This window comes from Notechis scutatus, chromosome 9, assembly GCF_049901735.1.
Source record: "Notechis scutatus isolate UNSWTSFEM ecotype Mainland chromosome 9, rNotScu1.2, whole genome shotgun sequence".
In the NCBI taxonomy this organism is placed as follows: Eukaryota; Metazoa; Chordata; class Lepidosauria; order Squamata; family Elapidae; genus Notechis; species Notechis scutatus.
Genome location: NC_142017.1, coordinates 18,780,616 through 18,841,563, shown reverse-complemented (window position 1 = coordinate 18,841,563; position 60,948 = coordinate 18,780,616). Strand labels below are relative to the sequence as shown.

Sequence of the window (60,948 nt, the reverse complement as noted above, 5' to 3'; positions counted from 1 at the left end):
GTTCCAGAAACCAATGGGGGGAAAAATACTATGAGGTATTATGGATGACTTAAGCAAAAACTGACATTTCTAATTTTTCAACTTTATACTAAGAAATCTATCCAAAAAGAAACAAAATAATGACCACACTTCGGGAATATTGCTTAGAAAAGTAATAATTTGCCCAATATTTCTTTTTTTAAAAGTCAGCCAGTCCTCTGTTCCCAGATCTTATGACTGCCTGCATTGCTTCAGAATATGGTTACAAAGAAATAAACAGCCACTTGGTTTCACTACACAGAAGTTTATTATGAACATGACAGAGAAAAAGACAGCAAAAGCAATGTTGATGCTTTAAGGCAACTCTTAAAAGATGTTCTATGAAGATGATGCAACTTCTGTTTAAATAGAAATTATGAAAATATCAAATTGCATCAATAACTTAATGTTTAAGTTCAATAGGCTTGCACAAAATAGCGAAGGAAAACACTTGTTGATCTTAATGCCAGCATTAAGATATAGCGGCCTCTTCTGACAATCATACCTTGGTTTAATAAACCTTTGCATCACAAGGCATTAAATCAGAAAATTCCGAATTAACCATAGCTTCATGTGTAATCCGAATTAAAAAATGAACTTCAGGTCAAGGAGAAATTAGACTGCAAAATTGTGATGTTTTTCATAATTTACTTTATTATCTAAACAATTGGAAATTGAAAACTATGATCAATTTTAGGTGTCTTGATTTAATTGATTCTATCATGAACTGCCTGAAAGTATGGCAAATCCCCGTTATATATCCCACCTTATTAAACCAATGTGATCAATGGAACTGACCATAAGTAGCATGGTTCTAAGGAACAGGATAACAATATTTACATACAAAGGTTAATATGCAATAATATAGTTTGCATACCTAAGGTTTTTTTTCCCTCCCTCAAACCATATTGGAAACAACCAGGTAACATCATGCTATTTGCAAATAAAAGGGAACAGAACATTATGGATGATAACAGCAGCTAGAAACTCGTTGAAGCATTATTTCTTAAGGAAAATATAAAAAACACTGAAAAAAAAAGTATCAAAATTAATAAAAGGAAGTGTGACAATGATCTGCTTAGAGATCTATCTGGGAACAGTACCAACAATCAACCGTTTAGAGTAAAGATAAAATCCAGGGTTGCCACATACGGGGAATTTCACCAGCTATTAACATAAATCTGCAGTTGTTTCTAATTCAGCTCCCATTATTTAAAAAATAATAATAATAATGCATCTTATTCATTCTTCTGGGATCAGTAGAATATTTTGGAGAAGAGGATTATATACAAAACAGTAGAAATATAAATGCAAACAAAAAAAATAACTGATAAGAAATAGTTAGATGAGATGATTGCAGTTATATCATTATTAAAGTTAGTAAGTAGAACTTTAAAATCCTGAGGTTCAAATGACGTGTAGCCTTAACAACCAGCTTGGAGAAATCTGTCAGGGGGTGGTTGTAGCTGCAAAGGCCATTTCTTTGGAGTTGATTCCTTTCCTTGCTGCAAAGGCCACCAGCCTTTCTGACTTGGATCCTGCTGCCTCCCATCCTGTGGGTTTATTTGGGCTCTACCTCCCTGGCCACCACCTCACCCTCCGAACCCTGTAAGAGATCTTAGAACGAGCACCAAGTTGTTGGTTTGTTTTTTTTTTGACATAACTCTCCTTGACTTCCCCCAGGAAGAGTAGCATTTGTATGCTGAGTTACTGATTGGACCCATAGCTGGTCACAGCATTCATCTGCCCAACCAACATACACAATTTGGAGTGGTGCCATGTCAATTTTTAAAAAGCAGGAAGACCTGAAGTAGGAAGACCTCAGATTCCTAGTTTGTGGCCAATGGACATCTTGGCTAGCTTACCTTCTTGCCCGCTCATTCATGCTCTAAAGTCCTTGGAGGGTGTTTGATGGGCTTTCTGAGGAGCGGGACAGGGTTCCAAAATTAATGAGAAACATCAACTGCTGCATTACCCAATTATGAACAAAATAGGCCCTTTATTTGTTGACTAAAACTATTGAAAGACCAAGGAGGCACGTTAATGTTGCAAAATGTAAGCAGGCAAAATCCTGCCCTTGCATTTTGCCTTGGCTTTTATGTGGATGGCAGACTGAAAAAAACTGAAAACCAGACAACCGTGGTTCAACCTAAAAGGAGTATCCACTCTTCTGCCAATGACCATTATCTACTCCCTCTAAAAGTCTAAATGAATATTGCAGGTAGGTAGTTCAAGTGGATTGCTTAGATAAACAGAGCAAAACTACTAGATACAACATAAAGCAGAGAATACTTCTTGAGCAATAAATGGAAGAAGGGCAAAGTGAATATGATTAATGTTACCCAAAAGCTTAATCCCATTGGAAAATATTGAATCAATGGAAAATAAACACACGCACACACACACACACACACACACACACACAAAGGAATCTTGAAACCAGCATGAGATTTTGTACACACTGAACCATTGCTTAAACATCTTGATTTCAGAAGAACAATCTCAGAATTCAATTTACAGCAGAAGGTGCTGACAGGTTAAGATTCCTTTAAACATTTTGCCACTGGAAATGTAAACTAAAATAATAGGATGCTAAGGTACTTTTAAAAATAAAACCATGTAATTCAGTAAATCAACAAACACTTGTGTTACTTGGTTCAGGCTGCATAATGTAAAAGGGTAAAGTCTTTTGCAAGTTGATAAAAAAGTGCAAAAAGAGACAACGACAAAGAGTGTGTGTCAAAAGCAAGAACACTATGACAAATTTCCAACATCTCATATAAAATTAGTTTAGAAAGTTTTGGTTTTTAAAGAACTCACAAAAATTTATTCGGACCCATCCTGAAATGAACAAGTGTCAGCTGAGGAACGTTTTTATGGCTGCGTAAAGTTCTCTCTTTGCTAAAATAGTGCCAAGAAATCATAAGCTTGCATAGAAAAACAAGAATCTCAAATTCCCACTGGCGACATGCATAAAGAACAGGAACACAAGTAATGCAACACAAACATAGTGCAAACCATGGCAGGACATGATACTTTGGCTGCCGCAGATCAGGGAAAAGGTTAGATATCCATATATATATATATATCTATATGTATGTATGTATATATATATATATATATGCAGTCATCACAGTTTCTGGTCTTTTTATTCCATAATTTGCCAAGTTTAAAAAGCGCAGCACTGCCTCTCAACGCAGTTTGAGATCATCACCACTTCCCAGGTTTGATCCAGGACTAGGGTCTTGTTGTCTTCTTGCCTAGATGAGACCAAGGGGACAAAAAGAAGGGATGGAACAGAAATCAGAGATAATAGAATGTCGAAAATCAATTCAAAATGTTTAAGATGACATTTGAAACCGCCACCAGGACAACTAACAAACCAAAAGCAGAATGATGGATGGTCTTGGGCTCACAATGCTGAGTCAGTGCCCAAAACGGAAGGTTTTAAAATACCCAGTTCTAGATTTACATGTTTATCTAGGCATCTCTTCTCTTCTTTTGCAGAGACGGTTCCTATATTTTACAGAGTTAGGTAGCCCGGGCAAGAAAACTTTTGTGCCAGAGATCTGCTTTTTCACTTTCACCCCGATTTAGTCTCCACTAACTCCGGACTTTCCTAACGTTGGAATTTTCCACTTCAAAGCCTCCATCTTCTTCTGTTACCATGATGAGACGCTATAATCCTCTTGTTTTATTGCCACCTTTGAAAAGAGAATATTTAATGACAGCCTTACAACCATTCATTGAGTGACCATTCGAAGTTACAATGGCACAGAAAAAAAATCACTTATGACCATTTTTCAGACTTACGACCGGTGCAGCCATTCCTGCGGTCATGTGATCAAAATTTGGATGCTTGGCAACCGGATCATATTTATGACAGTTGCTGCATCCTGGGACCATGTGATCCTCTTCTGAGATTCTTCTGACAAGCAAATTTAATGGGGAAGCCAGATTCACTTAATAACCCTGTTACTGCAGTGATTCATTTAACGACTATCTATCTATCATCTATCTATCTATCTATCTATCTATCTATCTATCTATCTATCTCAAGTGAACCTAGGCAATCTAGGTATTACTATATCAGTTTTTATGGCAAAGACAATTACCAGCCTGTATCTTAAAGCTTACTTTAAAAAAGTTACTGTATCATTATCACCATCGTTGTTATTAAACATCAACCTATATACAGCTCCTTGCTTACTCAAGAACACCCTGAAAAGTGCCAATAGTTCACCATTTTCAATTAACCAAGTTGATGGCTAAGGAGTCATCCCATAATAATCTTTCCAGACAATGATTCTCTTATGGTCTGGCTGGTCGAAATTCAGCTTAGAACTGAAAAGACCAGGAAATCCTTAAGGGGGTCTCTGGGTTCTAATCTTTTCTTGTACAAATTGCATTCTAAAGGGGGTTCTAAAATTTACTGCCACAACCCAGGAAAGGCAGAAATATGTTCTCAGTTTGCATGTGAATGAATATCTTTGATAGTATGTTAAAAATGGCCAAGCCTGTACTACAACATTAATAAATGGAAGATTGGTTGTTCCTTTCACATCTGGTGCGTATAATGCAAGCCAACAAGCAAATAATAGATATGATGTTAAATGTTAACATAAATCTTTTTTCCCCTTTTCAAAGGAAGACAAGGTCACCTAAATTAGATATACCCTCTGCACATCTATGCATACTCAATATTGACTGTCGAAAGTGCCTTCTCCCTTATACTTCAGAATTAGGTTCTGATTTGTGAGTTTAAAAGAGAGAAAAAAACACAACAATCGGAAGAGTTATTTTAATGTCCACAGAAATATTTATGGCCATTTTTCTGAAGAAGACATTGGACTGCAATGTGAAAACACCAGCGAAATAAACCAGTAGCAAGGCAGCTACAAGATTTAACTGCTAAGAAAACCGCTTTCTTTTTGCTTAGAATCTGTGTTGTATGTAGCAGAGAGCAAATAATATTTGCAAGTCAAGCAATCCTGTTATACAGTATATCATTTTGTTCAGTCAATGCAGGTTAAAAAGGGCTGAGCAACAGTGAATCCCTGACTGACAGGGATCAATAGTGATTATATATTTATAGCATCACTATTAACGTGAACTGTCTTTTTCAAATAAAAGCATTTTTTTCCTAATAGAAAAAAAATCCTGAAGACGCTAAGACCTGCAATAGACTTTCAAAAGGCATATAAAGATTTGTCCAGCTGAGAAAAATGAATTAATGTGCCAAGGATTCAGTTTTCAGTTGAGAAATTGCCCATAGCTTAGAGTTTCATGTTACTTTTTCAAGGAAAAGCTTTTGGTTTTTACTGTAATTGTATTTTCTTATAATCTTACAAGCTTCTTTGGTAAGACTTGGTGTCCTGAAAAACAGGCTAAACGTCTCTTAAATAAACAAATGCTATCAGAGCCTCAATTAAATGTTGAGTTCAGTATTTCAAAACATGCAAAGCAATTTTTTCCATGACCATATAGCTTGATATTAAATGTCACTTCCCCTTCCCTGTTTTCTATAGAAACCCATCAACCAAAGAGTAAGACATAATATTTTTCTTATATTTATAGTCAAGGCAACATTTTTCTTGCCTCTAGACTACACAATTTAAAAGCTTACCACACAGAGGATTCTTGCTTCAATACAGAACTGCTTGAACTAAGCAGAATTCTAATTTCTACAGTGCTGTAAAAGGTTGATACATGTATTTTTTGCAAGCTTAATCCAAGTATATTTGTCTTCCCACAAGGCAAAACAGCATCTTTTGTAAAATCCCCATTATGTGGTAGGACTTGTGGTGAGACAAAGCTACTACAAGAATAGCAACAACAACAGCACAATAGCAATCTCTTGTTGGGGGTATTAAAATGTATCCAGCAAACAAAATCCTTGTGATGTTCTTATTTCAACTGATTTATATGTCTTGCTGTGTTGCACAAATGGGATAAGCGAAGCAGGCAGCTTTATCTATCTTAGCTTCTGCAGCACATTGCCCATGGGGAGATAAGAACAAATAGTACAAGGACCGGCATTAAGACGATATACGCTCAGATGCCTACGTTGGGAGTGCTTGCTTTGCTTCTCCGGTCAATAAGGAAGAGTAATAAGCTAGGGAAAGTGTACTTTAAATTCTAATAAAAGCATTAGGTTCCCAGTTGCATGAAAATTAAGGTGATAATAACCACTGTAAAAAGGCATTCATTAAATGTTACATTGCATGCATTTCTTTACTCTGAAACATCATTAAGACTTTAAAATAGTCAGACAGGAAAACACACTTTACTTTCCATACGTAAAAAGACATTTTGTAGGTAATATTTTCCAGATGTTTCCACATGGTATGCAGCATCAATCCACATGAATCTTTTGTCTCCTGGCTGTGACTACAACTCTAGCTCCTGTCTTCCAACTGCCGCTGTTCCTTTTCATTTCAAAGTCTGCTACTGCTTGTGTAGGAAGCTTTTAGAACTTTCTCTTACTTGCTTTAAAGATCACTGCAATTCTGATTTATTAAGAGTTATTTCCAGAAGATGGCTTCTCTTAAAATCCAGTGGTATATTTAATGGCAACGTCTTGTGCTAAAAATAGCATCTCTTCCCCCCCCCCCCAAAAAATGTTATTGAGGTTTCGATAAGGTATAGATCATTTAATTGTCCAATAAAACTGTTTTTAATTGCTGAGCCAAAATTAGAAAAGGTTTTCTTTTTCAAATTATGTTTAAATTGGTTAAATATTCTCTTTCTCTGTTTTATATCTTATTCTCGAACTTGACTTTGCTAAAACGACGCATTTGATGTGCATATAAATGTTGCTTATGGGAATATTAATGAAGTCTTTCATTTAAGCAAGTGTCACTCTGGGGTAGCTACGATGTGTCTAAGAACGACATTCATTCCTAGCCTTCAAAACTGAAGACAGTTCTGAAGGCTAAAATAAGGACCCTGCGGATGTTTTAGGAAAGAAGAGTTCTTAAGTTTTTGCACATGCAGAAGAAGACTTAAAGCAAATAAAAATCTTTTACAGGGAAGAAATTGTATAAATAAAGAATACAATCTGTGATCATTTTCATATGCTGCTAAGAGTTGGATGAAGACTTCCGAAGCGCTGGCGCCTCTTTTGAGGAGTGGCGGACCAAAGAGAGCAGGGATTTCCCTTTTTATTGAGCTCAAATGTGGTATCTATTAAAGTAATTTAAACTACACATGGGTTTTTTTTTTAATATAAAAGAAACTTTTGTGCAGACTTTGCAGCAATCCTATATGTACATTTGTAACAATGAGACTTTTAATCTTTAAGTATTCTAATTGTACGTGCTCCAGTAACCTCGCAATCTGAAAAACAGACAGCTCAAACTTCCGTTTTAGACAACAGCCCTTGTCTTCTGCATGATCCTTGAGGACAGAGCTAAAATTCAAGGCAGCCTTTTGAATCTTTTCAAATATTCTGTGATTGTGGAATTTGAAATGCATAAACTGAGGAAAATGAAAATGGTAAAACTGCTTAACTGGTCCTACTTTTAAATGATGGCTTTTTATCCTGGAACTAACAAACGGCATTTAGTGTAGGGCTTCTGCTTGTGGTGTACAGATGGTTTTTGGCAAGATGCCCCCTCTTTAAATTAGCATACCAAACCCCACCCCCCAAATCAAAAAGACAAGCAAAGCCTTCACAGAAAAATAACTCAGATATGTGGGCAATCCCCAAGACTGTGTCATGGGCGGAGGGAATAATCTGGAGGGACAGGAGGAAGAGCTGCAACCAAAGATAACAGATAAAAGAAAGTCTGAGTTCAGGACAAAAACGTAATTTGAGAAAGCATCTCAAGCGTGACTGTCTCTAGTAGATAAAGAGAGGGAGAGGGGGAAATACATTCGGATTTGCAAGATGACGTTATTGTTCTGGTAGTCCTTGGGTTATGACAGCAGTCACAACCAGAATTTCCATCGCTAAGTAATGCGGTCATAAAGAATGGCAGCAAGGGCTGCATGGGTTATTAATCAAGGATTGCACACGACTGTGATTTGGGAAGAAGCAGGAATTCAGCAAGTGAGAGAGTTATGGGGTGCAGATGGGAGGTAAAACAGGAGGGCACTACGGAAAACGCGGTGGGGCTGGGAGTGACTTGGGACTTCCTGCCAGCTTCCCCATAGACTTTGCTTGTGGGAGGCTGGCATGACCCTGGGATGCTGCAACTTTCGCAACTGCATGCCAGTTGCACCTGAATCATGGTCATGTGACCACAGGGAAAAGGTCTTGGTCATATGACAGCTGCAACTCCAAGGTCTGGACATAAGACCCCCTCTTCAGTGTGATCGTAACTTTGAATGATCGCTGGCCAACCAGTCATAACCCGATGACTATCTGTATCTTTATGATGAAAGTAGTACAGCCTAGACTTTGAGTTACAACCAGTCACTTAGCGACCGTTCAAAGTTACGATGGACCTCCCTGGGTGTACTTAGCACATGACTACACGCTGTTGCTCAGCAATTAGGCCCACTTATGACCATTTGCAGCATCCCCGTCATACAACTGTCTGTCGATGTTTTTGTGGAAAACTGGCATTTAATTTCAGTTTTTGGCAAAACTCTTAGCAAACTACTGGTTTGCTTGATGATAGCAGCGTTTGCTTAACAACCATGGTGATTCACTTAGCGACAGCCACAAAAGAGGCTGTAAAATTAGTTCCCTTACGCGGGTGACCCAATTTCGCTGACAGGACAAGGTGGTGAGGCATTATATGCATGTATATAAAAAATTAGTGAACTGAACTACTACTTGGAGGGATTTTTTAACGGTTTAGCAAAGACGATGGGGATGGTGAATTATACACAGATCTTCCATACATTCTGCAAACATTTTCACCACTGCACTGAATCACTAAGCCCCTCATCAAAGCCAAGTGGGATTATTCCACTGTGTGTCTCCATCCTGTTCCCATCTTTCATTGCAGCAGGAAAGGAATGGTGTCTTATGGTTTCTGAAACCAAATTCTATATATAAACTTCAAGATTTAAGCTTTTTTGTTCTCAGTGGGAGAGAACAATCAGTTCTCTTTTACTTTTTTGGAGGGCATTTTTTTTTGGAGAATGATCAGATCTACTTTTGGGAGAATGGTTACATCTTTTTTTTCTTAAATATATTTGCAACAACAAAATATCCTGACGTTTATATTAACTATGAAAAAACTGCTGGGGTTCAGGAATCAAAACACCTGAGTCGGTTTTTAGGAAAATGTTTCTCAACCTTAGAAACTCTACAACATGTGGACGTCAACTCCTAGAATTCCTCAGCCAACGTGCTGGCTGGGGAATTCTGGGAGCTGTAGTCCACATATCTTAAAATTGCCAGAAAATGCTGCTTGAAAGTTACTTCTGTGCACGAATTGTTTTTGGCCCAAAGAGCTAGTTTCAGATAGTTTCATGCTCAAACAGAAACATGTACCCTTCAGATATCCTGATGTGTACGTGCAATGAAATGGGACTATTTGTGAGGAGGGGAAGAGGAGGAATAGTTGAGGACAGGGGAAGGCAGGCCTGCAGTGAGGGGAGTTGAAGGGTGGGTGGGTGGGAAGTAATAGTCCTGAGAAAATGGGGTGGGCACACGGATGGAAGGAATCATGCTGGGAGCAAGAAGTGAGAACATAAAATGCAGGAGTCTCTCTCTCTACTTCCCCATCTGGAAACCCAGAGGAAGCAAAGCATTTGGGGCCTTAGTTCTGTCCTAAGTCTAGAGCAGGGGTCTCCAACCAGGGCAACTTTAAGCCTGGAGGACTTCAACTCCCAGAATTTCTGGAAGTTAAAGTCCTCCAGGCTTAAAGCTGCCACGGTTGGACACCTCTGATCTAGAGCACAACAGTTTTATTCTGGGGTTGAAACAAAGTTTCCCCCATTTTATACACACCCCTATCTTATATGTTTCTCTTACACACATCCCATCTGCCCTTTTAAGTTGCTTGTGCCAGCAGAAAAATCAAGGAATTGTAAATACAGGTAGACCTTGACTTACAGTTTGTTTAGTGACCGTTCAAAGTTACAGTGGCACTGAAAAAAAGTGAGATAGGACTGTTTTTCACCCTTATGACCATTGTAGCATCTCCAAGGGCTTGGCAACGGGTTCATATTTATGACTGTTGCACTGTCCTAGGGTCATGGGATCAACTTTTGAGAACTTCTTGCAAGCAAAGTCAATAGGGAAGTTGGATTCACTTAATAACCGTGTTACTAACTTAACAAATGCCATGATTCACTTAACAATGGTGGTAAAAAAGACAGTAAAGTAGGGCAAAATTCACTTAAGAAATCTTTCAGTTAGTAACAGAAATTTTAGGTTCAACTGTGGTCATTATTCGAGGACTACCTGTACATTAAAATATTTGTTATTTGTTCAAATGTCACCAAAGATAGTTTTGTCATTAAATATTGCAGATATATAATTCAATGGAGAATTCTACAGTATGCTGTCCCTTGTGCGTCACAGAATACTATAGCAGACATCAGGAATTAACCATGCCACAAATAATTCAAAATAGAATTCAAACAATTAACTAACCTTGGGACTATGAGATCAGCAATATTCCATGTTAAAAACTTGTTTTAATAGATGGATTCACATTTTAAAATAAATTTATGCGCTAATCTTCACTTAAACAACAGATCTCAAAATCACAACACTGAAATATCAAACATTGTAAAAAAAAAAAAAAAATTGAGATGTTTGGTAGAGTACTAACCAGTAACTGACAGCAGCTGTGAGACTCTCACCTCCATTTCCTCCCGATGAGACCTATCTCTGTCTTCAAATTCTCGAGTTCTTCTCCGAGCTTCTTCAAAAGCCTGCTGTGCTAATGCATCTTCCTGCTACCAACCAGAAACGAGAGTCAGGAAAAAAAAAAGTAGTCTTACTCTCACTGGAATCAAACACTTGTTTGACTGAAGCTGTCACCTGGCCGGATTCTATATTTTGTGGGAGAACCGAATGATGCATCGTGAAACAGAGCATACAACTGATAAGTGAGATACTGTTAATGCAGCCCTATGGCTGTTTATATATCTCTTGTTTCAGACTCAGTGTTGCCTTGATAAACAAATGAAGCATTTTAAAATGGCACACCTGCCCCCTCGTTAAGCATTTTATTTCTTCTCAAGTTCAAAATGGGTGTTTGTAAAACGGTATGGGTGTAGCTCAATTCAATCTGGGTTGGTCACTGGGACCAGAGGCTTGTTCTTCCAAGCTTCCAGACTTGTGCTGGAGCCCATCCTTAGAACTTCTCAACGTAGAACCACAGGCCGGTGCATCCATCCTGCAGGTTGAGACGTTCCCTGAGGATGGGCTCCAGCATTAGTCTGAAAGCTTGGGGAGAACAAACCTCTGGTCCCAGTGACTGACTCACATTGGTTCCCGCAACATTATCCTGGGACATGTACATTGGCTTTCATTCACGACAGCTTAATTCCTCTACTGTTATAATGGCCATGTCTGGATTCTTAAAGGGTGCCTGTCCAGTCATGCAGGCAATGAAACATAGGAAATAATTTACAGCCTGTATGTGTGTGAGGAAATCACTCCTGATTTGCATCTTAGCAAAATTAAGAAATATGCCTGCTCTGAGTGTTGATATGACATTTTAAAAAGGTGTTATCTTGGCATCATCTCTTTATAACCCTTGTGTATCGCACCAGATAATACCTGGCTGTTATCAGAAGAAAAATGTACTACAGCTGGGTAAAATTCTTGATATTATTCAATTGCCAGAGGCTTTATTTATCAGTGTCTAGAATTTCAGCCTGACATTTTTAAATCAAACATGAGAATCTTCCTCTAAAAGTTTTATAATCTGGAAAGCTTTTTGTTGCATAAGTCTAGTATATTTTTAAAAAAATATTATGAGGTTTCTGCTAACATTTCTCAATTAACTATTCTGTGCTGAGGAACTACATGTCCAACCATACACGGCAACATGTAATTCTGTTGCACTATTTCTAAAAATATATATTTCTCTTTTCTTTTTAGCATGTTTTACCCTGCTAATAATCAAAAGCTGCATGTATAATTGTTAACATAAACACATAACATTTGCTCATATTCCATTAAGCAATCAGATTTTCCAACTGTTTACAGCTGATCATTGCTTTGGCTCCAGAGAATCCAGCTATATTTTAATGTGCTCTGAGTACGTTAAAAATTAAATCTAAAAATCAAATGACGATACCAAAAAAACATTAAATTGCCTTTTATGCCTAAGGCATTTTCTGAGCCCTTAAGCTATTTTGAGAAATGATGTAAAAGAACATCAGTGGGCCTTTGCCTAATTTAATACCAACTTCTATTAATCAATAAACATCAGTGAAGGCCTCAGCTAGCTGCACTGAAAAGCAACACCCATTGGATACTGGATTCTGCTTTTGTGTTGCAGACTGGGCCCTTTGGGTCAGTTTTTATCTGGGTACAAAACAATCCCTTTTCAATGTGCCAAGATGGAACATAACACCAACCGCCATCTGGGAATCTTGTTCCTGGCCATTGTCTTAGCAGCTGCCATTTCATGATGTAAAAAGGATAGAGAGAGGGCAATGTCAGTACAGAGGCCGTAAAGCTCTCTGTAGCCATCCAAACCCTAGTATTCAGTTTTACAAATAAGGATTTTTTTTGTTTTTTCTCCAAAGCATCACCTACCATAAGAAAAATATTTAACACCCAGTAAAGCATACACTGTCATAATCAAGCAATATTTACCAGCCTAAACCCAGATAAACTCAGTATCATCCAAAGAGATATGAGTAAATTTTTACTTTCCTTCTCTTGTAAATAGATGAATGACATTTGAGTCAGATCCTTTGGACATTTAAATTATGAGCAATGAATACTAAAGGAAAAAGAGAAAAGAATCAGGCAGATCCAAAGGTGCTGAACCTTTATTATGACTCTGCTGATGTTTTCAGTGTATTATATCAGGGATCTCCCAACTTTGCCACTTTTAAAGACTTGTGGACTTCAGCTCTCGCAATTCCCCAGCCAGCATGACTGGCTGAGGAATTCTGGAGCTAAAGTCCACAAGTCTTAAAGTGAGCAAGTTGGGAGACCTCCTTATATGATTCCTTCAACCTCAATTTATAAATGTATTATAAAAATGCATGAAGTTTTGAAATCACGGAATGTGAAATCACAGAATGAGAAGCCTGTGGCCATCTTCTTTACCTGTGCTCGCTCCTCATCAAATTCTAGGCAGCCCATGCCGTCCAGTCTTTGGAGATCTATCCAGCCTTTCCAAATAACACAAACCCCATTAAGGATCATGGGTGCTTTTAAGTAGACCTGGAAAGTGAGAAAACAAATACACATAGTGAGGATGATGTCTAGGAACATGAATCCAGGCAGACATTTTACACATGTCACACTATTATCTCTTTCTGTATCTTTATTTTTAACGTGACCTACAATGGCCTTACAACATCATGTTTTTAAAAATAAAAGGCAAGATTCCAACTTTTAATACCAAAAAGTCATTGTGGTAAATCCTACAAAAATGGACCAAATAAAATATAAAACCAGAGACACTTTTCCTACACCAGGGCTCTCCAATCTTGACAATTTTAAGACCTGTGGACTTCAACTCTCAGAATTCCTCAGCCAGCCATACTCGCTGGAGAATACTGAGAGTTGCAGTCCACAAGTCTTAAAGATGCCAAATTTGGAGAGCCCTCTCTACACAACCCACAAACATGAGGCTAGGATCACACACCATATAAGAAATTAAGAATGTGCAAAGCAGTATGATTTTTAAAACAAAACACAGTCCAGACTTGAAGGCAGCATTGTTCTAAGTGCTCAGATCATAGGACAACAAGAAACAAATCACCAGTATTCTGAATTTTGTTTTAAAGTTGGAACAAGGTGTTTTTGAACTGTTTTGAGCTGCCTCTCATTTTGTGCAGACCACCACAGCAATCAGACTGATAACACAAACAAAACTTCAGCTACTATATTAATTAAGATTCTGTCAGGATTATAGCAGGACACTGGCAAAACAACAACCAACTTTTAAAATAAAGATTCAAGCTACAAGTTTACTATCAAATATCTACAATATGGTAACAAAAAAACTGCAGATATTCAAATATGAAGAGTTTCATTTTGTGATTTGTATTTTTCTCAAATCTTATGTTCTATGTAAAAAAACAAAAAATCCATATTATTTTGCCCAATACAGTACATTTAATAAAACTCACCAAGAACAAAAAAAAACAATGAAATAAGCATGGACTGCTCAGAGTTTTTAACAGTAACAGCTTTTACTTTTAAGTTATTACAAAGTGTTTAGATTATAACAATTGTGTTGAAAAAATGTATCCTTTTAAAAGTGCTGGCACAATAAACACTGACCCTGGAAACATCTGTGTAAAAAATGTGTTAGAGCTCTTCACAGACTAGAGGAGTGTTGAGACCATGCTGGAACGAAATTAAGTTATTCCAGGTTTCATTTGAGAAGAAAATTCTCAGTCATTGAATACAGGCGGTCCTTGTTTAATGATCACCAACCACTTCAATAGTGCTGTATGACTGGAAGTTACAACTGGTTGTCACGTGATCTGTGATGATTCTTGCCAGCTTCCCACGAGCAAAGTCAATGGGGAAGCCAGAAGGAAATCACAATCATGTCGGCTCCTCGCTTAAAGACAGTAATTGGGGATTACTGGAACTGCTGTCACTAAGCAGTATGGCCATGTGATGTTGCGCTTTAAAATTGCATTGCTTAGAGGCATAAATTCTGGTGCTATTTATACCAAGCAAGGTTACCCATAAAGGTAACCCAAGGTTACTCAGAATCATGAAAGGTTTTCGGGTCTTCAGTTTAGAGAATTCTAAAATATGAATTATTTTTTTATAATTTATCGGATGTGGACACACGTTCTCAGGGCTTGGAGATGCCAGATTCCTTTTTACAAGTTGTATTTCATTTGGCTGATTCAGAATGAAAATAACCAGTATTATCTCTCTCCCCACCCACCCAACTCATTTTATGGGGGTGGGTCAGCATTTAGGGAGAAACTGAGCAAAGAAGCTAGGCATCTGCTCAATTTTACCTAACCTCATTTAAAACACTTATTTTTTTTCAAAAACAGTCTAGGTGGGCTTCTTTCTTTCTTTCTTTCTTTCTTTCTTTCTTTCTTTCTTTCTTTCTTTCTTTCTTTCTTTCTTCCTTCCTTCTTTCTTTCTTTCTTCAGCAAAAAAATTCAAAAGTATCTTGTCTAGAGCGTAAGTGTGTGTCACATCAGATCTATCCCTGTGATAGCAAGGGCACTACCGGTAACTAGAATTTTATCACGGAAAAACATGATGAAAATCTAGAGGTCAAAAAGAGGTTATCTTAGACACCAGGATGCAAGCCTCGAAACTCTGGTGCTCTATCAAAGACGCCTATCAAAATCAGGTCATGACGTGACATCCACAAATCTAAGTATAGCTTGTTTCCGAAGTCCTCCTTTAACTCATTAATGACTTTGAAACAGCGCAAGAATTATTGCACCAGTTTGAAATAAGAGCGGTATGGTGTTGCACTGATTACAGTTTATTTATTGTGGGTGGAAATAAAATCCCTGTTTCCTATTAAATTGTTTCCCAACAGTTGTGAACAACAATTTGCAGAAGGAGCTGTGCATGTTTTGTTTTTTTCTTTCTTTCAAGTTGAACCTACCAGTAGGAGCTTCTGTCTTCAATAGTGAGATTTCAATACAGATAATCTTCAATTTATGACCACAGCTGAGCACAAATTTCTGTTGCTAAGTGAAACATTTGTTAAGTGAATTTTGCCCCATTTTACAACCTTTTTTTGCGACCGCTGTTAAGTGAACCACTGCAGCTCTTTAGTTAGTAACACGGTTGGTAAATAAATCTGGATTCTCCAGCTTCTCTTTGCTTGTCGAAAGGTTGCAAAGGACCCCGGGACACAGCAACGGTCGTAAAAACGTATCAAGCTGCCAAGTGTCCAAATTTTGATCATGTGACCATGGGGATGTTGCAATGATTGTGTGGGAAAAAAAGGCACAAGTCACTTTTTTCAGTGCCGTTGTAACCTTGTTCACTAAATGAACTGTTATAGTCTAGGACTACATGCACAGTTTTCCATTTCAAAAATGCCTCTCTCCAGACGGAGGTTTAATAACAAGAAAATTGAAGATGATGCTATGACTAACAAACTTTTATTAAATAAGACTTTTTTAAGGGGCTGGGGTGAAGGAAGGAAAAAAAACAAAACAGGCCAGTAGCAAAATGATAATGCCTCCAGGGCCAGAGTGTCTTTTTCAAGCAGGAGTGTCAAAAACATCAATGTTTTGGCTCTGAAATGACTGCTTTAAGTGTTTGGAGCTTAGAACAAAACACTTGGTGTTCTGGAGTTTTGTCCCCGATATGAAATAAAGTAAGGCCTTTGTCTTTTTCTTTTCAAAATTTTTCAAGATGAAAAATCTTAAAGAGTGCATTAGCCTATAAAGTACCCTGTAGACACAGCTTTCACCCACTTCTTACTGTCAGAAACTGTTTGAGGAGAATTGGAGGTGAAGGAGAACAGTTAATAGTTTTAAGAGTTAGAACCATTTGAGATTTGGGTGCGGGGGGGGGGAGAGACCACAGCTAACTTGGCAGGTAAGTTTATCCCGCTGGTTTAAATTGTTTACAATAGGAAAGTTATTCATGAGTAAGCAGTGCAGTGATGTCTCATGAATTGGGTTTTTTTTTTAAAGGGAGACTGCCAAACTCACTTATATTCTGAGTGTTTTGTTTCGACACCAGAGCAAAACACTGATTCTGTTAAAAGGGCTGCTCTAAGCTCAAACATGTATTTCCTATTTCATACACACACTGTCAGAGAAGTGTATTTCTGCCATTATGTTTTTATAGGCTGTAGAATCTGTCACATTTTTTCCTTACTCAATTCAATGGATATTTGTACAATAAAGATCTAAAAACCATGTTTTATCACTTTATTACTGCTTGACTCTTCTGCTATAAGACTTTTAAAAGCATCTCTCTTGCTGTTTTTTCTAATGCTGGAGATGTACATTTACAGGTGGTTCTGCTTTTGCTCAAAACAAATTTCCCCCTATTTCATGCACATTCCACTCATGTCTATAAGCCAAGACACTTGGTACAAATAACCATTACCTGTAGTACTTTTTACACATTTTTGTGAGATTTAAACTATTAAATGAGCGTTAGCTTGCTTTTCAACATATTCCAGGCTGGCAAGCTGAATTATAAAAAGCCCACAAGTATACCTGGTACTTCAGCAGTTGGGCATTATACATTATTTATTTACCAAATTCATATGTGACCAATTTCACTGAGCTCATGAAGTGTTAAAGCAATAAAAATATCTCTAGCACGTGCAGCACTCTAAACAATAAAGCATCCCACACAAATATTCAAACAATCATACCATCATGAAACACCTACAGAATAATGTAACAAGCACAGTAACACCTTACTATCATCACACACGAATCTCTATTACACAATTTGATGACAGTTACATTACATCCTGCAGTTCAGTTTACAAGGTAGCAACAACAGACAATATTCAACTCCGAAATGCCTCTAAAATAATTATGTTTCCAATATATTCCAGAAGCTACTATAGTAAGGGACTATTTGATACCCAAATGAAAGCTGTTCCATAATGCTGGTGATATTTGGCTTCCTCCCTGCAGTAATCCTGAATTTATTTTAGAATAGGCCTCCGAATCTTGGAAGTTTGCTGTGTTTTCTAAAAAATTCCCTTCCACCTGAAATGTTTCCCAATGTGCAAGCAAGCCCCATAGCTCCATGTTCTGACATTTTTCTTTAAACCACATAAATGAATATTCTTCCCTGTCAGCGAAAGAAGCCTAAGTCTACAGCTTGGAAGAAACTGCTACTATCACTGAAGCCGTTTGACCACATTTCCTTTTTAAAGATAAAACTGGTTTCCTCTTCATTTCTAGCCCTATTTGAGTTTTATAGCTGTCATATCCTCTTTGCAGTCAGTCCTGACTTTTAAAACAAACTAGTAACCAAGTAAAATTGCCTAAATGGAGGCCAGTCTTTTGAATGATTTGAACACTTTAGCCAGGAGTCTTGATCTAGGAACATGCTGCTGCTTTTCACTCATGCCACCTACAAGTGGCACCACGAAACAAATAGATGCCTCTATTTACAGAGTTGCTACTTTATGCCCAAATAATGACATTTGTTTTCTTCTCTCCTAAATTGTTTGAAACCTGGGATCCTAGTGGAAGAGATGCTAAACATCCAAGGGCAAATTGCTCGTCTGATCGCTCAGAATTCCAAAGAACTCTGATTAAGGCTATATATAAACAATGCCTGCTATTTCACAACAAAGCAAAGTAGCAGCTGGAGTTTTATCTCATGAAAATTAATCTTGGGAACATTATTAACTCTACCCTGTATACAAAAATAACAATTATATTTCAAGCTGTATCTGTGTTAAAAGCCTATTATATACAATTAAAAAAACATTTTCTAGTAAAATACAAAGAAACTTCAAATATGAAACTGCTTAAAATGAGTTCAGTACGTATATAAACTCTGAAATCCAATTTTCAGATGCAGACTACAGTTATACTTTTATCAAAATTTATAGGGAAAGTTCCACTTGCCTTACTTGATAGATCTGTATAATATCAAATGCATGTGTACTGAAGAGCTAGGACAGAAATCTGGGAGAAGGGCTTACAGAAGCTTCTCTCTGTGTTTCTCCCCAGGTAAAAGGGATCTAGAATGGGCTACAGCATTTTTTCTTCTTGGAAGCCTGGCATTCAAATATGCAGTAGCTGATCATTTTCTAGTATTCAAATTGTTAAGAGGGCAAGCTATTTTAGCTTTGAGATGACATTTAAAAACCCTCTATCAACTTGTTTTCCATCATTAATGCAAATTTACATATAATAGTACAGACACTAATTTTAGACGTACAAGGTTTAATACACAGATATAGACAACTATTCAGTGGTATAGAAATGGGACTCTTTACAAAAGTATCTTGAAAGAAATACCATTACTCAATACCTGACATTAAGCAGTCAACAGTGATGGTTAGAAGCTTATACATTAACAAGCAGCTGCTTTGAACAGAAGTGAAATCTGCAAGGCAAGTCAGCCATTTGAAATTGTAGTAGCTTGGATTACACATCAATTTCACTATCTGCTGGAGCCTATTTTTGGTGCTTAAGGTAACATATAAAACCTAAAATGAAAACGTTATGAATTACGGAAGCTCTAACTCCAATAAAATCCAGAAATGTGAATTATATCTTTATTGATGCTCCTGATTTATGATTAAACAAACATATTTTAACATCTCAAAAGCAACCCAATGTTTCTCAGATGGCATCTATCTTTGAGCTGTCTACCAACAATGGACTCTCAATTCCATTAAACACATATCCCGTGACACTCTATCAACTGCATTTTATGTTATGATGTTTACACACAAATGCATATAAAAAGAACATTTACATTCTGATATCCAATTTAGTACTTGGACCCAGTATTACTAAGCTACTATTAATAATGTAAGCTTCTATAGAAAGCCAGTTCAGAGGGTGTATATTCTACAGTTGTCACAAATCTTTTTTTTTCCCTTCTAAAAAGCCAACTGAATCATTCCTAACACAACTGAATGCATGTAATTCACCAATCACCAGCCATCAGTTAGTGAGTCAGCATAGTCAGTGTCACCACATGGAAACCGTAAAATAGTAAGAACATACCATCGCACTGGAATTCATTTTCAGTCATATTCCCAGCAACTAGGTCTAACATATGTTCTTACAGAATAAACTCAGGTGAGTCACTGCTCAAATATATTCATATACAACTTCTCCTATTCACAGAACACAGTTAACAGCCTGTCTGCTTGTTAGCTAGGGTAATGAACCCTGAATGTTGAACTCAACTGATTCTGAATCATCTCACGAGGCAAATGAAATGGCATTCTAATGTTGTAGTAGTTTTACTAAGCACTATTCACAGAACAAAATAGTGTTGCATCGGTAACAAAGAATGGCTTGTTTTTATCAGCTTTATTGAAAACTTTGCTGCAGTCTGACAAACAGACTTAGAGGAAATCTTACAAAGCCCTGACAAGTACTCTTTGTGATAATAAACAGCAACATTAGGAAAATAAATAATGTTCATCATTATAATTACAACAGCAGCAGTGTTAAGAATAATATATTCAATGTCTACCTAAAAGTCACACCCTGAAATCTTTGCCAAACAAGAGCACATTGGATCACTTTGACTTGTGACAGGCCAAACAGTGTTCTCTACTATTTACATCAGAAACGTTCCAAAGCAAAACTCAACATCAATTATTCACAAGGGCAACTTGCCATCACTGTTTTAAAAGGGACAGACATAACCTTCCAAACCCTACCAGGTCTCTAATTACAAACACTCCTTTCTAAAGCTGTCTAGATTTTAAAATATAAAGGCTGCAATTGAGATGATAAAATACCTAAAAAGAATAGAGTGTCAATTATTGAGGTCCTGTCCGTTGACTTACAAGCAGTAAAAAGAAGCTGAAATATACTTTTTAGAATACGTTGGTCTTCAAGCAGTTTAACATACCATGTTTCTCCAACAATACGGCCTCCACCAATAGGAAGCCCCACCATGTTTTATTGGCATAAAATCAAATTAAGCCCCTCCCCCCAAATTAAGCCCCATATTAAACATGCGAAATGGGGGGGGTGTGAAGCAGGGGGGGGCTTGTCGTTAGGAAGTACTTTTGTTGCATGCCCGGATATGGTGCTAGCTGTATTGGTGGGGCACTTCATATCGGGAGACCTTCCACCGTTGCTTTCCCTTCTCCCTTGCTGCCGCGGCGTTAGAGCAACGCCGCGGCGTTTGGCACAGCCACGTGCGGCCAGTCAGGGCTTCTCCCTGCAACCGGAGCCCTGAGGAGACACTTGGCTTCAGGCGCTCCGTCTTCCCTTTGCTTTCGAAGGTAAAGCGAATTATTTTACAAAGCCTCCCCTGCCCGAGAGGGCAGCCCAACCCACGTGGGAGGCTAATTTCCGGGGCCTCTTCCGTTCCTCCCGACCTCCCTACACTGCGCGCCTCTGACGCGCCGGTCCCTTCAGCCCAGCGAGCTCTTCCACCTCAAAGAAAGGCCAGGCTGGCTGCTGCCGAGCAGCAGCAGCGGGTCTGAGCCGCTCGCAGCGAAACAGCCACCACCCTTAGCCCGACACGGGAGAACAAGCGAGGTTAGCGCCCGCCAGCCCGGGCGAGATTTGGGAATGAGGGGCAGGAGGAGGCACGCACACACCTGCGGCTCACTTTCCCAGCTCTGCCCAGCCCTCACGGCTCTGGCGCGGCCCTGGCAGGATGAGCGGAGGGTTTGGCGGGGAGGCGCTCGCTGCCCGCCAGGGCCGCGCCAGAGCCGTGAGGGCTGGGCAGAGCTGGGAAAGTGAGCCGTGGGTGTGTGCGTGCCTCCTCCTGCCCCTCGTTCCCAAATCTCGCCCGGGCGAGCCACGGCTTCCTCACCTCTCAGCAAGCAGGAGGAACCGGCTGCAGCCCTCTCCTCCGCAGCGCAGACGTTGACCTTGCGGGAGAGAGAGGGAGAGATCCTCTCGGGCGAGCGCCTTCCCCGCAGCCCTCCGCACGAAAGGAGGACCCGCCGGTAGGGAAACCGAGCGGCGGAGGTGCTCGGTGCAGGTGCCTCCAAAGGCGGGAAGGACGGGCTGGCGGGCGCTAACCTCGCTCGTTCTCCCGCGTCGGGCTAAGGGTGGTGGCTGTTTCGCTGCGAGAGGCTCAGACCCGCTGCTGCTGCTTGGCAGCAGCCCGCCTGGCCTTTCTTTGAGGTGGAAGAGCTCGCTGGGCTGAAGGGACCGGCGCATCAGAGGCGCGCAGTGTAGGGAGGTCGGGGAGGAACGGAAGAGGCCCGGGAAATTAGCCTCCCCACGTGGGGTTGGGCTGCCCTCTCGGGCAGGGAGGCTTTGTAAAATAATTCGCTTTACCTTCGAAAGCAAAGGGAAGACGGAGCGCCTGAAGCCAAGTGTCTCCTCAGGGCTCCGGTTGCAGGGAGGAGCCCTGACTGGCCGCACCAAACGCCACGGCGTTGCTCTAACGCCGCGGCAGTGAGGGAGAAGGGAAAGCAACGGTGGCCGAACCCGAAGGTCTCCCGAATATCCAAGCTGTCGCTGCCCGCCCACCCACCCGAGGATGCAAGGGGGGAATTAAGTCACCTCAAAAAGACATCCTAGCCGTTTTTTTCGGGGGTCAAAAAAAAATAAGGCCCAGCCTTATTATGTGAGAAACACGGTACAAGTAGTCCTCGACTTACAACAGTTCATTTAGTGGCCGTTTGAACTTACAATGGCACTGAAAAAAGTGACTTATGTCCATTTTTTGCACTTACGACCTTTGCAGCAACCCCATGGTCACAAAATTTACATTTGGATGCTTGACTACTGGTTCATATTTATGAGAGTTGCAGTGCCCCGGGGTTATTTGATCATCTTTTGAGACCTTCTGATAAACAAAATCAGATTGTTACTAATTTAACCACTGCAGTGATTCCCTTAACAAATGTGGCAAGAAAAGTTGTAAAATGGGGCAAAACTCACATATTACTATGTATAACTTTTTTAAATATGTAAAACTGATGGAAGAAGGCTGAAAATTGAAGGTGTAGCATTATGCTGATCTTCACAGCAAATTATTACAATATGGAAACCAGCAAAGAAACATCAGTTTCTATGAACGGTTTAACACAGAAATGTAATTAAACCCTATTAAAATTACTTCCTTTATCTGTAAATTAATGGGACTCTATAGCCCAATGAGATGCCGGGTGGGAGGGGGGAATAGATGAATGAATAAAAGTCTACAAATGAATTGCAGTGTTTCCCCTTAAGCACTTATTCATGGTAAGACCACCATGATTGCCAGCTGGCATTCTGCCATACATCTGGACAACAAACCTCACAGGAATAACCAACATGCGTCTCAGCTTTGGAACAATGTCACTCAAGTGACAGCAATTTACAAGAAGTAAAAGACCAACTTTTATTCTACAGCCTGAAGAGGCAGCAGATGGGAATCCTGACTTGTCATTTTGAGAAGGATTGTTTACGAAGCCAGCAAGATTTTTTTTAAAAACCCACTTAAGTTGAAGTTGTTGCGACATGAGCCAGAGACCTTTTTCCTACCAGAAGAATGGGGACCCATAATGGCAACAAATGATGAAGCCACTGACATTTTTCTCACACCTCTTTTCCTACATACCAAAGAGATGAAACAGACTGCTCTTGCTGAACTAATACCTCTTCTCTTCCGCTGGGATGAAATTAGGAAAGACCAAGTACAGCTATTAGACTACAATTGCCTACTCATTTTGGATTATGTTACTCAATTTCCCTCTAAGCGCACAAGAGGCTTCCAACAATAGTATTAAATCTCAACAGAGCTGTGAAAAATTCCAGTTCAATGGAGAAAGGGAAGTGCTTCAGAATGTGTCGAGAATAAAAGCAGCACCTTCACTGCAGCAGCCACATCTGTTTCCAGATTTGCACAGTTGCTGCTGGGAGGTTTCCGCAGCAGCCACCCCCTCATGGAAACAGGGCAGCTGCTTTAATGAGTCACATATAGATGCTACATCTGTGCTCCTACGCAGTCTGAAGTCCTTATTCCAATCCGAAGCATACAGAAGCCTAATCATAAAAGAGCTCATCACGGAGTTTGGATGCAAACTGATGTAGACGTAAACTTGCCAAACTCTTGTTTATTTATCTGGATTTCCCAAACCCCCTACGGACTGAACAGAAGCTAGATACAACTCAGACCTTTCAAAACACTGGAAGATGATGACCATTCTTTGGGAAGAACGTCAAGCCCAGAAGAACTCTGCAAAGCAGCGGCTCTCTCTCTCTCCACGCCTCAATCCTGACTGGAATTGCTGGAAGGAAAACTTGACACAGCACCCGAAGTCCCAACTTTTAGAAATAGTCCTGAATCTCATGAGCGCTGGCAGTGAGAAGTTGCTGAGTTATTAAGGAGGATCAGGACTCATCCCAGAATCTGACTCACTGCCCAGTCTAACCGTGCTCCCATTCTCCACTTTCCAAAAAGACAGGGGATCAATTGTCCTTTGCCAGCACTTCAAGTGTGCTAGTCTGGTCGCATGAACTGCCCCCATGAGTGAGCCACAGAAGCCTCCTTCCACACAAATAGTTTCTACTTTCCAGAGAGGTTTTATCACAGCCTCTGAGCAATCCTGCTTTCCAAATAAAGGTAGTTCTCGACTTACACCCATTTGTTTAGTGAGGGTTCGAAATTACAGTGACACTGAAAAAAGGGACTTATGACCATTTTTCACACTTACAAACCACTGCAGCATCTCCATGGTCATGGGATCAAAATTCAGACGCTGGGCGACTGACTCATATTTATGACAGTTGCAGTGTCCTTTTGCAACCTTCTGACAAGCAAAGTCCATGGGGAAGCCAGGTTCATTTCACAACTGTGTAACTAACTTAACTGCAGTGACTCACTTAGTGACTGTGGCAAGAAAGGTTATAAAATGGGGTCAAACTCACTTAAAACAGTCTTGCTTAGCAACAGAAATTTGGGTCTCAATTGTGGTCATATGTATCACCAAACATCTTATATGCAGGCTGAGGAATTCTGGGAGTTGGAAGCCCACAAGTCGTAAAGTTGTCAAGTGTCTATGGAGATTCTCAGTCATCCAGGTCGAGGTTGTCCCAACGGTGCTTTTTTTCAAGAGGCAACTGGACTTTCCATTTTTTCTTTGAAGATGTTTCATCAAGAAGCTTCTTCAGCTCTGACTGGGTGGTGGGGAAGAGCTGAAGTAGCTTCCTGGTTGAAAAGCAAAACATCCTCAAAGAAAAACCAGAAAGTCCAGTTGCCTCTTGAAAAAAGCACCTTTGGGGTAAAGTTATCAAGGCTGGAGACCCCGATATAAACAGCAGAGCCCCAGGAGGTGAACATTTCTAACGTTATTCTTACATGAATCTTACATATTCTTACGTTATCCAATAGAATTGTTCTCATTCTCAGAGCTGTTATTTTCCCCAAATGTAACAAGCAGCTACATAAAAGATGGTAATTTTGCAGGATAAACTGTAAAAAGTAAAAGGAAGTATTGATGTTTTAATAACGTTGCTGTCCTAGTCACCTTTCTCTCATCAGCTATTTCCCTTTTTTCACAGATAGCCTGCCACAGGAAGCCGATCAGTTAGTCTTGATGTTATCTTTGGTACCTGAACACTTAGCCAAACTATGCCTGGATCATATTACACAAAGTAAAGCTTCAGGCCACGATGAGTCAGAAGGAAAATAATTATTTCATGTTCTTGATTTTTTTTTTTTTTTTAGGTAGCTTGTGGCAGGCCCAGCAGCAATTTTCATGTATTGTCCTTATCAACAGAACTTTTTAATGAATCTACTCTGATTCACACCATCTAGACATTTAGAAGTTTCACCACTGAAAATATCTCATGCAATAGTTCAGCCTCTGCAACTGTTTTCACCAAAAGTGGATGAGGAATTCCTGGATCAAAGGTTTCAATACAGAGACATATTGAAGAGTTTCCTGCATTATTATTTTATGATAAAGTACTTGGAATATATCAATTGTGCATTTACAATTGCACGCTAATTTCTAATTAAGGAATTCTATTCCGAGGCAGACAAGTGAACATTGTAAAGTTGTATACATAAATTCTACATACAGGACAAGGTTAATTTATTCAAGCACAAAGTGCTTTAATGTGCCACTTCTGTTAAAATGAACAATTCCATTCATTAGGCTATGTGTCAAGTTTAGAAAACCTGCTGCACATAACTAAATGATACAATATATAGGTAGTAAGCAGTTAGCCTTTACTGTTCTTTATGCTAGAATAATGCTTGCTGCTTGAGCCATAGTTAAGGGCACAGTGCACAGAAATGGGAAAATTGTATTCACTGAATTATTTCTCTCTCACACACACCATTAGGAACACCCTTTTAAGCCCTCACATATAATATTGGGCAAGATAACTTTTGAGTATTCCATTGTCAGATAGTAAAAAATATATATTATGAAAGAAACACAAAGGAACCAGCAGGAGACACACTTAATATTCTGAGATTACAGGTGCCATAATTACTATACTGTATTTATAAAACCTGCTGACATCCACTATTAATTCAAATAAGTAATATCTTAATGTCAATTGGAAATCACATAAACCAGAGAAAAATATCAAAAGGCCAATTATACTGCAATGCATGTTTTAGCTGCTTTCTTCTTCCACAAAGCAAATAATATTGTATAAATAATAACATCAAAATCTTAATTAACAGATATGGCACTATGATTGTCCCAATATATTTATGAAGAATAATAAAGCTTAATATTTCATTACAGGACTTTGTCAAACCGTAGAAGAAAAGTAATAATAACCAGAGCTTCTTCATAGTTTTTTCTCTTCTGTTCAGATTAAAACAAAGTAAAAAAATCCCACAACAAATTAAGTGAATACACTGAAAATGAAAAAGGGCAATTGTAAAGTAGGTTTAATTACAGTATGTTTACAAGCAATGCATCCCCAAACTTTAACATTGCCAATTTAAAAGCTTATTTCAAAAGTGGTAGTCTTAGCAGACTAGTTTTTAAAGAAAACTTTCATTTAACAAAATGTTCTCAAAGCTATTAATTACAATCACAAAGATGAGCATAGTCACTTACGAAAGTACACAAGGATTTCTAACCAATACAATCCATAATATGCACAGTTTAGCTCCAGAATACTAAAAATGCAATCCATCACCAAACCAAAGCTTGCTAGTTGTGCAACCAAAAAAGAATTTGGGGCTAAAATATTAAGGGGTGGTTTTCCATGTAAAAATTCATTTCAAATTGAATATACCAGGGAAAAGTGATTGATTGTATTTTAGAGTTCTGCTATTAGCTCACAATTTCTACTTGTCACTAGTTTTTCTTCTGATTTTTGAAGGATTGGTAAAATAGAGAATATACAGGTATTAAAGAAGCACATATGTCTAGAGAATTATAAGCAAATTTATCTTTTACATTTTACATTACTCAATACTGAAGAACAATAATTTATTTTGTTCCTAAATTAGGTTGAAAGTAGCTCACTCTTGGTATAGTTAATCAAATACATTCTGTGCAGATTTTATCTATTGTAACCATGCTAAGCATTTTGATAGGCAAAACATAGAAATGTTAGGCAAAATCAGACCAATGCAATTCTACGGTTCTAAAAATACACATATATTTTCAAATTCAGGGCGGGATTATTTTCACTGACGTCTTTTGAAAGAAAAACTAATATCATTATTTGTGTTTTCCAATATGTACTCTTTTCTACAAGATTTTCCTATGTCTGTTGAGATGAGTTGCCATATGTTAAGCTATCAACTGAAATCATTTGAATGCTGAATTGAAATCTGACCGTTCTGAATGCTGTCAGAAATACCCTAACACATACCATTGCTATTTGTTGACATCCAACCAAAATCTTTGCATGCTATGTATATTTCACTCTTCGGCAAAAGGAGGTTATAGAGGAAACCATTGTAGTTCTTAAGGATAATATTGTGTATACAGATTTTAAACAAGGTCTGATAATGAATATACCTATCTAAAGGCCACTGGAGATAACACGCTCATGACAAGCAGAAAAAAATATTCTTTATAAACAGATACAAATTTATCTACAGAACTGTTAATGTGGGGCTTCAGAACATTTTGTAGACAGCACGGACGATTTGCTGAGAAACAGCAGAGTTTCAGGCAACCAGTCTCCATAAACATGGATATGTGTAAGACATGGCACATACGTTCCACATAATGCTTTAAAGTTTTTGGGTTTTAAAACCTCTGGAAGACAGGCCTAGAGGGCTGCCATCTACCCCTTTTGTCCTTACCTTGCCTCCCTCTCTTTCAAAGTCAACGTATTCTCGGGTTGGTGTTTGCCGCTGCTCCCCCTGCCAGCTGGCCGGAAAAAACTGGAGAGACAGATTGGTTCCTGTGGCCACAAAAGCCTTTTAGAAAAATCAATACAAACAGGATCAGGGAGCAAGACATTACATAAATTATGCAAGCACTCATTTATTTTTACATCAGTTTATGTCTTAAAGCTGAACTGCATAGAGAATACTTGAAAGTCCAAAACATGCACTCATCATTTTTCTTAAGTACAAAGTTACAAACATCTGATTTCATGTTGACAATATTTGCTATAGATTGCTGGATACTTATAGGGAATCAATACTTTCATTATAAATTGTTCTTGGAGACGTTAAAATTCAAAGTACTGTCTGAAACTCCTGCATGACTTTTTAGCACTCAAATGTTCTCCTGCTCTTGGTAAGTTTATAAAAAAGCACTTTCAGTCTGCTTTACTACTCTGAATCTTGTGGGGAGCTGTTACAGAACAGCAAGCAGAAGGTTGAGCATTTTTTACTGAAACCTCTGTCAATTTCAAATTCTTTCCATCACTCACACAAATAGAGGAACACAAGACTGATGCATATTGCACAAGCTGACTAGAGGAACTCCAACAGCAGGAAGGAAAATAAACGCAGATATTGAAAGTAACATTTTCATTAAAACATTAGTTCCAAATATGCTGCCAGAAATATTAATTAACCCCTTTCAATCAAAGTCAGTAATTTGTATATATGTATGTAAATACAGCTGTATGTGTTTCTTCAAAAACTGAAAGCCAGGATCAAAGCAAACTATATGCCAAAGGAAACCAAGCAAACACAAATAGTCTCAAAATGCAGATAGTGGTGCTTTAGGAATCAAATTGAGAATAAAACAGACTTTGTAAGTGAGCAAACCATTTGCCAGAATAACTCTTCTAACAGCAAAGTCGGGTGGCTGTGTATCTTAAATCAATATGATTCCAAGAAATAAATCAGTAGCCTCCCTTGAGATTCAATACTTCCTTAAGGGGTTCTTTAGGTATTAATATCACAGATGGGATAAGAAGAAAATTAGAAATCCCATTCATATTTTTTTCAAAATATACAGAATATTTATTGCACGTGCAAAAAACAGAAAGCTAGAGAGAACTTCACATCATTTAAATTTACCATTAAGTCCGATCTCCTCCCCTGTGCATTTTTTTAAAAAAAGATTTGTTTCCAATCTGAATTATATTTTTCATTTTTTAATTTCTGGAAATGTGGGAGCAAGGGTGAAAAGAATCAGAAATAATCCAGTTTGTGTTAACCGCAGCAAAAGAAAATAGCTGAATATAGTTAAGCCAAGCACTACAGAAGTATGTTTATGCTCAGAAGACTATAGAAATAATGCATTAGGAAAAGGCAGTCCTTTGATGGCCAGGAGCTACAAGTAACGGGCTGGGAAAACTTATGGAGGAGATTTAGGACAAAGAAACAGTGAATGAAATGAAATGAAATAGACATTTTCATGAATGTGGAAAGTTTTGCAAGGGACTTTTTAAAAAGTTGGTAACTCTATTTTAGGGAATACATTCCAATTTTCATACATCTCTTGCCAAATTACAGTAGGAAATGTCAGGGGATCCAGGTATTGCAAAAAAAAAAAAAAGAGCAGAGCCTGCAGAGTGTATAATGTATTCCTTAGAACTCATAAATTACATGTAATTCTTCTATGCTTTAAATTGTATGGTAATTAAGTGATAATGTCCAAAGCTAGTTTAAAGTTCCAAGCCTGAACTTTTGGCACTATGTAATATGGTACACGAAGGTTTTCAGTGGATGATAAGAAAAAGGATCACAGACAGTACAAGCCTCAAGGTTTAGGTGATAAAGCCTAAAATGGGAAATTCTTTTTTTTTTTTTTCTTTTTTCCTGGAACTGGAATTTCCTACTTAGGGCTGAATTTATACCACATCCTTTTGTTATAAGTGCATAGTGACAGAATCAAAATACAGATTACAGAATCACACTGTGTTCAGAAAACTACATTTGTAAGACATGTGGAATAAAGATGAATCTCTTATGATCTCTGTTAAAAATGGAGGAAGGGTCCGAGTGAAATGCCTCAGAAATAATACATTCAAGTTTGTCTGCATTACAGTTGTGAAGTGAGACTCCAATGTTACTTTCTTACAACTTACAAAGGTTGTCAGAGGATTCGTTGATGTTAATTTTTCAGACACAAGGTTTACAATAAACAAACTATCTTTATTACCAATTTTGCATTAAAAACACATGAATGAGCTGCTAAATAAATATAAGTAACCACAAGTGGTCTTGAGATTTGTCCATAAAATAAATTGAAATATTCAACAACCATTCAGCCGGATGGCATTCTTCCAGATTATCTTATCAAAACAGCTGTTGTCTTAGAACTCTGTAACAACTAAGAGGCTTAAAATTCAAGTGTGTGGTTGGTGGAAAAGATAGCATTTTCACAGGAAAAAATCAGTCCTTTCTATTAGTAACAAACATAATAAAGTAATTGTTGGGAACTTGTCTTTTTGTGCTAATAAAGTTTAAAAAATTACTTGCATTCAAACACAGTTCAATTAAAAGAATTCAAACAGTGTATCATAAAACTTCCTTGACAATGGATAGTGTTCTTAGGTACTTCATATGATACAATGTGTGCAATTAAACAAATTTTATTCTGATAGAATTGGACTAATTTTTACACTCTCATCAAATTCTAGGTATATTGTTTGCTTTAACATAATCATAACCACGTTTTAACAGTAATAGTTTTTATCTGTATTCAAAATCTAAACTACAATTAGATTAACTACAGTTTGTCAGGTTCTGATGAAACAGGATGAGTTAATAAAAAAAACACAGCACTTCTTTAAGCTTGGATCTTGATAATTGTGAGAGTTTAGTGTATAAACATTAGGCTCTGTCATAATATGCCATGCTTTATTGTAATAAATAAAGTGTAGACAGCATGCAACTAATTCATTCAGGACAAGTATTACTGTACAGAGCATGTAAATCCATGATCTGCAGAAGATAACCTTATTGCTATATAAGACAGACCTTATGAAGAGGCCAATCTATAATGGGAAAATATTGTTAAACTGAACAAGTCCCATGCTACTTACTGAATAACATTTCAGCAAAAGTTAGTTTAATTATGACTCTCATGAAAGATAAAAACTTCCATAGGGTATATGCTGTCAGGATGTTCAAGAGTTTCACTTACAAGTATCTATGTCAGCCTTCAACATAAAATATACGATTATCCTCTTTGCTGTTTTAAAAGTACACCTGAAGATCACAATGGATAAAAAAATCCATGTAACTAAATATTACACATCATGTTACTATATAATAGATCACAATTAAGAAGCAGAAACTAAAATCAAGCAACGCATTCCATGCAGTCCTTTCAAACAATCAACATTATGTCCAATTACATGGCTGAATAATGCACTTTTTAGTATCCAATAGTCCTTAGCCTTGAGAAATCTCCTTTTCTGTAACCAAGCTCTTTGAAGTATTCTAAACTAAAAAAAACCGTACACACACACACACCAGGTACAGAAGCTATGGTAGCATTCTGTTGTCACCCACATTTAGCTACATATTTTGTTAATGTAAATAAAGATAGATTTGGATTTATTTCTGTGAAAACCCCTTTTCAGTTCTTCCTGCCTAGCAATAGTTAGTGATGAGGGTTTTTCCTCCTAGAAAGTTATCAGTGTTTTTGATAGCATATGAACTTTTACTTAGTTTAGACTTCTTCTACAATTTTTACTCTATTGTAATTGAATCTAGATGGAGATTCAAGTTTTTTTAATTGTTAAAAAGTGCCAATTAAGCATATGCTTTTTAAAACCACCTCAAATGCCTAGAGTTAGGCCATTTAAAGTATGAATAAACAGATAAACAGTAACACCATGCCTTGCTTAAATAAATGAATGACACAGAAGGGAAAAAATGCAAATGGCCATTTTTTCCCCTAGTTTATATGAATTGGAAGGAAAATTGAAGGATATTTTTCTAGCTGTTTTATATGTAACAACTGTTACAAAAAGCTCTAAGAGGTAACATGTTGATTAACTTGGTACTATAGTATGGATTGTAAATTTAAATTATAAATTTGGATTTAATTAGTTTGCATTCTATATTATTTCAAATAACATTTATTTATCTAATCTGTATCTTAATTCCCTCATATTGTGCAGCAAGCAGATAAGGAAAGGTGTAGGGAGAGAGAAACAACAATGCTAACAGCTCAGAACTAGCATAAGAAATGGGCTAGATTCCTAAAAATTGGGCGGTTTGTTCTCAGTCGCCAAGCAGTTCAAATTGAAGACACAAGTACCTTAAATAAAAATATAAATACATAAACTTACTATCTCAGATCGTCCATCCCGGCATGCATTCTGAAACCTGGCCTGTCTTTCTTCATGTGGTCTGTCCCTGAAGCCAGTATATTTAATCTGCAAAGAGCAGGAGCTAAATCAAAAACTGAATCATGCCTTTTTACAGTACCAACAAAGAGATAAGGGCATGCCAGCAGAGATGATGATTAGAATGTGAATATTACTTTTGTGGAAGCCAAGTAAGGACAATACTCTGAAATATGGGTATGCCACTACCCATTCCCAAGTTTAAATTAACACAATTTTTTTTACAGAATTCCCTATTTTTTTACTTTACCACTTTTGTATTCAGGTGCTGCAGCAAACTGTAAGAGGCAAAGAAAAATTATTGGAGTCGGGAGAAAGAAAAAAGAACATGGTTGCCCAAGAAGCAAAGAAATACATGAAGAGAGGCCTGCCCTTCTAAAATTACAGAATTTTTCAGGATGGGATTATGGCCATAAAAAACAAAATTCCAGCCATCTTCGTAGGAAAATCATAAGGCATAAACACAATGGACAGCAGAACATGAAGAGATATACCAAACTTTTTTTTCCAGTTAATCAGTCTATTTAAAATAAATATCCTTTGCAGTAACCTAAGAGATGATAGATTACTAATTTCATATTTTATATATAACGTTAGTGCAAATGCACATCCACGTAAAGGTTTTATTGCAATAATAATCTGTGACTTGAACTGCATGTGGTGTCTAAGGCAAAGGGAATATTCCATGTGTCTCCCATTCAACTGGGGAACAGCAAGGAAGAAAGTGAGAAGGGCCATCATCTCCAGGAGCAGAAATGAAGAGCATAAAGGAAACTGAACTTCTGTTTTAATTGTGTTGGTAGGATGTGAGGCAATAAATGCCAGAGATGAGTGGGATGCTAAGAATAGAAAATGAAAAAAGGAAACAGGAGCTGTATGGGTGCATAAAATAAGGAATATGCTAGAGAAAAATGTGTCCATATGGAAGTTGGGGTATATTCACAACATGGCACCTTAAGAAATACTGTAGGAAAGTTCCCACTATAATTTGTTGTTATAAATGTTAAAATAGCATCCAGCTCTCTGCTAGAAAGTGAATTTTTTACTAATTCTAGATAATTTAAATTTGACAACTTCAGCATTTGATATTTTACTGTCACGTTGCATATTTAAGGTATAGAAATAAAAATTTACCCCCATTATATATAGGATCATCTTCAACTGAGTTTAATAAATATTAGTTGTTTGGGTGATATGTACCAACACTACAAACAGAGTTTTGTCTTACTTAATATCAATAAACACTAAAGTAAAAAAAAAAAGTGGTTAGATGTATACCAGGACATAACCGGTGGATCCCTTTTTATCTTTCTCCAGGAATCATTATCCATCCCTTGAATGATACAAAAGGATGGCAAAAGCACAATTTGCTGTGCTAATATCAGAAATGCAATCAAAACATGGGCACTTAACTCTTAATCCTTCATTTAACCATAGCTCTAATACATAATATCAAGGCTGATTTTGCGCCACTCTTCCATTGTGCGTTGTTACAATCATATTCATTTAAATTCTACTTAGAATAGAATAAAATTCAATGAAAACAGCAGAGCTTGCTTTCAAATTAACATTTGTAGAGGTGTACTGTTACCATCTTATAAAATAGTCTCATCAATTATACTCGGAGTCACAACTAAGCTGATTGTAAAGCAGATCTTTTTTATTTCAACATCATTATCCGTAAAAAGTAATCAGTACAAAAGACGAAGGTAGCCATTCCTCAACTTTCCAACTAATCAACAGCGATGCAGATTTTTTTAATGGAATGGGGGAGGGGAAGAAGTAATATTTTCTTTCTGAACAGAGGCCTGCTGATCAGTTGTGTGTACAAAACAGGAAGAAGCTTCACATCCCTAAATTCAGTAAGGATCCCCTTTAATTTTTTTACCCTTGAGGCTCATGCTGTCATGTAACTGTAACTTTAAGAATTCTCCTGCATGGGGGCAGGGAGGTGAGTGGGGTTACTTCCAAGTAAAAATACTTGGAAATGGGGCTGAAATCTTATACATGATGGGTTTTATTTCAGTTTATAATTTAAACCTTCCCCAACTTCAGAACCTTCCATAGGGCACCAAATACCATCTATCTGCAGGCTGCACAGGATTGACTAGACAGGTTGGGGATGATGGGAATTTAAGCAGTACAACATCTGGAGGGCATCAATTCCCTGGAGTACAAATGACTGAGACAGGCTGTAACTTTTAAAAGGGTTTTTTTTCCCCTGCACAGACACAGGATGGCAACCTGTTAATTCAAAAGCACCCAAAGCTTTCTCAGCTGAAGAAAAGTAGGATAAAAATACTTTTTAAGAAATTAAGATAGGTAGATACCTGCACACAGCTTTTACCCGTACAAAGGAAGACCAAATGCTTCCTTTCTTTAGTTCATTTCCAGCAGGGTAGCCATTATTAGCTCTTTTCCAGCAACAGAAAAAAGCAATGCTGGTGCACTTCACCGACCAACTCTTTTATTATCTGACGGAGCGGACGGACGGCGATCCACAAGGAACCGAAACTGATGACCATGTCAGGACGGGGGTCTGACACTCAGTTCCATCTTTCCAGGCGAGAACACAACTTCAGTTGCACAGCAGCCTGCCTGGGGAGGGAGGGCTGATTTCCAAAGCCAGGCTTGGGGGTGAGAGAAGGGGGCTTTCCAGTCTCTGGAACTGATGTGGTCAGAGGTGGGCGCCTCCAAAGGCATGACATTGCCCTGCCATTCTCTGCACATGGCTCATGGAGCTCTGCAAATCAGGAAGGCGCCAGTTTAGGGAAATACTAAGGCGAGGCAGGTGTCCAGGAGCAGAGCTTGTTGGCCACTGTGGATGATGGGAGTTCAGTCCCAACAGCCCAGCAGCTTTTAAGGCTGGCTGGGTTACAGGGCTAAACGTTAAGGCAGGTTTGGGATGACAGGGGAGGATGGGAGGAGGACTCATTAGGATCACAAAATGAAGGCTGGGCTGGGAATGATGGGAGCAGAAGCCCAACATGTCTGGAGGAGGGAGAAGACAAGAGGAAGACTGGCTGGGGATGATGAGGATCAACAGCTTACTTGCCTGCAAATCGTCAAGTGGGGGAAGATGAGGTGGCTGCAAAAAAAATAACTGGATAATGGAAGTCTACCAGTTTGGGGCGGGGGGGAGAGAAAGGAGAATCTGGTGGCCAGGAGTAGGGCCAGAAACCTGGCTGGACACGATGAGAGTATGAAACACCAAAAACCTGCCGGGAAGGGGGTACAGGTAGTCCTCGACTTACAACAATTCATTTAGTGACCGTTCACTGAAAAAAAAGTGGCTTAACACACTTTCCCACATTTTACAACCGCTGCAGCATCCCCACGGCCACCCGATCAAAATTCGGATGCTTGGCCAGCCAGTTCATATTTGTGACCGTTGCTCTGTCCCCAGGTCCCATGTCCCCCTCTTGCGTCCTTTCGATAAGCCAAGTCCATGGGGGAAACCACCGATTCACTTAACAACCGGGTTACCAACAGCAGTGATTGAACTTAACATGCATGGCAAGAAAGGTCGTAAAACGGCGCAAAACCCGCCTTAACAGAAAGTTTGGTCTCGATTGCCGTCACAAATCGAGGACTACTTGCAGTCGCTGTGTCAAAGGAAAAACTGGCGAGGGGGGGCAAAGAAGGAAGGTTGGCTGGGGATGATGGGATTCCAAACCAGCGACTGAAGCGGAGGTGGGTGGAAATGAATGGCCACCGGCGGAAGGTTAGTTGGGGATGATGGGATACCAAACCAGGAAACTGGGGGAAGTGGGGCTAGAGAGAAAAGCTGGCCGGGGATGATGGGAACAGAAACCCAACGACTGGAGGGGGAGGGAGAGGTGGAACGAAGGACCACCGGAGGCTGGCTGGGGATGATGGGGAAGTGGGGTCCGGCAACCTGGGGATGACGGCAATTCCAGGCAGAGAGCTAGAAACAAGGGCCACAGAAGGAAAGCTGGCTGGGGAGGATGGGAATCCTGAACCCACCAACCGAGCGGGAGTCCCGCGGACCAGGCTGGGGATGATGGGACTCCCAAACCCCCAAAACTAGAGGGTAGCCTGGCTGGGGATGACGGCAATTCCACAGCTAGAAACAAGGGCCACGGAAGGAAAGCTTGGCTGGGGAGGATGGGAATCCCGAACCCACCAAGAGAGCGGGGATCCCGCCGACCCGGCTGGGGATGATGGGAGCGGGAAAGCCAGCGCCGCCGCCGCCGCCGCCCGACTTCCGCCCCGCCGCCTCACCTCGCACTCCCGACTCAGCTTCCTGAAGAACTCCTCGTTCTCGAACTTGCTCCGCTGGTCCGGGACGACGCGCGGCATGGTGCGCGGGAGGAACCGCGGCCAGCCAGCCGGCCGGCCGGCGGAGCAGCAAAGGCGTCCCGCCGCCGCCTCTTCTTCCTTCTCTCCTTCCTCCTCCCCTGAGCGCCGGGAAAAAGCCGGCTGGCGGCGAGACAAGTAGCCGGAAAGCGCGGGAGAAGGAGGAACCCTCCCGCTTGCCTGCTCGGCCAACGGTCGCCGCCGCCGCCGCCGCCGCCTCTGAGGCGTCTCGGAGCCTCTGAGGAGATCCGAGGGGGCGGAGGCGCCGCGCGCCAGAGGAGCGAGAAAACCCGCCAGCGCTCCCCGCTGCGCGTGCGCGGCCCCGCCCACTCTACTCTCTTTCTCCCTCCCTCCTCCTCCTCCTCCTCCTCCGGCCGCCCATTCAAGGAAGGGGAAGGAAAAAAAAAAGGTACAGGACAGGGAGAGCCGCGCCGAAGGGCTGCCCGAGGGGGAGGGAAGGGGGGAAAATGGCCGGGGAGCGCGCATGCGCGGCGGTGGAGGCGAGGCGCGCGAGCGCGTGTGTGTTCCGACAGCTGAGAGCGGGGAGCATCTCAGCGTGGTCTCCTTTCTCAATCCCTATCTTTTCTTTTCTTTTCTTTTTCTTTTTTTTCGGGGTCCCGTAGTTTGGGAGAGTGGAGTGAGTGACTTTCCAAGTCGGGGAGTGGGAAGCCCACTTTTATTATTATTATTTTTGGGAGTTCCCACAGTTTTCGCTGTGTTCGTCACCGACCGAGTCAACCGGATCGGAGGAGAGGTGGCCTCGTGTGAAAGTTGTGCAACGTGCTAAAAAGTTAGTTGTGGGGGGGTGTTGGTTCGTTCGAGGCGGCGTGGTGGGAATCGAGAACAAGGGGTTGTTTTGGAGGTTAAGCGTGTTGGGCGAAACCGTAGCAGCGTCATCGGCCGGACGGGACTTCCGAAGAGCTACACGCGGCTTTTCAGCGGGTCAGCGAAAGCTGCCCGGAGGTTGGATGCATTCACACGTGTTTGTGGAGATTCTCAGTCATCTCCAGGTCATGGTTATCCCAAAAGTGCTTCCGCCCCCAAGAGGCAACTGGACTTTCAGCTCCGAGCTGAAGAAGCTTCTTGGATGAGAAGCGAGACGTCTTCAAAGAAAAAAACGAAAACAGAAAGTCCAGTTGCCTCTTGGAAAAAAAAAAAAAGAGGCAACTTTGGGATTCACACGTGCTGCGCTTGACTCGCGTTCACCTCGCTTTTTCGAGTGCAACTTGTAATTGCGTTGGTCTGGAAAAAGGAGCCTGGCTGCGGAGGATGGGGACGCAGAGGGGGGGGCGGCCATTGGAGAAAGGGGGCCGGCTTCTTTGCAAACTCGCTTTGTGTTGTGTTGCGCAGGTGCTTGGCACAGACTCCCGACTCGAACTTAACTTTTTCTTCCCCGATGCAAAACGGGACGATTATTCCCACGCTTGTCCCGATCCCCTGCCCCCCAGTTCCACGAGTTGCCCCACGTCAGCACAAACCCCTTCCCGTGTTTTGGACTCCAATTCCCATGGCCCGCAGCTCGGCACCAGCATCACACTATTGGGGGGTGTGCGTGTGAAAGTGACTCTTTTCCTATCCCGGCTCTGGCCACTGCACAACTCATGCACGGGTAGGTTCCCCCCCCCCCCATCAACCTGTAACCTTGACTTACGACCCCAGTTGAGCTCTCAACATTTCTGTTGTTAAAAGTGACGCCTGTGTTACAAGTTGAGTTTCACTCCCGTTTTACCACTTTCCTGCCCTCGGTTGTTAAGCGAACCACTGCAGTTGTGAAGTTAGTAACATGTCTGTTAAGTGAATCTGGCTGCCAGAAGGTCGCAAAAGGGGGATCACAGCCACCGTCGTAATTACGAGTCAGTTGCCTAGGGACTGAGTTTTAATCACTGCAACGGTCATAAGTGGGAAAAAACGGTCAAGTCACTTTCAATCCTGTTGTAACTGAACGGTCACTAAGCAAACTGCCATAAGTCGAGGACTACCTGTACTTTTTTTTGGGGGGGGGGAAGTGGGAAGTGGATGGTTGCTATTGCGAGCCCCAACTCTAGTTGGGACTCCTTACTCGTGAGGAAGCAACATCTCCAAAACTTCCACCGGGCCCTTTTCCTCGCCGTTGAAAAAGCGAGACAGCTGCCGTAACTTCGGGACGAGGGGAATCTTGCCACCGGCGGAGCCCGATCTGGAATTTTCTCGCACGTGGGGAAGGAAGGAGCCCCTTTTGGAAGACTGGCCCGGTGGTGAGTGGGAGATCCACCAAAGCTAAAACTCCACCTGGGGAATTAACCAAGGAGAGAAGCAACTTAGAACTAAGGAGGAATTTCCTGACAGAAGATTTAACCAGTGGAACAACCTGCCTCCAGAAGTTGTGAATGATCCAACACTGGAAGCTTTTAAGAAGAGATTGGATAGCCACTTGTCTGAAGTGGTGTAGGGTGTCCTGCCTAAGCAGGGGGTTGGACTAGAAGACCTCCAAGGTCCCTTCTAACTCTATTCTATTCTATTCTATTCTATTCTATTCTATTCTTTCCTATTTTATTCTATTCTTTCCTATTCTATTCTATTCTATTCTTTCCTATTCTTTCCTATTCTATTCTATTCTATTCTATTCTATTCTATTCTATTCTATTCTATTCTATTCTATTCTACTCTACTCTATCCTATCTCCTATCCTATCCCTTATCCCATCCCATCCCATTCCTATTCGGCATTCTGTTCTGTTCTATCCTATCCTATCCTGTCCTAGCCTATCCTATCCTATCCTAATGAACCTCAAAGTATCTCCAGCCCAGTGATGGGATTCAATTTTTTTTACTACTGGTTCTGTGGGCGTGGCTTAGTGGGCGTGGCTTGGTGGGTGTGGCAGGGGAAGGTTACTGCAAAATCCATCCATTCCCTCCCCACCCCACTAACCTGCTTTCCAGCTTCGTTCTCCTGTGCAGGGCAACCAAAGGAGACCCAGCCGATCAGCTGGGACTCAATGGGAGGCAGAGAAGAGATGGGGGCCGGGCCAGTCAGAGTTGGGATTTGCTGGTTCTCCGAACTACTCAAAGTTTCAGCTACCGGTTCTCCAGAACTGGTCAGAACCTGAAGAATGCCACCTTTGCCCCAGACTCGGGCACTTGGCAACCGGTGTGTATTTATGACAGTTGCAACATCCTGGGGGGGGGTCACATGGTCGGCATTTGGGACTTTCCCAACTGGGCTTCCAACATGTGAAGTCAATGGAGGGCTGGGCTTGGTTTAATGACCAGGTGATTCACTTAGCAACGGTGGCAAAAAAAAAGGTTCTAAAATCAGGTGCAACTCATTTAACAACTTCCTTGCTTAGCAACAGAAATTCTGATCCTATTGTGCCCGTAAGTCGAGGACTCCCTGAACCCTCTGCATTTCAACGATACCCCCCGCCCCAAATCTTGGGGCTTAAGCCACAGGCCATGCTGAACACTCCCTAAAAGCCCCTTCGGCCTGACCCTGCGCAGCATTTCCACCCAGGTGAGAATCCCAGGTGCCTCTCTCGCTGCCTCTGCTCCTGCCCGCCTTTGCACGCTGCTCTTTTCTCACGACCAGGCAACTCCACGCAAAGCCCGGCCTTAGCAACCAGCAGAAGCAGGACGTGAGCCGCTGCAAAGCAGGAAACAGGAAATCCAGCAGACAAGGCGAGTGTGTGTGTGTGTTTGTGTGTGCGCGCGCGCAAGAGGCAGAAAGGGAGCCAAGTCATGTCGAAAAGCAGGACGCGCAGGGTTGCGCGCGGGATAGGGCGCAAGAGCGGCTGCTAAGATCCCGCCTTTTCGCTTTTCGGCTGGCTTTTCCCGGTTTTGCAACGGGCAGCAGCCTGGGACCCCCGACCTATTCTCCGCGCCCTCTGCAAACTCGGTCCTCCCCCGGTGGAGTTAGCTTCTTTCGTCGCGAGTACCGACCCGCCCCAGCGTGGATTTCCCCCGCGCAAGCCAGCCCCACCGATCCGAACGAGGGGATCGACGCCGAACAGCCCGATCCTACGCGCCACGCAGCAAAGGGAATTAGAATAGAAGAATCGAATCGAAAAGGATAGTATAGAATAGAATAGAATAGAATAGAATAGAATAGAATAGAATAGAATAGAATAGGTGGGATGAAGGATAAGAATAGAATAGAACAGAATAGAATAAAATAGGAAAGAATGGAATAGAATAGAATAAAATAGGAAAGAATAGAATAGAATAGAATAGGAAAGAATAGAATAGAATAGAATAGAATAGAATAGAATAGAATAGACACACAAGGAATTTGCTTTGGTGCAAATGCTCTCAGTGTACATAAAAAGAAAAAAAAATACCTTCGTCAAGAATCATAGGTATATTAATAGTAGTCAAAGAGTACACATAATCAAATCATACTAGGAAACAATAAGTGATCGAATCAAATCAAATTAATACTAGTAAACAGTCAATTTAAAAAATCATAAGGATACAAGCAACAAAGTTACATTCATGCAGTCACCAGTGGGAGGAGATGGGTGAAAGGAAGGATGGAAGGAGTAATAGTGATAGTAGTGCAGACTTAGTAAATAGTTTGACAGTTTTGAGGGAATTATTTGTTTAGCAGAGTGATGGCGCTCGGGAAAGAACTATTCTTGTGTATGGTTGTTCTGGTGTGCAATGCCCTATAGCAGTGATGGCTAACCTTTTCCACGTTGCATGCCAAAAGTGCGCTCATGTGCCTGCACCCATGATGCAATGCGCGCGCAACTCCCCCGCCCTCCCGTGCATGCACATGCGAACCCCCCGCACTGCACTGCTCTGCACATGTGCACACAACTCCCCGCAGGCGCATGCCTCTGCGCATACACACACGTCGCCCACGAACGCGTCTCCCATCGCGCATGCATGGCAGATCCCCAACAATCAGTGGGCCTCTTCCGGGCGACCTCTCGCATTGTTGGCAGAAATGGCTCTGTGTTCCACTTCTAGCATGCGTGCCATAGGTTCGCCATCACGGCTCTATAGTGTGAGGAGTCCTGCTGTAAGTCCTTTTTTTTTTTTTTTAATGCCATTGTAACTTTGGTTGCTAAACAAACCAACGGTTATAAGCCGCCGAGTACCCGTATTTGCAGAAAACCAAGATTAGGCTTGTCCAGATGTTGCAAGCTGGGTCCTGCAAAGCGAAGGCCGAACAACCTGCCCTGCAGCCTCGTGAGTTGTGCGAACCCAAGCTCTGAACATTTACTTGAGTGTCATTCAATATCCCCCCCCTCAAGTTGGCCGATTTGATCAAACCGCAGTTTGGCTCTCCCCTCAATAATTATCTTGTGTGAACAAAGCCTCCACTGTCTATTGTGTTTGCCTCAACAGACCACAGTTATCCCTCTGGAAATTGGCAGTCGTGGATGTGTTCCTACAACATGCTTGATTGCTGAATTAGCCCATTGTCTGGCTACGTACAAGCCACCGTAGCCTAAGCCAACTAAATGCCTGGAGTTCACTGGTTAAACTAACTCAGGTTAATGTGCAGATGCTGCTGGGTTTTTAAGAGACCTGGTTGACCCCCTTGAGGAAGGCAGGGATTCTAAATTTTACAGATAAAAAGAGAGTTCAGTTTGTGATTTCACTTTTTATCAGCCCAGATGGGCTCTCAGGAGAATATGGGCATTGACCCTTCATTTTTAAAAGTTCTGAGCGCTTTGCGGGAAGTGAGAAAGTATTAAATCGTACGTAAATAAATCTTAAAAACTTCTTGGTTCTCAAGAATGGACGAAGGGATAGCCTGCTTCTGAACAAAGAAGCCCCACTTTTTCCTAGCTTGGGCATAGCTATCCTGAACATGAATGTAATATCCTGACTTGAGTGTCACCACAGCTCAGTTGCTCTTGTGTAGGAAATCGCATCTAGGAAAAAAAAATGCATTTGGGTATGCTGGCATGAGATTTCCTAGGCAAGAATCTGCTTGCTTAATTGAAAAGATCAGAGAAATGATGGATAATTAGGAGAATATTATTGGTATTTTACTCTTTATTTTCAGAAGTTCTGGAGGCTTTGCGGGAAGTGAGAAAAGGTTCAATTGCAGCCTCACAAAATCTCAATAATTACTGTTCAAACTCATTTGCTTAGTTGACTAAGCTGATTTTAACTGGCCCGGAAGAAAATTGAAAATATAATAGAAAATCTAATTAGGATAATTAAGTATGCTAAAGACGAATCTGAAAAGAGTTGCAACAATTGTCTAGAGATGGATGTGCATTTGAAGATTGCAGCTTTAGTGTCTTTGAAGATTCTCAGTCATCCAGTTGTATCCAAAATGGTTTTTCTTTTTGAAAAAAGGCAACTGGACTATTTTTCTGAGGAAGAAGAAGAAAAAAATTGCAATTTAGACATATAAATTCCACCCAATTGAGTGCAAAAAGATCAGGAGAGGTTGAACTCCAACCATCCTTGCTACGGACAAATCCTGTATTCTTAGCTCTTTCTTTGGGAGCGTGGGGAGAAGAAATAATATATTTCTACCCTGTCTGTCAGGAAAAATCAGGCCTCTTTTTTGGAATTAAATTTGAAATGGAGATCTAATGCATTTTGACTTCAGAATGCTAGTATCCCACTGCTTTCTGATTCATCTCTCTTTTTTTTAACTGTCTGCTCCGATTGTAAACGTTCCTGAATGTGTTTGAGTGGAGGTTATTCTATACTAAACACAACCAGATTTTGTCAAAAGAAAAAAACTGGCAACATCGGTTTGAAGCCAATGTTTTATGAACCCTTCTGTCTGGAGAGATAAATTGGTCCTGCTTTCTCCTTCCTCTTCCATCTCTGCATCTCTCCCTTTTATGTAAGGTGACATTACTTTCTCGTAGAAAAACGAACAATAAAATTCTCACACATCCCTAGCCTTCGGCATATCCAGTTCAAAGATTCGGTAGGAGCAATTGGGAAAGATCCTCTGCCAAAGAGTCACTACCAAAGGCTAATTCATTTTTTTTTTTAAATTAAAATGTGTACATTTTTCATTTAACAAGCATACACGCCAAAGCCGTTTGCAGGAAAGATGATCTTATTCTAACAGCGCTGGTAGTTGAACAAATAGCCTAAAATGCAGCCATTTCCTGTATTCTTATAATTCAGCTACGCAGCCCGATAAACCTTCTGCCTCTGTACTATTTTTAATTTTTGCACTCCTATTTATAATAGCGGCTTCAGAGTCAGATTTGGGTGGAAAGTCAGAGACTTTCCAAAGCAAATCAAACATGGCTTCCGTGAAGATTTTTAAAGTGTAAAAAGTTTAAGCTTTTTTTATTTAAAGTTTAAAATGTTTTAAATTGAAGTTTAAAAAATTAAACTCTAAATGTTTTTGAAGTTTAAAAGTGACCCTATCCCTGGTTTTCTGGTATAATGCTTCCACGTTGCCAGAAAATAAAACACCCAGACCTGGGTTGAACTCCAGGGAAAACATTATCTTTTCCTTATCATCCATAAAGATTTTGAATAAGCTGAAATAAAATGGGAGAGATGAACAAGGCTGTCGAGCATGATGAAGGGAAAACAAACCAAGTTAAACAAGGTAAAGGCCATGTTGGCTTTCCTCAAGGTCCCTTCCACCTCTATTCTGATTGTCCATGGAGATTCTCAGTCATCCAGGTCATGGTTGTCCCAAGAGGCAACTGGACTTTCTGGTTTTTTCCTTGGAGGACGTTTCGCTTCTCATCCAAGAAGCTTCTTCAGCTCTGACTGGATGGTGGGGAGTGGAATGATTTATGCTTCTTGCAGACAGCTGGTCATCTGCATCCTTTTAGAGGGTCATTGAGGCCACTTGGAGGTTTTATTTTAGTCACTTGAGTAGTGCAAATGGCTGTGGAGCCTTCTTGGCTGCTGGATGATTTCTGCCCTGTGTCCCTTCCCTGTTGAAGTCAGTCGTAGGCTGTTGGGGATGAGTCTCTGTTGTCTGCATCTCAAACTGAAGCACAAATGGTTCTTGTGGTTTGCAATTTTTCAGGAAATCCATTCGTTCTCCCACACCATTCGAAGAGTGTTCATCCCAAATTGTACAGCTAAAAGTTTGTAGAGATCCCCAGTCCTCCAGCTCATGGTTGTCCCAAAGGTGCTTTTTTTTTTTTCTTTTTCAAAAGGCAACTGGATTTTCTTGTTTTTTTCTTTGAAGATGTTTCGCTTCTCACCCAAGAAGCTTCCTCAGCTCTAGCTGGATGGAGGGGAATGGAAGGATTTATAGTCCTTACAGTCATTTGCATCCTTTTAGAGAGCCGTTGAGGCCACTTGTAGGTTTATCTGCGTCCTCAAGATCACCAAAGTGATACAAATAAGTGCAAAGCCTTTTTGGAACTGTTGAAAGAATTGTGTATATGGTGCTTTTTTTCAAGAGGCAACTTTGGACTTTGTTGTTTTTATTTGAAGACATTTTGCTTCTTATCCAAGAAGCTTCTTCAGCTCTGACTGGATGGTGGGGAATGGAATCTGATTGATTGATTGATTGATCTGTCTCCATCTGTCTGGGAGAAACTTGGGGGGGGGGAAGGAAACTCCAGGTGGGAGAGATATGAGTGCTTCCTTCCACCTGTTGGTTCTCAGGGGGAATATCTCCTTCCACCCTTCTTGCATCATTATCTGGCATGCATAAATCCCCTTTTGCAATGTCTTGAGTCTCCAATCAGGGGCTCCTTGCCTTACAGTCACAGAGGGCATTTGGCAGTTCTCTTTCCAGCCTCCAGTTCCATCCCCACAGTCGAGATTTGGACCCGTTTAGTGGGAGCAATTAGGTTATTTTAAACAACGAATACAGACACGTCGAACTTTGATCTGCAAAGAGCGTTTACCGGAGAGCTGCCAAGTCATCCATCATCCTGGCAATGCAGCCAAGCTCTTTATTGCCAATAATCCTTCATCAGCCTGTGTGATTCCAGTCGGTTTACAGCATCTATTAAACAACATCATTTCTCCATCGGGTCTGATGCCAGTACAGGTGGATTCTCGACTTACGACCGCAATCGAAGCCAAAATGGTTTGTTAAGTGAGTTTCCCTCCCCCCACTTTAAAGACTTTTCTTGGTGTGGCTCTTAAATGAACCACTGCAGTTGTTATTAAGGTAGGGACACGGTAGTTAAAGTGAACCTGGCTGCCCTATTAGCTTTGCTTGCAAAAGGAGGTCACATGACCCTTGCGCATTGCATCCATCGTAAATATGAGTTGCCTTGTGTCTGAATTTTGATCATTAGGACCGTGAGGATGCTGCAGCGCTCTTAAATGTGGGGGAAAAGATCATGTCATTTTTTTCAGTGCCGTTCTAACTTGGAACAGTTTGAAGTTGAGGACTGTATCAAAAAGATACTGTAGATTTTTCTACTCCCTACCTGGTAATCCCTTCTCTTTGACCATTTAGCTCTGAAGCCTGGCAGCTTACAAGCCACCATCCCTGGTTTCATCATTATAATAGCCATTTCTCTCTCTTTTTTTAATTTTAAAAAATTCTTCATTGAAATTTGTTAGGTATAACATTGATACCAAATATGGTTTGGGTGAATAAATATATAAAACTTAGATATCATGGTTTAAGTGCTTATCACTTTAAGCACAATGCAGCAGGCAATTAGCCGATTAAGGGTGCGGTTAGAAGTTACAATATAAGGAAGCATTAGAAGCTGGAAAGCTTACTGTCTGGCTGTAACTGTGTGCTGCTGCGACTAACTGTGATTACTGACTGTGAGTGCCTGTGACTGAACTGTTTTTGTTTGCTACTGTTTGCTGAATATCCAGCGTTTGTTTCTCTGGAGAGTGAAACCGGAGGAGGAGAAGATATCTTTATCGGCTGATAAAGATATTGCAAGGACTCTTAAACTTGGACTATACTAGTGAGTCTTACTGGATGGAAATACTGTGAATGACTTAATGGACTGAATGACAATGCTTAAACTCTAACTGGATTAAAAACTATTTAAACTACAAACAGTGTTTGTGTTCAGTGTGTGTATACTCTGGGGCCCTTCCGCTCTCCTTTGGCTTCCTGGCTTGACTACTGCTGCAATACTCTTCTAGGGGTTAATCCTCAAACCCTAACATTGGTTATGGGCCCAGCTACATAGTCTAACTAACCAGGATAAAGCAGAGAGAGTTGGTGTGAGTTGCACATTACTGTAAAAACAAACTGTTTTAATTAGTTTAAAATAGTCAAAATATCTGAATAGTAATGGCACAAGTAAATTTGTCACAACTGTCCATGATATCCAGGCTGGATGGAACAAACTATGTTTCATGGTCAATGAAATGTAGTTTACTTCTACGCAGAGAAGGTTTGTGGGACATTATAGCAAACCCACCAGATGTGAGTAGCTGGGATCCTGCTAATGATGATGATAAAGAAAAGTTACAAGACTTTAAACTGAAGAATGAGCAGGCTTTATGCATCATAGGACTGACTCTCTGTGATCAGCAGCTTGTCCATATTCGTGGAGAAGAAAATGCTGCAAACTGCTGGGAGAACCTCAGGAAGATTTATGTTCGGGACAGTGTAGGAGCACATATAAATCTTACACGGAAGCTTTTCGAACGCATCTTCAGAGGAATGGAGATATGTTAGTTCATTTAAACTGTATGAAGAGCATTTTCAAGATTTGCAAGAAAAAGAGCTTATATTTAATGAACTGCAACAAGTCTACATAATATTATCTTCATTAGATCAAAGCTATGATGACTATGTGACTTCGTTAGAGGTATTGCCAAAAGAAAGCCTCTCATTAACCGAGATTACAGGCAGGCTACTAGAAGAAGCCAGAAGAAGGCGTGAGCGTGACGAGCTGAGAGAAGATAAGAAAGAGAAATTATCTTCAAAGTTTGAAAGAAACCAGCAAAGCAAAGTAAAGCACCTGGAAGAAGAGAATTTATCTTCAACAGCATACACAATTAAAAAGTGTTTTAATTGTGGAGGCAGAGGACATTTGGCAAGATTCTGCAAAAAGAGAAAAAGCCAGAATGTAAAAAGCCAAAGAAAGCATTTGAACTAGCCACGTTTAGCAACTCTGATGTGAAGAATAATCTATGGGTGGTTGACAGTGGAGCATCCCACTGCATCACAAGAGATAAGACAAAATTTATAAAAATGTCTACAAGCTCTCAACATATATCTCTTGCCAATGGCTGGAACCTGAAAGCGAAAGGTCAAGGTTTTGCACGTTGTCCGTACATAAACCAGGATATAAAAATGTTGTATGTACCGCAACTAAAGTTTAATTTGCTTTCAGTAAGGGTATTAGATAAATTAGGTTATGTAATTACTTTTAAGGATAATAATTGCATAATTGAAAAAGATAACAAAAGGGTAACTGCAGCTTTAAATGGAACATTATATGTATTAGATAATTATAAGAAAGGGGAGGCTCAAACTGTATTTAATAATATAAAGCCTCATGATGAATGTATCCATTTATTGCATAGGCGTTTGAGGGCATGTAAATTTTAAAATGCTAAAACGTGCAGTTGAGTTATCTGAAGGAATAAGGTTAAAATACCTTGTGATAAATATTTGCAGTTGTAATGTTTGCTGCAGAAGATAAGAGCAAAGTATTGCCTGCAAATAGGCTAAATGGTTTCAAAACAAAAGAACCTTTAGAAGTAGTATTTGCAGACATCATAGGTCCAAAGAAACCCAGTATGGGGGTGCTAGATATATACTGAGCATTATGGACCATTATTCTAGATATGGGTTTTGCTATTTAATGAAAAGCAAAACTGAAACATATCAACATTTTTTCAATTAAATTCAATTTAAAGAATTTACAAAACTTCAAAATATTAAAACATTTACAAAAATTTCTATAATAGAAGATGTGTCAATACCTTTTCAACATCATTTTCTTGACAGTACAATAAACACAATACCTACAATTAATACTTGACAGTTGTTTATAAAATCAGTAATACTAATTTACAGTGTCTTGATAATATTAATAAAAAGCAATTCATATATATAGGTTGACGGTTCAAACAAGAAGAAAAAACATATTAACATTAAGTACATATATATATATATCTAAAAAAGATTAGAAATACATTTATATAATTATAGTTATGTACTGTGCTCTATATTCCATAGCCTTAAGAGGAGATAAATTATACATTTTTAAGCATACAATGCAATATAAGTACAGCTACATAAATATTACAAATTAAATATTAATATTTATATAAATCTCCATTGTCTGGCAGTATCTCAATTTCAACGGCTTCTCGTTAGTCCTACCTATATACCAATATGCCAATTTAATTTCCTCTTTTGACCTAATATTTATCATGTTTTACTGTCTACCCATTGATACCAAACGTTCCAGATTGAGTACATACTAGCCATTTCTCAAGTCTTTGTAGAGCTGGCAGAAAGGAAGTTGTTGCTTCCTCTCTCGTTTCCGTTTTCTTTGTTGCTGCTAGAGTAAAAAAGTAAAGAACAAAATATTCAGGATGGCGACTTCAACAATCGTCCATCCCCGCCTGTTTCTGCTCTGGTTTTTAGGGCAGGTGGGAAACTCAAAAAGGCGATAGAGACGATCTTTCTAGATTGCTTGATTAATGATGTGTATCACCAAGCTGTTGACTGAAGAGTTTTCCAGAAAAAATTGTGCCTTCCAGAGGAATTTCACTTGCGAAGTCATTGTTGCTCTACACAGATACTCCTGCAATTACAGCCATGCATTTAGCATCTGTTCCAAGTTACAAGAGCACTGAAAAAGGTGACTTATGGCCAGTCCTTGCACTTACGACGGTTGCAGCATCTGCCATGGTCACATGATCAAAATTTGGGTGCTTGGCAGGCAGCATGTATTTACAATGGTTGCAGCCTCCCAAAATCACGTGATCCACCATTTATTGAATTTAATTGAATTCTTTATTGTCATTGTACGTATATACACAGTATACGCATACAACGGAATTCACACAACACCCAGAGACCAGACTAAACATGCACACACACATGACATTCCCCAAACACCTCCCCACCCACCAAAATTCCCTGCCTCCTAAAACACAGACAAGCATCCACACAACAGACCGAGTAAAACTGTCCCACAGCTCACTGATGGTGGTCCTTAAGTTCATTGTTAAGTGCAATTATAGCTCTGGGATAAAAACTGTTCAGGAAACGTGCGGTCTGAGTTTTAATGGTTCTGCATCTTCTGCCAGAAGGCAACAGTTCACAAAGATTGTGAGCAGGATGGGAAGAGTCGCTGAGAATGTTGTGCGACTTCCAGCAAGATGTGAAGATGTCATCCAGGGCTGGTAGCTGGAGACCAATGATATTCTGGGCAGTTTGAATGCTTTTTTGTCCGCTCCAGAGCTGCTCCCATCCCATGCAAGGATGCTGTATGTCAAGACCACTCTCAATGGTGCAGCAATAGTAGGAGAGAAGTAGATGCTAAGATAGATTTGTCTTCCTGAGCATTCTCAGGAAGTACAGCCTCTTCTTCTGTGCCTTCTTCACAAGCATGTTAGCATTCATAGTCCATGAGAGTTCCTCCAAGATAGAAGTACCCAGATATTTAAAACTACCAACCCTCTCCACTTCCTCGCCATTTATGTACAATGGTAAATGTACATCTCTCTTCCTCCTGAAGTCAATTATGACCTTCCTACCAATGGTGGGGATTCAAATTTTTTTTTACTACCAGTTCTGTGGGCGTGGCTTGGTGGGCGTGGCAGGGGAAGGATACTGCAAAATCTCCAGTCAGAGGTGGTATTTGCTGATTCTCCGAACGACTCAAAATTTCCACTACTGGTTCTCCAGAACTGGTCGGAACCTGCCGAATACCCACCTCTGCTTCTTAGACAGTTTCCAACCAGCGCTGTCAATGGAGGACGCCAGACCTGCCTAACTACCACCCGATTCACTTAAAGGAGAGCAAGATTTGTTTAACTCTGGGGAAAAGGTTTTAAAATTGGATGCAGCTCACTAAACAAATCCCCTTGCTCTGCAATGTGTGTTCCTACGTCAAGGGCAATCTGTAACTGAGGCCATCCATCTTGCTGCTGGTCATTATTTTCCTTTCCACCCTTCGCAGCAGTACAGGCATCTCTACAATACTGGGCCTTGCATTCATAGACCGGTAGAGTGTTTACATGCTTTCAATTCAACATCAGCTCTTAGCAACTACGTAGAAAGAATTTGCATGACAGCAGTGTTCCAATATTTGAAGGACTGTCACTGAGAAGAGGGGTGTGTGTGTGTGTGTGTGTCAAGCTATTCTCCAAAGCACCAGAAGGGAGGACAAGAAGCAACGGATGGAAACTAACCAAGGAGAGAAGCAACCTGGAATGAAGGAGAAATATTCTTACAGTGAGGAGAATTAACCAGTGGAACAACTTGCCTTCAGCCATTGTGGGTGCTTCATCACTGGAGGTTTTCAAAAAGACACCGGGCAGCCACTTGTTGAAATGGTACAGTGACTCCCCATTGAGCAGGAGGGGTTGGGCTAGAAGACCTCCAAAGTCCCTTCCAGCTCTGTTATTCTGCAATTCTCCATGACAGTCTGTCCATAACTCGGTCTTCCAACAATGAGCCCATCACTGCTGTAACTGAATCCATTGATTTTCTTGCTCCTCATCCTTTTCTCTTCTTCTTTGGGTAGCATTACAGTTTTTGTTTTTCAAAGGGGCAGATCAACCGATCCATCTGAATAAGAGCTGGAAGGGACCCTTGGAGGTCTTCTAGTCCAGTGATCCCCAACCTTTTACGCCGCGGCCCGGTACCGGCATCAGCTGAGCGCCCGTGCCGGTACCGGCATCAGCTGGGCGCCGCCATCTTTTTGATGAAAAAGTGCTTCCAGTGACCTCACTGGAAGCACGTTTCATCAAAAAAGATAAGCGGCGCAACGCTCGATGAGCTTTCCGGGTAGAAATGGCTTTCTACCGGAAAAGCTCACAGAATCTTTTTGATGAACGTGCTTCAGCTTTCTACCCGGAAAAGCTCACGGAAGCGCTGGCGCCGCCATCTTTTTGATGAAAACGTGCTTCGGTGAGCTTTCTACCGGAAAAGCTCACCGGAGCGCTCGCCGCCATCTTTTTGATGAAAGCGTGCTTCCGTGAGCTTTCTCAAAAGCTCATGGCGTGCGCCGCCATCTTTTTTGATGAAAGCTTCGGTGAGCTTTCTACCCGAAAAGCTCACCAGAAGCACTTTTTCATCAAAAGATGGCGGCGAGCAGCCAGCGCCGGTAGGAGTTGTTCCACGGACCGGTGCCGCTCCGCGGACCAGTGGTTGGGGACCCCTGTTCTAGTCCACTCCCCCACCTCAAGCAGGAGACCAGATCTTCACGGAACGCCTGCAAAGTAAAATAAATTTAAGCCTGACCGTTTGGGTCTGGAGTGAGAACATTGGGTTCCTTGTGCAGTTCTCAGGTCTACCTTCTCCAGCATCAGACTTTTAAAGCCATTTCCTATCCTTGCTTCTTCAAAGTGCAGATTCTCCAGGAACAGCTCCGTTTTCGTAGCATTTCTCTTATCTCAGTCTCGGAAATAAGTCACTTCAACCTCCAGCTATCAGTTTCAGTGCATAAGTTGCATGTGGATAGCTAATTTCATCTGAGGGATCTCTCTTAACCCAACCAAGTTTAACTTTCAACTAGAACCGAGTTGGAGAGAACCCTGTTCCGGGAAGCTCCCTCTTTGCAGTTGTGTAAAACCCCAGACCATCACAGGAAGGCACCCCGACGTGCCATTTTGCTGAAGCAGAGCATGCTAAACGAGTGCAGGCTTTCTTGTTAGTTAACCCTGGTGTAAAATTAAGCATGTCTGAACTCATGCACAGGACATCCCTAGAGAGAGGCGAAGTAGTCTTGCAGGAATTGCCACTAGGTGGCAGTGTTTTATGATTTCCCTATTTCTGTTTTGGAATTTCTTGACTTTTTTTGAATTATTATTTTGAAACGGAAACCTACACAAATCGTACAATAGTGCAAGGCCTCTCCTACCATTAGACAGAGTAACACAATTACCTCCCCTAGTGGATTTTGATCTTTGGGAACAGGGGGCACATTTTTTTTTTTTTTGCTATTTCGTCTTCAGTTGCCTTTTTTCTTTCCAGCTGGGCAAAAGCTTTTATAGCAATCGTTCCAAACGAAAGAAACTGCATCCCTTCGCTGACGCGGGTGATGTCCTGATTTCAGGCATCAAATCGAATCAAGGTCTTGATTTGACCTGTCATAGGCATTGGTTAGTGTCTCTGAGCCTTTGACTGTGGGTCCACAATACAGGTAGTCCTCAACTTATGACCAAACTAAAGCCCATAATTTCTGTTGCTAAAGCGAGACAGATGTTAAGTTAGCCTTGCTCCATTTTATCACCTTTCTTGCCACAGTTGTTAAGTGAATCAGTGCAGTTGTTAAGTTAGCAGCACGGCTGTAAAGTAAAACTGATTTCTCCGTTGACTTTGCTTATTAGAAGATGGTAAAAGCTGTTCACATGGCCCTGGGACACTGCAACCGTCATATAAATAGGAATCAATTGCCAAGCGTTTGAATTTTGATCCTGTGACCATGATGATGATGATGCAATGGTCGTAAGTGTAAAAAAACAGTCACAAGTCACTTTTTCAATCCTTTGTAATTTCAGTCACTAAACGAAGTTATAAGTCGAGGACTACCTGTGGTGTTAGGCTGAAAAAAAAAATTCTCTTGGATTCGTAAAAGCCACGGGTCTAATCAACTAAGAACGTGGTGGCACAGTGGTTAAAATGCAGTATTGAAAGTTGACTCTGCTCACAATCTGGAGTTCGATTCTGACTCATCCCTCTATCCTTCTGAGGTCGGTAAAATACGGGGACAATAGGCTGACTCTGTAAACTACTTACAGGGAGCTGTAAAGTACTGTGAAGTGGTATATAAGTCTAAATGCTACTGCCTTCCCTCCCTCCCTCCATCCATCCATCCATCCATCTATCCATGGTTTGCAGTGGTTAGAATGCAGTATTGCAGGCAAACTCTGCATTCCCACTGCCAGCAGTTCAATCCTGACCGGCTCAAGATTGACTCAGCTTTCTGTCCTGAGGACCCAGATTGTTGGGGGCAAGAGGCTGACTCTGTAAACCGCTTAGAGAGGGCTGTAAAGCACTGTGAAGCGGTATATAAGTCTTAAGTGCTTCTGCTATTGGCCATCCATCCATCCATCCAGCATTGCAGGCTGACTCTGCCCACTGCCAACAGTTTGATCCTGACTGGCTGAAGGTTGACTCAGCCTTCCATCCTTCCGAGGTGGGTAAAATGAGGAGCCAGATTGTTGGGGGCAAGAGGCTGGCTCTGTAAAGCACTTAGAGAGGGCTGTAAAAGCACCGTGAAGAGGTATATAAGCCTGAGTGCTATTGCTATTCCCTGGGGCACTCCGCGGAAGTGAAAGTTGGACTTTGAACAATCAGGAGAAGAAGAGTATGGACATTTCTGGTGTTGGAGAAGACCCCTGAGGATACTACAGACAGCCAAGGAAAGAAATCAATGGATTGTCAAACGAATCAATCCAGAGTTCTCATTTGAGGCACAAATTGTCCTATTTTGCAGAATGCTTCCTTTGCATCCTGGAAACCTCCATTTCCATCATTCAGAGTCCTTGGTATTCATTTATTAGACTTTCCTCCTGCTTTTTCTTAATTCAGGCGCAAAGAATCGGGATCGCATCAAAGTTCCAGTTAAGGTGATTTATTGCTTATTTATCCTGGTCATGGTTGTCCCAAAGGTGCTTTTTTCCAAAAAAGGCAACTGGACTTCCTTGGTTTTTCTTCTTTGAAAATGTTTCAAATTAAAGAAGCTTCTTGGATGAGAAGCGAAACATTTTCAAAGAAAAAGACGAAGAAAGTCCAGTTGCCTTTTGGAAAAAGCACCGTTGGGATGCTCATGCCTTTACAGGACCCGAGAATCTAATCGACTCATGGTCAGCACTAAATGGGTCCTAGAATACAAGAGGGGCTGAACATGGACCGTTTGAGGGAGCTCAAGAACTCTAGGCGGATTCCTTCCTTCCTTCCTTCCCTCCCTCCCACCTTTTTTCCCTCCATCCTTCCTTTCTTCCTCCTTTCTTCTTTTCAGCTCTCTGTCCTTCCTTCTTCCCATCTCCCTCTCCTTCCTTCCTTCCCTCCCTCCCACCCTTTTCCCCTCCCTCCTTTCTTCCTCCTTCCTTCTTCCAATCTCTCTGTCCTTCCTTCCTTCTTCCCTTCTCCCTCTTCTTCCTTCCTTCCCCTCTCCCTCTCCTCCCTCCCTCCCTGCTTTGCCCTTCCTTCTTCCCATCTCCCTCTCCTCCCTCCCTCCCTCCTTCCCTGCCTTGTCCTCCCTCCCTCCTTTCTTCCTCCTTCCTCCTTCCCATCTCTCTGTCCTTCCTTCCTTCTTCCCTTCTCCCTCTTCTTCCTTCCTTCCCCTCTCCCTCTCCTCCCTCCCTCCCTGCTTTGCCCTTCCTTCTTCCCATCTCCCTCTCCTCCCTCCCTCCCTCCTTCCCTGCCTTGTCCTCCCTCCCTCCTTTCTTCCTCCTTCCTCCTTCCCATCTCTCTGTCCTTCCTTCCTTCTTCCCTTCTCCCTCTTCTTCCTTCCTTCCCCTCTCCCTCTCCTCCCTCCCTCCCTGCTTTGTCCTTCCTTCTTCCCATCTCCCTCTCCTCCCTCCCTTCTTCCTTCCTTCCTCCCTCCCTCCCTCCCTCCGGCTTCATTTCCGCAAACTCTGTGAACCCCAAGAGAAGCCAATGGTTCCCTTGCAGCAATTTCCAGTGACGTTATTCGAACTACCTGCTACAGGTAGAGTCATGTCTTATTTACCTACCAGGGATCACACAGATTAAAAGCGAAAGCAAAGCAGAGGAAACTGCTGCGAATCCCACGTCCCTGATGTGATTGGGGAGCCAGGGGCAAGTCCCCACAGGTAACTCCCCGATCAAGTCAAAGAACAATGGCTGCTTAAAAGCTATTTGGCGCAGGAGGCATGAAATCGGTTCCTCCCGTTGAAAACTTGCCCCTGTCGACTCGCACAAAAGGTGAATGAATTGCTGACTTTGTCTTAACCCATCAGGGACAGAAAAAGAGGCCACCTTTCTCCCTTCTTGCTTTATGTCACCGGTATGTCAACCTTACAAGCCTGGGTGTGGCTTGGCTTCCCTCCTGTTTTCAGAGCATTGAGGGCTGGGGGTAAACTCAGTGCTCCTTGGAGGGAAAAGCTAATAAAGAACATTTTTTCCCCCTTCTTATCTGCCACCGTAGCTTTTATGAGAATAAAGAGACCCTCTTTAGAAAAACAGAAGGAGTCTTGAAGCTCCCAGGGGAAGTGTTGATGTGCATCTATCACCAATGCAGTTGTGATGACCCAAAGGGGCGTGGCACAAAGGCAACACAGCCAGATAATCAGTAGGAGTCCCTTTATTAGCTCCAACTTTGCCCCCAATGTCCTGGTTATCTTCTGGGCTGGAGAAAAACTCTCCCAGGAACAGCCTTTGGCTGCAGAGAATCAAGGCCAAACATGGTCAACAAAAACTGTAACCGTAAGTCTAATCAAGGCAAAATGAGATGATTAGTCCGGCAGGCAGGAGCAAGAATTCCAGACATGAAGGCATGGCAATAACTCCATACGGTTGGGAAGACGCAAGGAACACAGATAAGCAAAGTCAACACGAGATAAACTCACGTTTGTTCCCAGCAGACGTAGCACTCAGCTTGCATCTCTTTTAAACTCCCTTCCCAGGTGTGGCTAATGAAGGGAATCAGGGCCCTTTCCTCCCCCATAAGCCAAGTAACCTATGTTGCTCCCTTCTCCGTTCCTCCCTGTGTGCCCTAGAATGAAGAGGGGTAGGCCTGGGTCTTCCTCTGAACTCCCTCTCCCTTGTTCTACCTCTCCCCTGCTCTGCCCAGCTGGACTTTGCCCTTCCCCAGTTTCCTCCACAGCCAAGAGAGCCACATTCCGACTCCCTGTCAGCTGTCCATCTTCCTCCTCAGATTCAGACTCTGACGGGCAAGACAGCAGTTATGCACCCGGTTCTAACATTTTGGGGGGGTAATGAAAAAGTCCTTAGGAGAAAACCTAGAAGATGCATTTTGCACTGCGATGGTGAATTTGGGGATGGGGTAGGGCTGTTAAGCAAACATAGCCATCGTAAAATAAATGCTTTGGTCGTAAAACGAATCCAGGGCTTCACGAACTTAACACTACAGGTAGTTCTTAACTTGGAAAGCCATTTATTTAGCGATGGGTTCAAAGTTAATTGCACAACACTAGGGGAAAAAATAAGACTTAAAACAGGTTCTCGCCCTTAAGGACTGTTGCAACCTCCCCATGATCACAGAATCAAAATTCGGGCACTTGGTAACTGCCATGTATTAACAATTATTAAGAAGACATTTTCTGACAGTGAGAACAATCCACCCATGGAACAGAAGTTGCCTTCAGATTTTGTGGGAGCTTCATCACTGGAGGCTTTCAAGAAGAGAGTGGGCTGCCATCTGTCAGAAATGGGGTAGGGCCTCCTGCTTTGGATGGGGGTTGGACTGGATGGCCTACCAGGTCCCTTCCGACTCTGTTAATCTGAATCTATGACATTCATGTACAATGTGAAAGGCCAGTGCTCACCAATACCCAAGAACAATAATTCTCGAAAGCCTGTTCTTATGTCATTTGCAGAGGCTGTGCGACAGAGGTGGGATTCAGCCGGTTCTGACTGGTTCTGGAGAACCGGTAGTGGAAATTTTGATTAGTTCAGAGAACTGGCCAATCCCACCTCTGACTAGCCCTGCCAACCCCATCTCTTCTCTGCCTCCCATTGAGTCCCAGCTCATCAGCTGGGTCTTTGGTTGCCCTGCACAGGAGAAAGGAGCTGGAAAGCAGGTTAGTAGGGTGGGGAGGGAAGGGGGATTTTGCAGCATCCTTCCCCTGCCATGCCCACCAAGCCAAGCAAAACATCAAAATCACCGAACCGGTAGTTTCACCAGTCGGATTCCACCCCTGTGTGGCTCGCTGTTGAGTGATCGTACCACTGGCTGGTCCTCGCCTGGCCTGAGAAGGTAAAACACACAAAAACAGAAATGAGAGGGAGGGAGGAGCCACAAAACCTGGGTAGGCGTGGTGGGGTGTGTGTGTCATGTAATTGGGTGGGAGTGGCGTTGATTTGGCCACACCCAGCCAGGTTTTGTGGCTTCCGGTGTTTTCTTTTCTATGGAAAACGGGCCCAAATGGCTCTCTTGAGTGTTTAAGGTTGCAGATCCCTGATCTAGCTTGATGACTTCCTTCATGTAAATAAATAAACAAGTTGGGAGCGTGATTCAGTGCTAACGGTGTGTATGTTGGCAAGGCAGCAGCACAGCAGTGTGTTTTCCCCCCTATTTCCAGCAAATGCCTTTTTAAAAAAAATAATTACACTGAAAACACACACAAACAACGGATACGCAGAATGGTGCCATCTGCATATCCCGTTTGGCTCTATTTCTGCAGAAAGAATTGCGTCTTTACAAGGGATTATTGAATGGATGGCATTTGGATGTGGGGTTCCCGATTGTTAGTACAGAACCAGCTTATAGAACAGGGGTGGGCAAACTTTTTGGCTCGGGGCCGCATTGACTTTTAAAATTTGACAGACGGGCCGGGTCAGCACAAGATTTTTGGGAATCGCCCCCCTTCCCCCCTCCTTCTCCTCCTTCCCCTCCCCTCGGAGGCCCCGAGTCAGGAGTTGCTACGCCGGCGCAGCTCTGCGCGTGCTCCAGTCCCGCGTTGCCTCGGGAAGGGAAAGGCAAAAGGAAGAGCCGCGGCGGTGCTTTGCAACGGCAGCAGCGGCACCGGAGGCTCAGGCTCAGCGGCTCCTGGTTTTGCCTTTTCCTTCCCAAGGCAACGCGGGACTGGAGCCGCGCGGAGCTGCGCCGGCGTAGCAACTCCTGACAGCCCCAGCCGGACACCTGAGCGGAGCCGGGCAGAACTGCCTGTTGCTGCTGCCGGAGCACCACCAGGTCGCCTCCTCCAAGCAGCCTGCCTGCCCACTGGGCTTCCCCTCCGCCACGTGGCTCGGGGCCAGGCGTGAACGCCCGCGAGGAAAAAGGAAGCCGAAAGTTGCTGGGAAGTTGCTCGGGTTTCCGGGGCTTCAGGCTTAAACTTTGCACAGGCAAAGTTTGCAGGCGGGCGTCTTCCCGCCGAGGAGCGGAAGGGTTCCGCCCGGCGGGCGGGCGGGCTGCTTGGAGGAGGCAACCTGGCGGTGCTCCGGGTTTCCCCTCTGCCGCGTGGCTTGGGGCCAGGTGCGGCGCCGCGAGTTAAAGGAAGCCGAAAGTTGCTGGGAAGTTGCTCGGGTGCTGGGAGCAGGCTTTTAAAGTGCCGCCCGAGCAAAGTTTAAGCAGCCCGCCCGCCCACCGGGCGGAACCTTCCGGCTCCTCGGCGGGAAGACGCTCCAGCCTGCAAACTTTGCCTTTGAAAAGCCCTGGAAGCCCCAGAAACCCGAGCAACTTCCCAGCAACTTTCGGCTTCGTTTTAACTCACGGGCGCCGTGCTGCTCGCCCACGCCACACGGCAGCCTGCTCCAAGCAGCCCGCCCGCCCACCGGGCGGAACCTTCCCGCTCCTTGGTGGGAAGACGCTCCAGCCTGCAAACTTTGCCTTTGCAAAGCCCTGGAAGCCCGGAAAACCGAGCAACTTCCCAGCAACTTTCGGCTTCGTTTAACTTGCGGGCGCTCGCGCCTCACCCTGAGCCGTACGGCGGAGGGGAAGCCGGAGCGCCGCCGGTCGCCTCCTCCAAGCAGCCCACCTGCCCGCCTGCCGGGCTTCCCCTCCGCCCGCGTGGCTTGGGGCCAGGCGCGAGCGCCCGTGAGTTAAAACGAAGCCGCAAGTTGCTGGGAAGTTGCTCGGGTGCTGGGAGCAGGCTTTAAAGTGCCGCCCGAGCAGGACCGCCGAGCCGGAAACGGGGCACCAAGGCAGGGCAAGGCTCCACCAGCAGCGGCCTAGCTTTAGGTGGCTCCAAGCAGCCCGCTCCAAGCAGCCCGCCCCACCCGCCCGGGCAGAACCCTTCCCGCTCCTCGGCGGGAAGACGCTCCAGCCTGCAAGCTTTGCCTTTGCAAAGTTTAAGCCTGGAAGCCCGGAAAAACAAGGGGATCGGCGGGGACTCACCTTCGGAGAAGTCGCACTCGAAGGTGATTTCGAACTCCCAGCCGAGGCCTTTGCAAATTTATTTTCTTTCCTACCTCTAGATCGCTCCGCACGGTTTTGCAGCTTTGGGGGCCACGCGGCACAGGGCAATCGCCATGCCCAGCGATTTTTTTCAGGGGCGGGCCGGATTGGACAGACCAATGGCAGCGATTTTTTTTCAGGGGCGGGCCGGATTCGACAGACCAACGGGCCAGATGTGGCCCGCGGGCCGTAGTTTGCCCACCCTGTTATAGAAGATAGAATTTTTAGAGCTGGAAGGGATTGTGGAGGTCTTCTAGCCCAACCCTCCTGCTCAGGGCAAGAGTCCTTGTACCATCCTGGCCAAATGGTTGTCTAATGATTAGAGATCTAATCTCTTCTTGAAAACCTCCAGTGATGGAGCACCTGGAAACGCAGGTCACCAGCAGGGAGACCCAAACTCCTGCGATTCTTGTATCCACCTTGTAGCTAGCTTGAGCCAGATACAACGTCTGCACTGGAGATGGGGGCGCAGCTTCAGACCAGCACTTAGTCCCTTAATAGGGGGTTGAATTCCAGGAAACATGATGGAGTACCCCTTGGCTGCCTGGAGGACTGGCATTAATGTCAAACAGGAGAAATAAAGGTGCCCTAGAATCCTTAATAACTGTGGTGAAATGTAGAATTTCCTTTTCCCTTTCCCTTCCCTTTTCTTTTTTCTTTTCCTTTTTGTCTATTTCCTTCCTATGTGTTTCTCTTCCTTCCCTTCCCTTCCCTCCATTCATTTTCCTTCCCCTTCCCTTCCCTCATTTTCCTCCCCTTTCCTCATTTTCTTTCCCTTCTCTTTCTTCATTTTCCTTTCCATTCCCTTCCTCATTTCCCTTCCCTTCCTCATTTTCCTTCCCTTCCCTCATTTTCCTTCCCCCTTTCCTCATTTTCCTTTCCTTCCCTTTTCTTGTCTTCCCTTCCCTTTCTCCTTTTATCTCCCTTCCCTTCCCTTCCCTTCCCTTCCCTTCTCTTCCCTTCCTTTCCCTTCTGATGATTTGAATAATCTCTACTCAATAGTTCTACTTCATGTCTTTGGTTCTTGTTCCTCTACCGTTCACTGTCTTGTGGAAAATTCAGGGCCCAAGTCC

The 60,948-nt window shown here is 41.9% G+C and overlaps 1 protein-coding gene across 4 annotated transcripts; it reads right to left on the bottom strand.

The window, feature by feature from the left end:
* Nucleotides 1–267: 267 nt before the first annotated feature.
* CBFB (core-binding factor subunit beta) lies at nucleotides 268–37,067 on the bottom strand. 4 transcript variants are annotated; one of them, XM_026672100.2, is made up of 6 exons: nucleotides 36,694–37,067; nucleotides 32,392–32,478; nucleotides 27,986–28,102; nucleotides 13,223–13,339; nucleotides 10,758–10,884; nucleotides 268–3,278 (listed from the first exon to the last, which is right to left on the bottom strand). In XM_026672100.2, exons 1-6 carry the CDS (start codon nucleotides 36,769–36,771, stop codon nucleotides 3,256–3,258), a joined length of 549 nt encoding a protein of 182 aa, XP_026527885.1. In that variant the 5' UTR covers nucleotides 36,772–37,067; the 3' UTR covers nucleotides 268–3,255. The 4 variants fall into 4 exon arrangements, with proteins under 4 accessions (XP_026527885.1, XP_026527883.1, XP_026527884.1 ...); XM_026672098.2 differs by having other exon boundaries at nucleotides 10,789–10,884; nucleotides 36,694–37,040; XM_026672099.2 differs by having other exon boundaries at nucleotides 3,052–3,278; nucleotides 10,789–10,881; nucleotides 36,694–36,966.
* Nucleotides 37,068–60,948: the final 23,881 nt, after the last annotated feature.

Bases quoted from the DNA above. Each gene is read 5' to 3' on its own strand.
- CBFB (XM_026672098.2), bottom strand. From the start codon at position 36,771: ATGCCGCGCGTCGTCCCGGACCAGCGGAGCAAGTTCGAGAACGAGGAG. The intron at 28,103-32,391 runs GTAAGTTTATGT...TTTTTCTAAAAG, and splicing joins GGGATGGACGATCTGAGATA to GCTTTTGTGGCCACAGGAAC. The intron at 3,279-10,788 runs GTGAGAGTCTCA...GGTCTCATCTAG, and splicing joins CTCATCGGGAGGAAATGGAG to GCAAGAAGACAACAAGACCC.